The following is a 72,089-nucleotide window of genomic DNA, read 5'->3' on the forward strand; positions in this document are numbered from 1 at the left end:
GTTTTTACAGCTTGACGCTGCAGCTCCAGAACGCACAGTTCCTGGGTTTTTTTTTGGAGCTGTAAAACGCCTATGCCACTTGGAGCTCCTAAAAGCTCTGTGTGCATGAGGTCATAGAATAACATGGACATGGATGGGCGTTCTGCAGCTGCAAAACAAGTCTGACGCTAACAGCAGCTCCAAAAATGTCCAGTGTGCATGAGACCTTACGGTAAGTCAAAAATCCAGTTTTTCATAATTTTAGGCCAATTTGTATTCTGCTACCTTTTTGGTAAAAAAAATCCCAATTGGCATATTTACATTGGTTTGCGCAAAAGTTATCGCATCTACAAACTAGGGGAAAGATTTGTTGTCTTGCCAGTAATGGCGATCAGCCTTTTTTTTTTTTTTTTTTGCAGGGCGTCAACATTGGGGAGGGCAGATCGGTCCCCTAACGCAGTGGTCCTCAACTCCGGTCCTCAGGGCCCACTAACAGGCCAGATTTTAAGTATTACCTTGGGGAGAGTCAGACTAGAGTACTGCAATCACTTAGCAGCAAATGATATCACCTGGGATGTATTTCAGTTATCTTGCAAATCTGGCCTGTTAGTGGGCCCTGAGGGCCAGGGTTGAGGACCACTGCCCTAACTGACATTTTTGACACTTTACTACGGTAATCAGTGCTAACAATATTCACCGTTACTGTAATGACACTGGCAGGGAAGCTGTTAAGCAAGAGCCTAGGGGTTGTTTTCTAACTGGGGGAGGCGGGGGGAGTGGTGGGCTTGTAAAGTTAAAATAGCCGCATTGTGCGCCATGGGCTATGTAATTTTCTCCCTATAGACGTATGGGGCAGCATTTTCCCTGCAGCGTCCTGTTTTGTATGGGCATTCATCTTTGTGTGGCCCTGGTGCTATACTTGGCAGTGTATTCCTTCAGGCGACATCACTTCCTATGTGGTAATTTCCTGCTTCTGTCCATGCTGTTGAAGATTCAGGAGGCTGTGTCTCTGATGTGGTAAAGTATTGAGGGTCCCTGCGGGCCTATCCTTGCACTTTCTATCAGTTTGATTTTAAAGGGGCTCCCTGCAGACCGCTGTGATCAGATGGTGGATACTGCAAACAGTGTTCTTAAAGCTACAGTACTCCCTTTTTTTTTTACAATTTGCACTCCAGTTTGGTAGTCCCAAACTGGAATTTCACCATCAGACCCACTCTAGTCGCCAGGCTTTCCAGGGCAGCTGAAACTATCCCAAAGTTTGATTTGGTAATGAAAAAGGTTAACAGCTGTAAAAGGCCGCTGCCTTATCTGTGGAGGTGTCCTGATTCAAAGGCTGATGTGGTTGCCCCAGATGCTCCCCTTCCTGAGGGGTCGCTGACCTTGCAGTCAGATGGGTGAAGAGGACCTGTCAGGTGTGGCACGAGAATGCACTTTGGTGAAAGCCCTGATTATTTCAGTGCGGGACACTTTAAAATTGGCTGAGCCCACGCCGGCAGGGAAGCAGGAGGCTTTTGGCTCCCAGAAGTCTCCAAAAGCTGATAAGGCTTTTCCCTTGTCTCCACTGGTCATGATATTGTGAATAACCAATGGTGGCGCGTTAAGCACGTGTTAGTGGTGCCAAACGCTAATGCTGTTATCCTTTGGCTGAAAAGTTTTCCAACCGTTGGATGGTGCCACCTAAAGTTGACCATCCTGTTTACAGATTAAATAAATCTACTCTTGTGCCTGTGAAGGATTTGCCAGTTTTTACGGATCCAGTAGACAGGTGGGTGGAATCCCTTTCCCGCCATCTTCACGTGCTGGCTGGTTACAATACATTTTGAAACCGGTTTTTGTCTCTGCTAGTCTTAGACGGTGACGGAATGGATTAGGGGTTTGCTGGAGTCTTTGGACTCAAGACTGTTCCTCGAACAGCTGGAACTGTTAGACCAGGTGATCCAGGCTCTGGTGTTCCTGTGTGATGCATCTATGGATGTGGCTCCCCTGGTGGCCAGGGTATCGGATGTGGGCATTGTTTTAAGACGCATGGTCTGGTTGAAGAACTGGTCGGCTGACCAAGCTTCTAAAGCTTTAGCTGATCTCCCCTTTCTGGGAGACAGGTTGTTTGGCGACTCATTAGATGAGTTGATCAAGGACCTGACTGGTGGGAAGAGTACTCTTCCTCAATCCTCCAAGGATAAGACACCCTGTCCTAAGCAGGGTCCCTCCTTTTTCTGCTCAAACTTTTTTTTTCGTGCCTCCAGGGTGCAAGAAAAAGGTAAGCTGTTCATAACTTCTGGAGGTGCTAAACCCTGGGGCAAGTCCAAGGCCGGTCAGTCCGGTGCTGCATACAAGTCCTCTTCAGCATGAAGGGGTGACCTCACCTGTCTTTGGGGTGGGGGGGCGGGGGTGTCTGCGCTTCTTTCAGGAACCCTGGACTTCATTCAAGACGAATAAGTTCGTGAACTGTCACCATTCCACGAGTGTGCAATTTTTAAATGTGACATCTAACTCAGGGTAACCTTTTTCACATACAAAAAATTAGGTTAGCTTTTCTTTGATTTTTCCAAAGTTGCTAATCTGCTGCGCAAATGCCATGTTATAAAAAATTGCAATAACGAATTTATTTCCTTGGGTCTCTGCTAAAAAAATAAATTTCGAATATTTGGGGTAATTTCTTTAGGAAAAAATACTAATTTAAACTTGTAAACAAAGTGCCAGAAAGCCTGGTCAGCAAGTGGTTAAAGCAAGAGCTGCAGTAGTTGTACCTGCTTATTTTTATGGGGGAGACTGGAGCTCCTCTTTACTGTCCTTTAGCCAAAACATGTAAGGGAATTCCTTGGGGCCTCCCAGGTCAGCAGTACCAGTGTCTCATTGGAAGATTTCCACTCTATTTTTCTGGGAACAACCCAAAATTTTTTTTTTTTAATATGTTCACTTTAACTGATCATGGTAAGCGGGAAAGAGGGTGAACTTTCCAAACTGGTACAAACAATAATAAAATAAAAACCTAATAGGGGTTCCAGTCCCTATTTCAAAACTATCCAAAATTCAAAAAAAATATTGCCTTTTAGTCAGACTTTTCTTTTTCGTGTTTTTATTTTAACAGGTGGATAGCCTAAAATGCCTGTTGCCAGAAGCTGGGTTTGTCGAAAGACCTATGTCACTCCGCGACGTCCTTTTGAAAAGTCGCGGTTGGACCAGGAGTTAAAACTAATTGGTAGGATCTGCAGTCAAAATCAAATTTTTCAATTTCAGATGGTTTTGTATGTTTCCAATGGTTATTTGTCTTGTGTACTGATGTCGTGTTTTTTTTTTTTTTATAGGTGAATATGGTCTGCGTAACAAGCGTGAGGTTTGGCGGGTGAAGTTCACCCTTGCAAAGATCCGTAAGGCTGCCAGAGAACTGCTTACTCTAGACGAGAAAGATCCAAAACGTTTGTTTGAAGGTTTGTAGTTGCTATTTATTGATCTGTTCCAAAAGCTCTTAAATGCTGTGCGTGCAAGCCTCTTTTGCAGTCAATTTACTTTGCCTCGTGGACTCTAAATAAGCAGTTCTAGTGTCTGCTGAGATCAGTAACCACTTCATGTCAAAAATTTGCTTTAAAGGTGAAACAGGATATTTGCCTCTCCTGTCACCTAATGTTGCCCTTGGGCAATTTTTCACCCCAAGCCCACTTCAAGGAGTGTCAATCTGTCGCTGACCCCTTTTTTTCTGGCTGCCTCCTATTGTCCTTCAGTGCTGTGGAGCAAAAGGAACAAGGAGATTAACACTCTGTGGTGGCCATTTCTCAGTAAATGTTAATGAACTGCTTAATAGTAAGGGGGTTGCATTAGGTGGAAGGAGATGTGGTTAATTCTGTTGCTTTACAGGTACCTGCTTAGTGAGAATTTTTAATCGATGGGAATGTATATCTTAAACTTGTTAACTGATCCTTCTCTATACAAGACATTGGCTGAGGATTTTTCATTTTTAGGAAATGCCCTGCTTAGACGACTGGTGCGTATCGGTGTGTTGGATGAGGGGAAGATGAAGCTCGATTACATTCTGGGCTTAAAAATTGAAGACTTCTTGGAAAGGCGTCTCCAAACACAGGTCTTTAAGTTGGGTTTGGCAAAGTCCATTCACCATGCCCGGGTTCTCATCAGACAAAGGCATATCCGGTAAATATTTGCTGTAATGTCCTAGCTGTGTACATGCATTTTTTTTTCCACTAGACATTTTAAAATGTAGAATCCCTACAGCTAAATCTGCCCATGCAGGCAAATTTGGCATAGTGTACTGAATGTCGTCAAAGGGTTGGCCCACTTCATTCTAGACAGTCAAGTGACAGCATTCTCACAGGTGACAGTTTGCACAAACAGTAATGTGCCAAAATTTGTGCTCTTGTGAAACTGCTGTGAGGAGTGAGGATGCTTTTAAAAATATTGCAATGGGTATTTCTTTCGTTCATTGACGGGCACATCTCCTGATTCTTAACAATTGGGTTATACTGCCCCCTACAGGCGTAGGACACAAGGCATACACTCAAAGGGTATACTCAGCTATAGGCACTCAGTTTTTTTTTTTTCTGCCTAGTCATTAGTAAGGACCAAGTTCCTTACTGGGCTCTCTGGTCCTGACAATTTTTTTTTCTCTGTGGCTGGGGTGTCCCCCTTTCCCGCTCATCTTGACAACATTTTCAAATAAGTGGGGTTGTCCAAAACACTCTTATGGTCTCTAAGCGTTTTGCTATGCGGTATCCTTATAAAGGATTCCCTGCTTAAAAAGTGGACAGTCCACCTGTAGTGGACTCTCCAGTTTTCAGGTTAACCTGTAAATGACCGCCCCGCGAACCGACATAGGTATACATTGGTCGCGCGCCTGCAGCAAGGGGGTGGGCGGTGCGCCCCCCCCCTCACTCAAAGGGTGGGGGGTGACTCGATGCACGGGGCCAGCGGCTCCGATTGCTGCTGGCCACCCGCAATCGCTCCCTGCTGCGAGGACGGTCAGCTGTTGTAAACACAGCTGACTGTTCTTCTCTCTGGAATGATCAGAGCGCCTGTGATCTTTCTATATAGGATCACAGGTCTGATCATTTCAAAAGCCCAAACACCATACAGTTAGAAACACTCCCCTAGGCTAACATATTTTAACCCCCTTGATCACTCACTCATAACCCCTATTTTTAGCACAATGTCGCAGTCCCACTAAAAATCGCAGATTGCCGCCATTACTAGTAAAAATTCCATTCTTTCCTGTAGTTAGTAGACGCAATAACTTCTGCACAAACCAATCAATATGCTTATTGCCATTTTTGGGGAAAACAAATTGGCCTAAAATGTTGTTTTGATTTTTAAGTTCTTTTTTGGGAATGTTTTCTATAGCAGAATGTGAAATATTTTTTTTTTTCGGCATTGTTGCGATTTTTGTTGCAAAAAATAAAAATGCCATCAAAAGCTCTTTGTGGGACAAAAGAACATCCATTTTATCTAGGTACAGTGTTGCATGACTGCGCAACTGTCCCTTAAAGTAACAGTCCCGAATCGCAAAAAGTGACCTGGTCAATTAAGGGGGGCGAATACTTCCATTTGAGGAGTCTTTGGCCTTTAATGATCCGGTTGATAGGAGAGCGGAGGCTATGGCTAACCATATGTTTCACTGACAGGTTTGGCTTAGGCTGGTATTTACTATTGCCCTGGTGTCGCAAACTGACAAGTGGGCTAAACTTTTATGCTGGGACCTGGAGGGAAGCTGCTCCCCCCCCCCCCCCCCCTTCCCTGGAAGCAAGGCAAAGTACGTCCAGTTCTGTACCACAAGGCGCTAAACTGCTTTGTGTGGGTACAGAAGTTCCGAATGGCGTCCATTCGCATGGTAGTGGTGTCCCTACAGCTAAGGGATTTTCTCACTATTGACCTCTAGAATGCCTACCTTCACATTCCACTACCTTCACATTCCAATGTGCCAGTCACCAGCACTTTTCCTGCTTTGCAGTGGGCAATTATATTTGCGGCGTTTCTGACCGCACTGATGGGACACCTTGGAGATCCCTCTGATCTCTGAGGGAGTTGGGTTGGATTCTGAACCTTCAGAAGTCTGCTCCTGGTTCTGTCCACAAAATCTGGACTATCTGGGTCGATTCTGCCTCAGCCGGTGTTGCCTTCTCTGGAAAAACTCCAGAAATTGCAGGTCAGCTTCTGTTCAGCAGACGATCATCCTGGGCTTGCATGCGTTTGCTGGGCCTGGTGGTATCCACCCTCGAGGCGGTCTGTTTGCAGTTTCACACAAGATCTCTGCTAATGAGATTCTGATAAAATGAAACAAGGATCCACGGTCTCTAGAAGTTGCTTTGTTCTCTGGCACCTTGATGGGGAAAAGACTGTAGATGAATGTTCTGGAAATCCAAGTGATCAGCCTTTGTCTGGCTCATTGGACATTTCGTCTTCAGGTGTGTGCAGTACAAATTTATTTGTGCAATGCCACGGCCGTGGTCTATTCAATACCCAAGGGGGGCACAATTAGTGTCCTGGTGGCTCAGTAAGTGCCGGCATTCTAAGGTGGGCTGACCGCTTTGTTCCATCCCTCACAAATTTCTGCCAAGACTCCTGTGCAGGATCAAAGCAAAGGGGATTCCGTCCAAACTGACCTCGCTGCTCTTGGTACGTAGATCAGGTACGGCTGTTTGCTGATGCTCCTTGTGGACTTGGCTCAGGATCTGCTGTCCCAAGGACAGATCTTCCATCCTGCTTTAGTCGCTGGCTTTGACTGCTTGGTTGTTGAACGCCAGGTGCAGAAGGATGGAGGTTTGTCAGTCGGTGATTCCTACACTGTTGAAAGCTAGGAAATCTACTTCTAGGAAGATCTACCATCGTACAATGAAGTCTTGCATTGTGCAGTGTGAGTCCCCACAAATGCTTACTGTACAAACTAAGGTACATGGGTATGGACTATAAAGAGTACCTGGTTTAAAAGCTTGCTTCGGGGGGGGAGTCCAAAGGTTGGTGATGGGGAGTACTCGGAATTGAAGATGGAAATAGACCTGGGGGTCCTAGTAGACGAGAAACTCAGCAGTGTTAAGCTGCTGCAAGCAAAGCCAACAGAATTTTACCATGTATTAAAAAGGATTCGCTCCAGAGATAAAACAATATCCTCCCACTCTACAAGATTTTGGTCTGGCCGCATCTGGAGTATGCCATCCAGTTCTGGTCACCAGTCCTCAGGAAAGATGTGCTGGAACTGGAGAGTCCAGACAAGGGCAACAAAGCCAATAAAGGGACTGGAGTATCTCTACTATGAGGAAAGACTGCAAGCATTGAACTTATTCTCTCTGGATAAGATGCTTGAGGGGTTATTCTTATATCAATGTAGAAATACCTTGCTGGTGACCCTAGCATGGGGAACAAACTATAATGTGAAAGGGAATATTAAAGGACTTGTGGCCATTAGCTAAAATTACAAGAGAAGCTGTTGTTTAACCTTAAACTGCGTAAAGGGTTCTATACCGTCAGAGCGCTAAGGATTTGGAATTCACTTCCACAAGCAGTGGTATTGGCAAGGAGCATCTGATTTCAAAAACATTAGGCACCTTATCGACCAAAACATACAGGGGTAGACTATGCACTATTGACTTAAACACACATTTATCATATTTTAGACTGGTGCTTTTTTTTTCCACCCCACTGTTAGAAGCCTTGCTTTGAAAATATTCAAGACGTTTCCCTGCTTGCGCTGCCCAGTAGGTGGCCTTTTTTGGTGGGTATCACCTCAGCGAGCATGGTTTCGAACTAGTGGAGTTCACCTTATTGGTGACTCGCAAGGATAAGGGGGTGCTTCACCCCTGTCATTCCTTCCTCTAAGGTGGTCTGACTCATTTGAATGAGGACATTGTGTTGAGGACATTGTGTTGATTTCCTGTGTCCCAGGCAAAACATCTAAAGGAAATTGCGCCATGCATGCGGTCCGGGCAATTGGGGTGTACCTGGCAGCTACGGAGTCTTTGGAAGTAAGGCTCCTTGTGCTCACGGACGGACATCACAAAGGGTTGTCTGCTTTTTCTGCAACCATTTCTAGATGGGTCCGACAGACGGCGGTTCAGACCTATTGCATTAGGGGTCAGGTTCCTCCTTTCACTGTCAAGGAGCACTCTACTAGGGCGCTTGGTTTCTCCTGAGCTTTCGTCCTCAAGCGTCACCATCTGCGGATTCTTCTTTAGGCTGCAAGGTTTTGCTGGCTGCTGCTTGGAGGACCTGATCCTCTCTCAGGGTATACTTTTTTCAGGTGAGCACCATGTTACCTGGTTGGCTATGGTTAGCCTTGGGAATGTTTTTTTCTCTTGCGTCCTCCGACAGTCGCCGCCCCTCCATATTCATCACAATGGGGTTATGACCTTTGCTCCGTAGGAGTAGCTAGGCAACAGAATGTTAGTACAAAGACTTTTAACATATCCCACCCCCAGGGGGTGGTCCCCTCAGCTCATAACCCTCCACTTCCTGTATCCAACTCAGTTTCAATGTCTAGCTTGTCAGGAGTAGCTGGATGTTTCTATGCTGGGACACTTGTCTCAGCCTTCTCTTTTTTGATTTTATTTGAGTTTTTTCTCTTTCTTTATTTAGCTGTTATTTTTACCAGCATTAGTTAGATCTTCTGATGAAGAGGAAACTGCGGGCTGCGTCTCGGGCTGACTCCCCTGGTCGCAGGTTGTGGGTCAGTGGCTTCTCAGCCCGCCATCGAGCGTTCAGTCAGGTACCGCTCCTGAGTTTTCTGAACGACCCATCCCTGTTCCGTGCAGGGATGCTAGGGTGAGGTGGCTACCTCACTGGACGCTGTGCGGTTTCTCAACCCACCTTCTGCTGCGTTCTTGATGCGACTCTCCCTGTCATGTACAGCGGCTTGTTCGCCTGTGCGGGTCCCCCACGCCATGTAAGAGGTAAGTGTACGTTGGCTGCACGTGTACATAGTGTGGCGGTGTTGTCCCGCCGTCTGGTTTGGTTGAAGTGTTGGTCGGTGGACCAATCTTCACGTAAGACCTTGGCTAACTTGCCTTATGATGGTTCTCGCCTTTTTGGTGAATCCCTAGATACCTTAATTAAGGGGGTCACAGGTGGTAAGAGCACGCTCCTGCCCCAATCCCACAAGGCTAAGACTGCTCCTGGTAAGAGGAATGCTTCCTTTCGACCCCCTCAGTGGTCCTTTCGTGCCTTTCGGTCACACTATAGGGGCAAGCCGTCCAAGGATCAAGGCTCCCACAAGAAGCCGTGGGCTGGTAAGCAAAAGTCCAGCCAGTCTGGTTCCGCGGCCCACAACAGTGCGCCCTGAAGGGGCGCCCTCACCCGGCTCAGGGGTGGGGGGACGCTTGCTCGGTTTCCTTCGGCCATCGCTGTCCAGTGTTCGGGACAGGTGGGTTCAGGAAATCGTTCGATCTGGTTACAAGATCGAGTTTCTCGGCCGGAGAGCAGATTTTTTCCCTCAAATCTTCTACTGTCCCCGGAGCGTTTGCGGGATCTGCATCTAGCGGTGCAGGACCTGAGGGCTCAGGGAGTGGTGGTCCCGGTGCCTCATCGGGACAGATTTCGGGGGTTCTATTCCAATCTGTTCACCGTACCCAGGAAGGAGGGCAAGGTGCGTCCGATTCTGGACTTGAAGGCGCTGAACCGCTTCGTGCGGGTGCGCAAGTTCCGCATGGAATCCCTGCGGTCGGTGGTGGCTGCCCTGATTCCGGGGAAGTTCATGGCTTCCATCGACTTGAAGGATGCGTATCTTCACATCCCGATTTTCGAGGGTCACCAGCGGTACCTTCGATTCGCCATAGCGGAGGATCATTACCAATTTGTGGAGTTACCTTTTTGGTCTCGCCTCGGCTCCACGGGTGTTCACCAAAGTGTTGGCCCCGGTTCTGGCTTTGTTGAGAGCCCAGGGCATCTCGGTCCTGGGGTATCTGGACGACATTCTGGTTCGGTCTGCGACCAGCCAGGGTCTGGAGAAGGATCTGTCCGTTACGTTGCAGACTCTGCAGGAGTTTGGGTGGACGATCAATTTTCCAAAGTCAACGCTGTACCCATTGGTTCGTCTCCCTTACCTGGGAATGATTCTGGACTCTGTCCAGGCGAAGGTCTTCCTTCCGGACGACAAACTCGGGACTCTTCAGGAGGAAGTCAGGTCCCTCAGGGACGATCCGTCCTCGTCCATTCGGACGTGCATGCGGTGTCTGGGATTGATGGTCTCGGCCTTCGAGGCGATTCCCTTCGCCCAGTTTCACACGCGGGGTCTCCAGGCGGAGATTCTGTCCAGGTGGGACGGGCGACCGCAATCTCTGGATCTTCGGATCTCGTTGAGCCATCGGACCAGAAGGGATCTTCTGTGGTGGCTTCAGTCCCCGTCGGTGTCGGGGCAAATCTTTTCGTCCCTTCTCGTGGACGGTGATCACCACGGACGCCAGCCTGTTGGGCTGGGGTGGTGTTCTGGGCGTTCTGTCTGCCCAGGGTACTTGGTCGGAGGAAGAGTCCTCCCTTCCGATCAACATTCTGGAACTGCGAGCGATACGTCTCTGCCTTCGACGTTGGACGGACAGACTACAGGGCTGTCCGGTTCGAGTGCAGACGGACAATGCCACGGCGGTGGCTTACATCAATCACCAAGGGGGCACCAGGAGTGCCAGGGCGGCTCGAAGTGGCCGACATTCTGTCTTGGGCCGAGACGCACGTCCCGGCGATATCGGCAGTTCACATTCCAGGGGTGGAGAATTGGCAGGCGGATTATCTGAGCCGTCAGTCCCTGGACCAGGGGGAATGGTCCCTCCATCCGGATGTTTTCCAGATGTTGTGCGCGAAGTGGGGTCTCCCGGAGGTGGACCTGTTCGCGTCTCGTCTGAACAGGGTACCACGGTTCGTGGCAAGGATGCGCGATCCTCGGGCAACTGCGGACGCGTTGGTTGCCCCGTGGCATCAGTACCAACTGATGTATGCGTTTCCACCGATTCAATTGCTGTCCAGGTTCCTTCGCAGGTTGCACTTGGAACCAACCACGGTGATTCTTGTGGCACCGGACTGGCCTCGTCGGTCCTGGTACGCACACCTCGTAAATCTGGCGATTTCGACGCCCCGTGGCGTCTGCCTCTTTGAGAAGATCTCCTGTCGCAGGGGCCGATCTTCCATCCTGCTTTACAGTCGCTGGCTTTGACGGCCTGGCTGTTGAAACCGAGGTCCTGAAGTGCAGGGGTCTTTCCCCTGAGGTCATTCACACTTTGATCAATGCGAGGAAGTCTTCCTCGGGGAAGGTCTATTACTGTACTTGGAAGGCGTATTTTGCCTGGTGCGAGTCCAGGGGGTTCTCACCTCGCACTTTGTGTCTAGGGTGTTGTCCTTCCTCCAAACGGGTGTTGACCAGCGTTTGGCGCTGGCTACGATCAAGGGTCAGGTGTCTGCGTTGGCCGTTCTCTTCCAACGTCCTGTGGCATCTAACTCTTTGGTTAGCACTTTTGTGCAGGGGGTACATCTGATCCCTCCTAGGAGGGACCCTCTACCCCCTTAAGACTTGAATCTAGTTCTGTCCGTGTTGCAGCGTGATCCTTTTGAAAGGATCAGGGAAATCTCGCTGTCTTTGTTGTCCAAGAAGGTCGCCTTTTTGGTGGCTATTACCTCGGCTCGTAGAGTGTCGGAGCTGGCAGCCTTGTCCTGCAAGTCTCCGTATCTGATCGTGCACTTGGACAAGGTGGTCTTGCGACCTAATCCTTCTTTTCTTCCGAAGAGGATTTCGGACTTTCACCTCAATGAGGACATTGTCTTGCCATCGCTTTGCGCGAAGCCTAAACATCCGAAAGAGGTGCAGCTGCACGCCTTTGATGTTGTCCAGGCGATCAGGGTTTACCTGAAATCGACTGAATCCTTTCGCAAATCGGATTCCTTGTTTGTTCTTCCGGAGGGTCCTCGGAAGGGCATGGCGGCGTCGGCTTCTACCATCGCCAAATGGATCAGACAGACCATTGAACAGGCCTATGCTTTGAAGGGGAAAGTTCCCCCTGTGCCTGTGAAGGCGCGCTCTACCAGATCGGAGTACGTCTTGGGCCTGTCGTCATGGGGCCTCTGTGGCCCAGGTGTGTAAGGCGGCGACTTGGTCGACCGTGCACACTTTCACGAAATTCTACAAAGTAGATGTTCAGGCATCGGCGGATGCTTCCTTTGGCCGCAAGGTTCTTAGTGCGGCTGTTCCCTAGAGCCCTTGTTGCGGGCTCGTTGGCTGTTTGGGATTCTTTGTTTTTCCCTGGGTTCTTGCTCCTGTTGAGCAAGTGTTTTTTTCTCATGCCCGACTGGTTTCCTTCCTTTGGTAAGGTTCCTTTCTCTGATGGGAGACGGCGTTGCCTTAGGCGCGGCTGCTTTTTTCCCACCCCTCATGTTTGCACTGTTTTGGGACATCCCCATTGTGATGAATATGGAGGGGCGGCGACTGTCGGACGTAAGAGAAAACAGAATTTTTGTAAAATCTTACCTGTAAAATTCCTTTCTCTGAGTCCTCCGACAGTCGCCGCCCCCGCCCCTCTTTTGGGGTTGTTATATACTCTACTGCTATTCCACTGAAACTGAGTTGGATACAGGAAGTGGAGGGTTATGAGCTGAGGGGACCACCCCCTGGGGGTGGGATATGTTAAAAGTCTTTGTACTAACATATTCTGTTGCCTAGCTACTCCTACGGAGCAAAGGTCATAACCCCATTGTGATGAATATGGAGGGGCGGCGACTGTCGGAGGACTCAGAGAAAGGAATTTTACAGGTAAGATTTTACAAAAATTCAGTTTTTCTGCTTTCTCTCCCACCCCTTCATCTTTCACACTGCTTTGGGACATTCCAAAATCCCATTTTATCAATCTACAATAAAAGTAACAAAAAATAAATTCATATTTGGTATGTCAACATTTTTACTTGAACCACTGTACCTCCGAAGGTTTGCACCCTTTATGACCAGGCTACTTTTTATGATACGGCCCTGCGTTACTTTTAACTGACGATTGCACGGTTGTGCGACACTGTACCCAAATAAAACTTTTCCCCACAAATGGCTTTCTTTTGGTGCCACTTGATCACTGCATTTTATTTGTGCTATGAACAAAGAAATCCGGCAACTTTAAAAAAAAAATAAAATTTTCTTCACTTTCTGCGATGAATCCGATCCAATATAAAATCTAATTTCTTCAATTTTGGCCAGTATGTATTCTGCTGCATGTTTGGTCAAAAAATTGCTTTAAGCGTATACTGGTTTACATGAACCTTACAACATCTGCAAACTATGAGCTATATTCATAGATTTTTTTTTTTTTTTTTATTCTAGTAATGGCGGCAATCAGCAAGTCATAGAGGGGCTCAGATATTCCAGTGCGCTGTCGGTGACCCTAATTGACACTTTTGGGAACCAGTGACACTAATAGTGATTAGTGCTAAAATAAGTCACTGTACTAATGACTCTGGATGGAAGAGGTTAAACATCTAAGGTAATCAAAGAGTTAACGGTCTAGCCACTTCCAGCCCAAGCCAATTCTGGCACTCTCCTCCATGTGAAAAATCATTCTTTTGCTAGAAAATTACCCAGAACCCCCAAACATACATTTTTTTTGCAGATTCCCTAGGGAATAAAATGGCAGCTGTTCCGTCACACGATATTGGCATATATAGGTGTGTGTGTGTGTGTATGTGTGTGTATGTATGTATATATATATATATATATATATATATATATATATATATATATATATATATATATATATATATATATATATATATATATATATATATACATATACATATACATATACATTCTATCACAGTGGGTACGGAAAGTATTCAGACCCCCTTAAATTTTTCACTCTTTGTTATATTGCAGCCATTTGCTAAAATCATTTAAGTTCATTCTTCTTCCTCATGAATATACACATAGCACCCCATACTGACCGAAAAACACAGAATTGTTGCAGATTTTATTAAAGAAAAACTGAAATATCACATGGTCCTAAGTATTCAGACCCTAAGCTGTGACACTCATATATTTAACTCGGGTGCTTTCCATTTCTTCTGATCATCCTTGAGATGGTTCTACACCTACACCTTCATTTGAGTCCAGCTGTGTTTGATTATACTGATTGGATTTGATTAGGAAAGCCACACACCTGTCTATACAAGATCTTCCAGATCACAATGCATGTCAGAGCAAATGAGAATCATGAGGTCAAAGGAACTGCCTGAAGAGCGTAGACAGAATTTTGGCAAGGCACAGATCTGGCCAAGGTTACAAAAAGATTTCTGCTGCACTTAAGGTTCCTAAGAGCACAGTGGCCTCCATAATCAATGGAAGACGTTTGGGACGACCAGAACCCTTCCTAGAGCTGGCCGTCCGGCCAAACTGAGCTATCTGGGGAGTAGAGCCTTGGTAAGAGAGGTAAAGAAGAACCCAAAGATCACTGGCTGAGCTCCAGAGATGCAGTCAGATGGGAGAAAGTTGTAGAAAGTCAACCATCACTGCAGCCCTCCACCAGTCGGGGCTTTATGGCAGAGTGGCCCAACGGAAGCCTCTCCTCAGTGTAAGACACATGAAAGCCCGCATGGAGTTTGCTAAACACCTGAAGGACTCCAAGATGGTGAGAAATAAGATTCTCTGGTCTGATGAGACCAAAATGGAACTTTTTGGCCTTAATTCTAAGCGGTATGTGTGGAGAAAACCAGGCACTGCTCATCACCTGTCCAATACAGTCCCAACAGTGAAGCATGGTGGTGGCAGCATCATGCTGTGGGAGGGTTTCAGCTGCAGGGACAGGACGACTGGTTGCAATTGAGGGAAAGATGAATGCGGCCAAGTACAGGGCTATCCTGGACAAAAACCTTCTCCAGAGTGCTCTGGACCTCAGACTGGGCCGAGGGTTTACCTTCCAACAAGACAATGACCCTAAGCACACAGCTAAAATAACGGAGTGGCTTCACAACAACTCCGTGACTGTTCTTGAATGGCCCAGCCAGAGCCCTGACTTAAACCCAATTGAGCATCTCTGGAGAGACCTAAAAATGGCTGTCCACCAACGTTTACCATCCAACCTAACAGAACTGGAGAGGATCTGCAAGGAGGAATGGCAGAGGATCCCCAAATCCAGGTGTGAAAGACTTGTTGCATCTTTCCCAAAAAGACTCCTGGCTGTATTAGATCAAAAGGGGGGTTCTACTAAATACTGAGCAAAGGGTCTGAATACTTAGGACCATGTGATATTTCAGTTTTTCTTTTTTAATAAATCTGCAACAATGTCAACAATTCTGTGTTTTTCTGTCAGTATGGGGTGCTATGTGCATAACTTAATATAATCAATAACCATAATGGTCAAGAATATGGAGCTGCGTCTGTTGATGAACTTCAGAGAAGGATTATTTACGGTAAATCAAAAATAAAGTTAAGTGAGTGCTGCGCAAATATGGTGTGACAAAGTATTGCAATTGTCTCTATTTTATGCTATGCTCTAGGGTCTCTGCTAAAGTTGAAGAGTTCTGAGTAATTTTCTAGCAAAAACTGATTAACAAGTGTGAGAAATTGGCCTGAATTGGCAGTTCACTGCCATTACTAGTAAAATAAAAAAAAAAAAAAAAAAACTTCCCCTAGTTTGTAGAAACGATAACATTTTGTACAAACCAATCAAAATACACTTATTGCAATTTATTTTAAGCAGAATATGCAAAATATTTTCTTTTGCGTCCACTGACAGTCACTGCATGTTCATACAGTCTTCACTAGTTGGTAATGGTGCCCCCTCTGCAGGAGTAAGCTAGGCAGTTTGAAATGTTAATAAAAACCTTTATATTCTTAGACACACCTAGGGGGCTGTCCCCAGCCATTATCCTTATCCAGTTACCACTAGTCCTCAGTATTATGCTGCGTCAGGAGTAGGCTAGTTCTTACATGCTGGGACCTAGTGTCTCATTTTTTTTTTTCTTGTTTTTTTCTTTGAAAAATAGCTTTTTATTTTCTCACTATCGATAGTTGGACATTCCTGGAGGACTACAAGCGACAGCAGAGCTGGGCTTCGCACTGGGTAATATAGATCCTTATGGAGTCCCAGCTTGGCTCCGAGCGTCAGAGGTCACTGGTGCGCCCAGGCCTCGCAACGACTGTGCCCCTTGGGATGAGGATGAGCCTGCGTAGATCCATCTTCGCTGTGGGGTGTCAACTCGACTGCCTGTGTGTTGCTAGCATCCCTCCCTGGCTGACGGCACCCCCACTCAGGGTGGGAGGTCTCCCGTATCAGAGTGGTGCCCACGTTTCTCTGCACTGGTGAGTACTACTACCCCCTTGTCCTTGGGACTGGGATCTGTGGGGGTGATCTGTGCGCCCACTCTTGGAGATGACAGTACTGGTGATTTCTGTGAGATCCCCCTTCTGGCAAGCGTGGCAAGTTCCCCTCCCTGACCCTGTTGGGGGCGCTGTGCGGTGCACTTTGCTGTACATGAGGGGCTCGGTAGAGTCCAGGAGTTCTTTGGTGTTCCTGTGGTGGCCAGTTAGTGATTATATGCCTAATTGGCGCGGTCGCCATCTTGGGTGAGGGCAGGCTGGCTGGGCTCGTAAGGCCAGCAGCCATTTCAGATGCCTGTTCTGGCCCCGATCGGGCGCCATCTTGGGTGTGGGCAAACGCCTAGTAAGGGCGACTGCTGTTTGCCTGATTTCCCTCATTGCCTTTAATTAGGCATGTTCTTGTGGCTCGGGGGTGCAGTCACTCCTCTCCCCCCCCCCCCTTCACTGAGCAGTGTGTGGTAAACACTGACACTGGGAGAAATTCTATTTTTTCCAGAATTGTCGCTCTTTTGTTTATAGCGTAAAAAAATAAAAATCGCCGAGGTGATCAAATGCCACCAAAAGAGCTCTATTTGTTGGAAAATAGGGACATCCATTTTATTTTGGTAGTGTTGCACAACCAATTTTTAGTTAAAGTAATGCAGTGCCCAATAATAAAAAATGGTCTGTTCATTAAGGAGGCAAATCCTGACGGGTCCATAACTGGTTAAGTGGTTTAAAATTAAAACAATCTCAGCCTTTCCAGCTAAAAACTCGGCAGAGTGGCCGGGTGTGACATAACTTTGCGCCCGGCCTCCGAATATAAATGGCCGCCTTACTGATCCATTCTCCAGCTCGCTGGTCGCACAGGCTAGCCGGTAGAAACACCAGAGGGGGCATCCCCTCCCGCCACCTGTAGAAACAATCAGGCGGCAGAAAAGATATCTCCAACTCAAGTCCAGGACATCCAATGAAGGTCTTGGGTGGGAAGTTCTTAGGCAGTGTTTTCGTGTACGCTATGGGTGTCCAACCTGCGGCTCTCCACCTGTTGCTGAACTACAGGACCCATAAGGCATTGCAAGGAAAGTCCCATGAGACATTAAAAGGCTGACAGTTGCAAGCATGACTCCTAAAGGCAGAGTCATGATGGGATTTGTAGTTCTGCAACGGCTGGAGGGCCGCAGGTTGGACACCCATGGTGTACGCTGTGTCCTGCTAGAGAAAAGACTGCTTCTTATCTCTGCTTTTGTAGAGAAACAGGATCCTCTCATTCATTGATTTTGCTAAGCTTGGGGCCATTTTGGACTTTGATATCTTTATCCACATCTTTACATTTTTGTACGCAATCTAGAATTTGTCCTTTTTTTAAACAGGGCAGATTACAGAATAAAATGTGCACTTTTTATCTGCAGGAACACTGGGCAAAAATGGGTTTTGTTACATTTCCTTAAGGATTGCAAAACTTGTGTAGGACAATATTGCAAAAAGCCTTGTCCCAAAAATTTGGGGGGTAACAAGTTAAAAGGGAAGTTATTTATCTCAGTAAATGCAAAGTAAACAATCAGCGCAAATTCCTTGATAAAGGACTGACCTAAAATGACAGTGTAAGTGTAAATCAAGAATACAGTCCGGCTGCAATCACTAAATGTGTATCAGTCCACAATCTGTATACCAAAAATAAGTGTAGCTCCAGAAAATGAAGTCTGCAAATGGATCCATATGGTGTATATATAAGAATCCACTGTCTATTCAAGTGAATAGGATATATATAAGGAAAATCCACTGTGAAGTCCACTTAAAGCGGAGTTCCACCCTAAAATAACTTGCCTCCATCTTCTTGCTCCGTGTCACCTGAAAAACAAATGGATAATCAATTTTTTTTTTTTTTTTTTACTTTGTTTAGAAGAAAATATACTCGCCTTACTTCCTCTTCCTCCCCTAGGCGGCCACGGCGATTCGTCACTTCCTGGCTTTGCAATGATTCCTGGGAGCTGAACGTCATCGCTCCCAGGAATCAATGCGCCTGCACCGGCCCCGACGTCAGTTCCGGTGCGAGCGCCGTCATTCCTTGCTAAACAGCTTCTGGGCATGCCCAGAAGCTGTGCAGGGATGACGCTGTCGCACCGGAAGTGACGGCGGGGCTGGTGCAGTGCATCGTGGGACCGAAGAGGACACAGAGGATCGCGCTGGCTTCAAGCTGCCCACACCTGAGATGGCAGCGCTGGACAACACATTTTCAAGGCAAGTATTTTTTCTTGCAGGTAAGTGCAACCCGCGACAGATCAGAGGCTAGCCATTGTGGAATGCACTAGCCCTGACTGTCCTGGGGGTATTTTTATTTAAAAAAAAAGTCCCAGGGTGGAATTCCGCTTTAAGTGAATGAAAAATGCAAAAGTGCTTCTTTCACCAATGTTGAGCCTCTAGCCTCACATTCAGACCCCTGTTTCCAGTGGGTCAGAATCGGCTGTTACCCACTTGGGGATAATAGCAGTGTGGCAGTTGTAACACTAGGTTGATTCCTCAAGTGCTCGGGCAATATCCACAAATGCCTCAAATATAAAAAACTTACTAGTGCTCGCTGTATAGTGATTGATTCATTTATTGTAAACTAAACACTCGAAGGCACATGTGTGCAGACTGTAGAAGTGTTGCAAGATCTTTCGTAGCTCACGTGTGGCGTCAACACAGGCTCCCCTGCTTTCAGCGTCAATACAGGCTCTTCCCCTATAAAGGTGCTTGTCGACGCCGCATTGGAGCTATGAGTGATCTTGCAACGCCTGCACAGCTGATGTGCCTGCTTTGAGAGGTTAGTTTTTTGAATAAAGGTCATCAATACAGCGAGCACTAGATAAGGTTTTGTTATATTTCAGGCATTTGTGGATATTGACCGAACACTTGCGGTATCGGCCTAGTGTTACAACCTGCGGCACTGCTATTATCCCCAGGTGGGAAACTGCTGATTTTGACCCGCTGGAAAGGTCTGAATTTGAGGTGAGAGGCTCAACATTACTGGTGAAGAAGCACTTTTGCATTTATTCATTCACTAAAGTGGACTTCAGTGTATTTTCCTTTCTATATATCCTATTCACTTGAGTGGACAGCACAGTGGATTCTTGTATATATTCTATTTGCAGACTTTTCTGGCGCTACTTATTTTTGGTATATATCTCAGTAAATGCAACCCAACATGTTGCACTTATTTTACATATTCTTATCCAAGATGTCGTGCATAGCACTTTTTGGTGCACATCACCTGCAGATACGATCTTTCACACATGCAATGATTTGATTCGTTTGACTTAAAGCCACTATCAGTGCTGATCCTGTACATCTAGTTCTGCTCCATTAGGGACTGTTTTACCCATTTGAAGTGGGACTACTTTGTTAAAATATAGGGATGACAAAGTGCAGCACAGGTTAAGGGATGCAGCTAGCAAGTGTGCCAATGGGGACTGGATTTCTCTACTCCGGTCACCAGCTTCTTCACTCCCATGAACCAGCTTTCAGGCTGTGTAGACCAGCGTTTCTCAACTCCGGTCCTCGGGGCACACTAACAGGCCAGATTTTAAGTATTACCTTGGGGAGATGCAGACTAGAGTGCTGCAATCACTGAGCAGCAAATGATATCACCTGTGACGTATTTCAGTTTTCTTGCAAACCTGGCCTGTTAGTGTGCCCTGAGGACCGGAGTTGAGAAACGCTGGTGTAGACTAAAGGATTCTTGGTATGTTATATTTGTTGGTCAGTTGACACTGATTAAATCATGTAGAGATGTAGTACTGCAGGGCCAGTAGGTAGCCCTATTGTGACTTTGTAGATCAGTCAACTCTGAAAGGAAGACATTCAAAATTCTTGCTTAGCTATGCTTTTTTTGGAGGGCATTGGGTTTTAGGGCTTGAGGTAGGTGCCTGAAGTGCACTTGAATTGTTGGCCATCCTTGTATATAAAATGTGAACATATGACTAGTCATTACCAGATCCTTGATAACCACTTCAGCTCTGGAAGGTTTTACCCCCTTTATTGACCAGGCCATTTTATCCCATTCGGCACTGCGTTTAACAATTGCGTGTTCGTGCGACGACCCAAATACAATTTATGTCCTTTATTTCTCTATTGTTCATTGACGAACGCAGTTCTCTGATTCATATCAGTAGGGTAAAACTGCCCCCAACCAGAATAGGACACTAGGCAGAAAAAAGTTCAGGCTACGCCTATGGGCACTCCCGTAGGGTACACCCTCCCTTCCTGCATAGGATGTCAGTTTTTTTTCTGTCTAGTAAGGACCTAGTTCCTTGCTGGGATCTCTGTGGTCCTGGCATATAAAGTATTTATGTAGATTTTTTTTTTAGCCTTTTTTTCTTTAACTTTTTTCCTGTGAGATCTTCAAGCAATTATGGGCTGGGCGATAGACTGGATTCCCATATTGGGTGGTCACCCCAGTCTGACCATCGAGCGCGTGTAGACCTTGGCTCCGCGCTGGGTTGGCCGCGACATAGTCCCTCTGGACGGGGACTGGCCCACGAGTTTAAATGTCTCCCCAGGACACACACGACAGGGTAGAGACTGATGTTGCAGTGTTCCCATTTGGCCGACAGCCCACATACTCCGTTGGCGTGGGGTCCTGTCAGGAGATGGTGCCTGCCGGCGTTCCCGGTATGGTGAGTAAATGTAAATTTGCTGGCGGGTTCCTCAGGTTAAGTATGGACCCTGCAGGCCATTTTTTCCCACTGGACCCCCTCATGGAGGCCGCAGGGCCTTCCAGATCTCCATTGTCTGATGCCTTTTTGGCAGTTCGGGATGCATTTGGGCCCGGGGTGGTGGTAGGTGCGCTAAAATGTTTCTCCACCTACCCCTGCCTCATCTGATGTCTTGGAGTCTTGGTCTGGCTCAGCTGCTGCAGACATGGGCCTCCCTGCTGGGTCTGTTGCCTTGCACCCTGTCTCCCCAGGTGATATTTCCACCTCCCCTGCCAGGCTACTGGGTTCAGGAGGTCATGCGGTCCAGTTGCAAGATCGAGTTTCAATCCGTTTATTTCAGGTAAGGTTTTTTCCCTTCCAATGTACAGCTGTCTCCGGATCGCTTGCAGGCGCTCTGTGGGGCAGTTCAGGCTCTGGTTCAACAAGCTGGACCCACTGGTCCTTTGATGGTTCCGTGCAGATCACAAATTCAAGTTTGGTTTGCAAAGTGGTGGCTTCTGTACATCGGGGAGCTTCCTGGCCTCCATAGACATCAAAGCTGCCTACCTTCACATCCCGTTATGTTCTGGGCAGCTACGGGTTCTCCGTTTTTTGCTGTGGGGAACTATCTCTTGGTTTGTGGCGTTACCCTTTGGTCTAGCTTGTGCTGCTAGGGTCTTCACAAAGGTGTTGGCTCCGGTCCTGGCGCTGTCGCGGCAGCGGGGCGTATCAGCCCTGGTTTCCTGGCCACTCTGCTTCTCCGTTTGGAGTCCCCCCTACGGTGCTGACAACAAAGTTGGTTGTTACCGTGAGAACTCTGGTGGAGTTCAGGTGGATTCTGAACCTTTAGAAATCATCCCTTGTCCCTTCCATGAGACTCGACTTTCTGAGCCTGACTTTTGGTCTCGTCCTCGGTCAGGGTGTTTCTCCCTCCGGGGTCAAAACTCTTGGCACTTTAGAATGCGGTTGACTGTTGCTGTCCCTCACGTGGTCTTCCCTTTGGACCTGCATACGAGTTCTGTGACTGATGGTGGTGTTTTTTCAAGACTGTCCCTTTCGCTCAATCCCTCATAGCGATCCCCCAGGAGGCAATCCTTTTCGAAGGCGACTGGAATCCAAACTCTCTGGGCTTGCGGATCCGGCTGGGTGCACGGGGAGTCTTGCGCTGGAATCCTTCCTCCCGGTCTACTGGACAATTGTCACCACGGATGCAAGCTTGTCCGGGTGGGGATGAGTCCTCTGCAGGTTCTCTGCTTCGGGAGTATGCTCCCTGGAAGATCCAGGTTACCGCTTATTGTCCTGGGGCTGAGGGTGAGCCTAATTCACTGGATTGGGCACCTGCAGCTGTCTGGTGCACTTTCAATTGACTACGCCGTGACCGTGGCTTGTCATTTACCAAGGGGGCACCAAAGGTGTCCTTGTGGCCTTGGAAGTGAGGTTTCTCGTTGGGCAGAGAGCCTTGTTCTGGCTCTATCTGCTGTTCCCTTTCCAGTTGGAGAAAATGCACAATTGGTAGGCGGTTTGTCTCCTTCGACAGGCCCTGGATGCATTGCAATGGTCCCTTCATCCGGAGTTGTTCCGCAGCTGTGCCTTCGTTTGGGGGTACTCTGGATGTGGTCCTGTTGGCATCGCATCTACAAGATTGGACTAGAGGTCGTGGCCCGCTCCCGGGACCCTCTGGTGGGTGCAGTGGTGGCATCATGGGCAAGAACATTCGCTAGGTTCAACATGTACGATGTTGAGAAGTTTGGCGTGGTCACCTGCGCAAGGCTGACCCAGGCATGGTCGTGCGAGAGTGCTTCACGGATGGGCTGAGGTCAGTGTCAGCTGCTTTCTGCCTTTCCTCCTCTCCAGTTGCTGCCAAGAATCCTTCCCAGGATCGAGGCGGAAGGGATTTCAGGCATTCTCATGGCTCCAGATTGGCCTCGCCAAGCTTGGTACGCTGACCTGGTCAGGCTTGCCGCTGATGCTCCTTGGAGGCTTCCTCTCAGGGAGGGTTTCTTCTCTCTGGGGCCGATCTCCCGTCTGGTTGCTGGCTTGCCGGCCCTGCTTGGGTGTTGTAAGCCAGGTGCCAAAGGACCTAGGGTTGTCTGCTTCTGTGATTCCCACCATCTGTAAAGCGTGGGAAACGTGTTCTATGATTGGTTTCCATCATGAGTCGTGTATTGTGTGGTGCGAGTCGTCTTGGGCTCTCCCTCGCTTTTACTCAGTGGCTGGATCTTGGCTTCCTTCATTGGGGAGGGGGTTGATCAAAAGCTGGCCTTGAGTACTGTCGGGGGTCAGGTTTTCTGCTTTGGTAATTTTTATTCCACAGGCCGTTGACTGCCTGTTCCTTGGTGTGTAACTTTTTCCAGGGGGTGCGACACTTGGTTCTTCCGGTGCGACCTCTGTTGCCAACTGGGGGCCTTGGTGCAGTCTGTTCTTCCAGACCCTCCTTTGTGAGTGTCAAAGGCAGAAGGCCACCTTCTGCTTTCCTTATTGCAGAAGGTGACTTTCTTGGTTGCGGTCTCTCTGCACGCACATGTCCTTTCGTTCTCCCTATATGTTCATGGGACATTGTCCTTTCGTTCTCCCTATATGTTGGTTCATGGGACCAGGTGGTACTTCATCCGGATCCGTCCTTTCCTCCGCAGGTAGTTTCTAGTGTCCTTGCACGAGGGCCATTGTGTTGCCATCTTGTGTTCTAAGCCACCTCATCCTACAGAATGTGCGCTGCATACTCTGGATTGAGTTTGGCCACTCGAGGGGTACTTGACTGAGACTTCCCGTAGTCAGGTTTGCTCTGTGCTTACTGATGGCCCAAGGACAGGGCTGCCTGTGTCTGACGGACTATTTCCAGCTGAATCGGGACAGTCGGTGGTGCAGGCTTCTTCATTTATGGGTCAGGTCCTACCTTTCCCTGTTTTGGCACCTTCTACTTGGGCGCCTAGTTCTTCCTGGGCCTTTTTGCCATACAGGCATCTGTGCTTCAGGTTGCAAGACTACCTGGTAGTTTGTTCACACCTTTGCCACTTTTATAATCCTGCCTTGAGGGAGTTTAATGTTTTCAGGTGGGCCTCATCTTTTGTTCTGATGAGTCCTATGTTGCCTGGTGGGCTAGGTTTGTCCTTGGACTTGTTCTTTTCTGCTGTTCCCACCTCTCAATTTATGGCACTGCTTTGGGACCTCCCTACTGTTTTGAATCAGAGAACTGCGTCCGTCAATGAACGATGGAGAACTGATTTTTTTCGCTGTAAAATCCTTTTCTTCACGTTCATTGACGGACGCAGTACCTGCCCCTCTATATTTTTAGTTGGGTTGGTATTCCTTTCTGACACTGCTTCGATACAAAACTGACATCCTATACAGGAAGAGGGTGTACCCTCTGGGACCGCCCATAGGCGTAGCCAGAACTTTTTTCTGCCTAGTGTCCTACCCCTGTAGGGGGCAGTATTACCCTACTTATATAGTTACACAGTAGGCAAGGTTGAATAAAGACAATAGTCCATCCAGTTCAACCTGTGTAGGTGTGTGTGGCTGTAATCATCTCACATACCCCTGAATGTTCTGATCCTTGAGATCTAAGTCTTTTGAAAGCCACCATACTACCCGCAGAAACCACCTCTTGTGGTAGAGAATTCCACCATCTTGTAGCCCTAACAGTAAAGAACCCCCCACGTTGCCTGAGGTTAAAACGCTTCTCCTCTAATCTGATATGAATCAGAACTGCGTCCGTCAATGAACTTTGATTTTACGGTAAGTCAAAAATAATTTTTTTCCCCACAAATGGAGCTTTATTTTGTTGGAATTTGATCCTCTGCTGTTAGATTTTGTGATCTACAAAAAAGCGACAATTTTTGAATACTTTTTTTTTTTTTTTTTTTTTTACTTTTTGCGCTAAAGCATTCCCAATAAAAAACTGATTTTAAGTTTAGGACAATTTGTATTCTGCTACATATTTTGGGTAAATCCCAAAAAGCATATATTGGTTTGCGGAAAAGTTGGTTTACAAACTATGGGATGAATTTTTGGACTTTATTTTCTATTTAATGGCGATCAGCTATTTTTTGCGGGACTGCGACATTGCAGCGGACAAAGCTGTCATTTAGTGACACTTTTTGGGGACCAGTGGCACCAATACAGTGATCAGTGCTAAATATGCACGGTTAGTGTATAAATGACAGGGGCAGAGAAGGGGTAATACTGGGGGTGATCAAGGGTTAAAATTTGAGCCGGATTTGTGCTTAACTTGGGGGAGGGGCTCTGAAAGGCACATAGATCAGTGTTTCAGCTTAGCTGAGACTATCTCACTGTGCCTGTCTGAAAGGAGAGCCACCTGCTTTGTTTACATATGCAGACGGCTCTGTTTCCCCTGAAGAACGCTGGAGGCCGGCGGCGATCGAGCCCACTTCTTCCGTGGTCTGGCTCCTGCTGTCCAGCAGCACTCCCCGCCAAGACCTGCATGCACACAATTGCGTAGATGCGTGTGATTTTGCGCAGCCAGGCTGCCCTGCCGCAGTGAATCTGCGTGGGGTGGTCGGCATGTGGATAATGTCTTGGCTGGTAGTTTTATCACATTTATTCTAGATATTCTATGCTTTGATTTAGATATTCTATGCTTTGATTTATAGCACATGGACTAGTCACTTGAAATGAAGCTCGATTCAGCAAGGTCACTTTGGCTATGCCTTACACCTTGTGAACTGCTAACTTTTACCTGAGGTCCGTCAGCTGAGCCTTGCACATTAGCACGAAGCCTAATTTCAGCAAGGTCAATTTGGCTGTAGCCATACACCTTGTGAAGAGGTCCGTTCAAAGGAGCCAAATTGATGGTTTTTAGTAAGGTAACTAATAATCAGGGTTTATTTATAATCAGGGTTTCTTTAGAGGATGGATTTACACATTACCCTTTTAGTGAGCCTAAATACATGCACATGGCAGTTAACCACTAGCTGCCCAAGCCATTTCTGACACTCCTCACATGCATGTAAATTTGCATTTTTTTTTGCTAAAAAAATTTGACCGCACAAACAGTTCTATTTAAACAGAGGCTCTAGAAAATAAAATGGTGGGTGTTACAATTTTCGTATTTCTGTGGCAGTTTTTGGATTGCAGTTTTTTTTTTTTTTTTTTTTCCTTTCGTTAATTGACTGGACACAGCGTCTGATGGGATGGTTATGCTCCACTTCCTAGGAGTAGAATACTATGCAGAAAAGGGTTAAAAGAGCTTAACTACGCCTATTGGGCAGTCCAAGGTGGTATACTCATGACTAGGCAGAAAAAAAAAAAAAAGATCCTAGCGCAGGAAGTAAGGACCTAGTTCCCTGCTGGGATCTCTGGTCCTGGCATTTTTTATTCTTAAACGGAATTTCTCTATCGTTCGTTGACACACAGCTCCATATTCTTGACCATTGGGTTATGCTGCCCTCTACAGGAGTAGAACACTATGGGGCCATCCCTGCAGGCATACACCCACACTCTGCTATAGCCTTCATATTTGTTTCTGCCTAGTTTAGGGGTAGGACCTAGTTCCCTGCTTGGACTTCGGTCTTGGCTGTTTTTTTTTTTTTTTTTGGGAACATTAGACTTTACTTTTCAGTTGCTTGTAGTTCTCACAGGAACAAAACTTACAGCCAGCTGGGTTTTGGACTGGATATGCTAGATCCTTAAGGCCTCCCAGCCAGCGAGCCATTTTCTCTGGTGGTCTCCGGCTGGACGTGGGCCCCTCCCTGGGTAAGTCGGACCCTTGAGTATCCCTTGGTTCCCTTGGCCTCTTAGTGATACCAGGCCCCCCTTAGGCTTTCCCCCCACAAAAACGTTCCTATTTTAGGGGGGGCGGATGTATTGCGGTGGTTCTGCGAAGGGGGGAGGGTAGGTGGTTTATCCTAGTGTGGGCCCTTCCTGGGGGACCCACAATACCATTGTCTAATGACCCTCTCTGGGGCATCCTGAAGACCGCATGGTGTGCTGTCAGGGCTGCCATTTTGCTGTAGTGTTGCTCTGCATCAATGTAAAAATTTAAAGCATTTTTGGAAAAAGACGATTTGGTTTGTAAAAAAAGCCACTAGTAGAAAGCACCCTATGCCTGCCTCTGTAGTATCCTCAGATTCTGAGTTAGATATGGCCTCCGCAGACACATGCCATCCTGGTGGATCTGCGTCTTCGCATTCTTATGGTGAGGAGGATATATTGGCAGCCACGTGGGAAAGTGCGCAGGTTGAGGCACTTGGTGTCAGTGCAGGAAACCATAAAAATGGCAGGTGATCTACAGCGTCGGACACAGGTGTCTTTTGGCACCTGCAAATCCCAGAAGTCAGGCAAGATTTTTCCCTGTCCAGAACTTTTTGACAACCTTATCAACGAACAGTGGGGGGGGTGCATCAAACAAATCTTAGTGGTGCCGAATCGCTTTAAAAGGCGCTACCCCTTTGCGGACACTGTATCTGCTAGATGGGCAGTGCCCCCAAGGGTGGATCTTCCGGTTTCCAGACGAAAGTCTACTGTGGCTCCGGTGGAGGAGTCCCCGGTATTTACAGACCCTGCGGATAGACTATTGAGTCTCTGTCCCGCCATTTGCATGTGATAGAAGGCTCAATACTGAAACCGGTCTTTGTGATCACTCTGGTGTCACACCATAACGGAATGGGGTAGGTTGCTGAAAGGTGACTTGAAACAGAGCAGCTCTCTCCAGGCCTAATGGGGCTAACGGACCAAATGGTCCAAGCCCTTCTGTATATATGTGGTGTCGCCAGATGCAGCTCCACTGGTAGCCAGGGTGTCTGAGGTGGGGGTTGCTATTGGACACATGGTGTGGCTATATAGCTGGTCTGTGGACCAGGCTTCCAAAATAGCTTTCTGATCTTGCCTTTACGGGGGACAGGTTGTTTGGCTCCTCCCTGGATGAGTTGATCAAAGGTTTTACGGGTGGGAAGAGTACTCTTCTTCACCAATCCACCAAGGGCAAGGCTTCGTGTAAGACGGGGGGCCTTCATTTACTGCTCATAAGCAGTCCTTGCGTACCTCGCAGGAGAAAGGAGCTAGGCCATTCAGGTCTTCTGGGGGTTCCAAGACATTGTCGGGTAAGCCGAGAACAGGCCACGGGATCTGCAGACAAATATTTGTCTGCATGAAGGGACACCCTCACCAGTTTCTAGGGTGGGGGGGATGTCTTTGCTTCTTTCTGGAGCCAGTGACTAATGGGTTCACGAACTGATCCGATCGGGTTACAAGATCGAATTTAATGCCCCGTACACACGTACCGATTGTCGGCCGACGATCGGTACGAGGCATAAGTCCCAACCGTCGGGACAGGTTCTTCCTGTCCAGCCTCTGCCTATCTCCAGATTGGTTAACGGACCTACGAGAGGCGGTGCAAGATCTGCCGTCACAGGGAGTGATTGTGCCGGTTCCCTCTTGGGAACGCTTTTAGGGGATTTAAGGGTGCCAAAGTGGTCCAATCCTGGATCTCAAAGCTCTGAACCGCTTTGTGTGGGTACAGAAGTTTTGAATGGCGTGTTCGCACGGTGGTTTCCCAACATCAGGGAGACCTGTTGGCCTCTGATCTCTATCAAGGACTCATATCTACACATCCCTATCTACGATCTATGCTGGACACCCCTATCTACGATCTATGCTGGACACCAGTGTTTTCCTTGCTTCGCTGTGGGAGAGGAGCACTTTCAATTTGTGATGTTAACCTTTGGTCTCGCCTCGGCTTCCAGGGTCTTAACAATAGTGTTGGCTCTGATATTGGCACTTCTACGTCGGGGGGATTGCCGTCCTGGGGTACCTGGACGATCTCCTGTAAAGAGCAGATTCTCATTCAGCTCTGTTGGGGGATTTGGCAATCATTGTAATTACTCTGCAAGAGTTCGGCTGGACCATAAATTTTGCAAAATCAGCCCTGGTACCATCCTCAAGACTGATCTCCCTGGGTTCCACTCTGGATTTCGCTTTGGCAAAGGTTTTTCTTGCATTCTTTGGATGGGGTTCAGGCAATTGGGAATAACCTGGCAGCTACTGAATCTTCAAAGAAATCAGATTTATTTTTATTTTTTTTTTGTCCTTGCAGAAGAACCTAGAAAGGGATTGAGTGCGTCTGCTGTGACTTTCTAGGTGGATCAGGCAGACTGTGGTTCAGGCTTATTCACTGAAGGGTCAGGTTCCACCTTTCCATGTGAAGGCGCCTTCTACTAGGGCGCTGAGTGCTTCTTTTGCTTTTCAGTCAGGCGTCAATGAAGTTTCCAAGGCAGCATCTTGGTCGTCTGTGCACACGTTCACAAAATTTTGTAAAGTAGATGTGTTGGCATCCTCGGATGCTTCTTTTGGCAGCAAGGTTTTGCAGGCTGCTGTTTGAAAGACTTAGTCTCTTTGAGGGGGATTGTCCAGGTGAGCTCCAGTTCCTGGTTGCGATCTATTCTCTGGTTGGATAAAGTTTTAACTTTGTTGGGAATTGTGTTTTTTCTGCGTTTGTTTTCCCACCCCCTCATGCAGATTCTGCTTTGGAATGTCCCAATGTTCAAGAATTTTATGTGGAGCTGCGTCTGCCAATGAACAATGGAGAAACTGTATTTTTGTCTTACCGTAAAATCATTTTCGCTGAAGTTCATTTACAGATGCAGCACCTGCCCCTTTAGAGATCTTGAGTGGGTTGGGGTTTTCCTCAACACTACTTGGAATCAAACTGAAGCCTATAGCGGAGTGTGGGTGGTATGCCTGCAGGGACAGCCCCATAGGTGTGGTAAAGCTTTTTCCTGCCTAGTATTCTCCTGTAGGGGGCAGCTTAACCCAATGGTCAAGAATTATATGGCGAAGTTCTGTCAATGAACTTCATAGAAAAGGGTTTTACAGTAAGTTTTTTTTTTTTTTTTTTTCTCCCCTTTTTGTTTTCCTATTTTGTAGTTCTCACAGGAACAATCAACTGCTGGACTGGGCAGCGCACTGGATATCCTAGATCCTTGCGGTCACCCCAGTCTGGCCAGTGAGCATGTGCAGGCCTGAGCTCCGCGTTGGTTCGGTTGTGACCTGATTCCACTGGAGGGACGGGCTTGTGAGTGGGACACCTTGCACAAACGCACACAACCTGGTCGCGGTCATCCGCAGCGTTCCTCAGGCCCGCAGAACCCCTTGTTCCAAGATGAGGTGACCTGCATGGAGTGAACACCGTCGAGTCCTCATTGGTATGGGGAGTAACCCCCCCCCTTTCTCCCTTGGGAAGTTAGGGGTTAGTGCGGGTTCTCCCGGGGTCGGTCTCGGCAATGCTCTGCTTTCCTCCATATTTTGCCTATCCTGACAAGGGTTGAAACTTTTACTGTGTTCCGTTGCGGCACCAGGGTGTCCTGGAGGCGGCTGAACATGTCTCGCCCACCAGATCCACGCTCAGGGGGGATCCTCGGTGTCCCACCCTGCTATGGCAGCAGCCATGATGGCGGTCCTACACACTTAAGTGTCAACAGTGGACATGGTTTTACAAAGAGACCTGCCAAAAAGTGTTCCTCTGCCTCCTCAGAATCTGAGGCTGATATGGCCACCACGGATAAGTTATCCCATGGGGTCAGTGTCCACGCACTTCGAGTGCTCTGACAGTGAAGATTCCTCGGCGTAAGAGTGCTGTTAGAGGCATTGTTAGTGCGGGAAACTTTAAAAATGGGGGGCACAGCAGATGCGGAGTCGGCCACGCCAATGCAGTTTGGCCCCCGCAGGCCATCCAGAATGACTAGTTTCTTTTCCCTGCCTATTTTTGACGAGATTGTTGCTCGTCAGTGGGGGTCCCTGAAACGCATGGCTGGGATACCGAAGTGTTTAGCTGAGATATTCCCTTGTAAAGAAACTGACAAGTTGGTGTGCCATCTTTATAACGTAGCAGGCTAGATTCTGAGACTTCTGTCTCCCAGACCTTGAGGAGTGGGCAAAGCTGTTAGCCAGGAGTTGGAGGGTCAGCAACCTCAGGAAATGACTGAGCTAGCGGATCAGTTTATGGATTGCAATAGATTTGCAATGCCTCCCTGGATGTAGCCCCGTTAGCCCGCAGGGCCTCGGTGACACCGGTGAGTTTGCGCCGCATGATCTGGTTCAAATGCTGACCTGCAGACCAGGCCTCCAAGAAAAGGTTCGAACTGATCTTTCCTTCGTGGGTGACCATCTGCTTGGAGCCTCCATGGAAGAGATCATTAAGGGTCTCGCAGGAGGCAAGAGTACTTTGCTCCCACAGGTTGCTAAGAAAAGTCTCTCCGCCAACGTAGTGTACGAACTTTTCATTTTACAAGCAGCCCTTTCGCCCCACGGAGTCGCAGGAAAAAGGGTCAAGACCCTTCTGGGGGGGGGGGGGTCCAAGAGACCCTGGGTTGGAAAGTCCTAGGTGGGTCCCTCCGGTCTCGCAGGAAAAGCCCTCATCCGCCTGAAGGGACAATGTCACCGTACTAGGGTTGGGGGGACGTCTGTTTCTTTCTGGATCCATAGATCTTGTTCATCCAAGACAAATGGGTTCTGGAATTGATTTGGTCCGGTTACAAGATCAAGTTTTGATCCTTGCCCCCCTAAGCTTCTTCCCTTCCAATTTGCGTCTGTCCACGGATCGGCTTCGAGGCCTTTTTGAGGCAGATCTGGATTCTTTGTTAAAAAGGGTGTTAGTCCCTGTTCCAGAATTGGCATGCTTTCAGGGGGGTTTTTCTTTAAAACCTCTTTACGGTTCCCAGGAAGGAAAGGTTCCGTTCTATGCTGGATCGCAAGGCCCTGAACCATTTTGTGAGGGTTCAAAAAATCAGAATGGTATCAATTTGCTCAGTTGTGGCTTCTCCATCAGGGGGACTGTCTAGCCTCCATCAATATCAAGGACACTTACCTTCATATTCTGATTTTACTTCGGGTATCATTTTTCTTTGCTTTGCCATAGACGAGAAGCACTATCAATCAATTTGTGGCATTACCCTTTGGTCTCTCCTCTGATCTTTGGGTGTTCAGAAAAGTGTTGGCCTTACTCGGAAAGCGAGGGATTTTGGTTCTGGGTTATCTTCTGAGGGTTAAATCGTCATTGGTCCTGAAGAAGAATCTGGACATAGCGTTGAGAACTCTGCCTGAGTTCAGCTGGACTTGAGTTTTCAAAAGTCAGCCTTGACTCCAACGAAGTTGGATTTTCTGGTGCGGACTCTGGATTCAGAATCTGCCTGGGTGTTTCTCCCGGAAACCCATTCTAGACAGTGGTGACTACGGATGCCTGTCTGGGGGGGGGTTCCTGTGCAGATTCAGCCTAGGGGATTTGGTCTCTGGAGTCCAGTCTGCCGATCAACATCCTGGAACTTCGTGCCATCAGGCTTCGTCTGTCCGGGTGGACGGATCATCTGCGAGGGTGTCCGGTGAGGATTCAGTCGTACAGTGCCAAGGTTGTGGCGTATATCAATCACCAAGGGGTGCCAAAAGGGATTCTACAGGGGGCTGAATGTCTTGTTTCAGCCCTATCAGCAGTGCACATTCCAGGTTCTGTTTCTGGGCGGCTGGTCCCTTCACCCAGAAGTTTTCCAGCAACTGACTTTGTTGGGTGACACCAGATGTCGACCTGTTGGCCTCTCGTCTCAACCGGAAGGTTGCATGGTCTCGGGATCCTCTGGCGGATGCTGCAGACGCTCTGGTGGCCCCTTGGGGCAGGTATCTGATTTATGCATTTCCTCAAATACAACTTCTGCTGAGACCTCTGCACAGAATCAAGGCAGAAGGGATTCCAGTGATTCTGGTGGCACCGGACTGCCCTCGTGTGTCCTGGTACACGGGCCTGGTAAGGTGGGTAGCTGATGCCCCTTGGAAGCTTCCCTTCAGGGAAGATCTTCTGTCTCAAGGATCAATGTTCCATCCTGCTTTACGATTGCTGAAGGATAGGAGTTTGTCAGAATCATTGATTCCTACCCTTTAAGGGTTTGAAAAATCTACCCCTCAAAAAATTTACCATTGTTTGGAAAGCATAGGTTACTTGGCGTGAGTCTTGGGTTTTTCTGCCGCTAGTGCCTCAACCTAGTACTGTCAGTCCTTCAAAGACCGCCATTTGAGAATATTCATGAAATTCCTTACCTTGTCACAGAAAGTGACTATTACTCTGCACGCAGAGTTTGAGTTGGCTCCGCTGTCCTGTCAGTCGCCTTACCTGGTGGTTCACAGTGATAAAGTGGTGCTTCATCCCTGTGAGTTTCTTCCTAAGGTCGTTTCGGGGTTTCCTTGAATGAGGACAGTGTTGACTTTGTTTATGGCCTAAGCACCCGAAGGAATTTGCTTTGCATTAGTTGGACGTGGTTTGGGCCATCAGGGTGTACTTGATGGCGAATGAATCAATTCGGAAATTGGGATTCCTTGTTTGTGCTTACGGAGGGTCCTCGTAATGGACAGGCTGTGTCCCTTACGTATTCGGCCACTCTGATGGGCTGGTGACTGGTACTCGGGCACTCTGATGGGCTGATGACAGGTACTTGGGCTGGTGATGGGTTCTCTATATTGGTCACATGGTAGTGATGGGTTCTCTATATTGGTCACATGGTAAAGAGCCCATTTTAATTGGCTCTTTACCCAGATCAGGGATGGACTGGACTGTCAGTGACACAGTGGTCACATGGTAGAGATTTTTTTATTGGCTCTTTATACTGTTCGGGGATGGGCTGTGTCCTGAGGGACATGCCTCAACCCCAATCGCTTGCCTTCACAGGAAGGCAAGGTATGTCCAATTCTGGACCTCAAGGTGCTAAACTGCTTTGTGGGAGTACAGAATTTTCATGTGGACACCATTCACACGGTATTGGCGTCCCTACGTCGGGTTTCTTCTCACTTCTATCAACATCAAGGACGCCTACCTGCACGTTCGAATATGTCTGGTCACTGACGCTGCCTGTTTTTTGCTGTGGGCGAGGAGCATTATCGTTTTGTGGCGTTGACCTTTTGTGAAAACCCGAGGAGCGGAGGAGAGACCAAGTGTTGGCCCCGGTGCTTTGAGTCAGCGGGGGATCGCAGTACTGGGGTACCTGGACATTCTTCTGCGAGCAGAGTCTCCGACTGCTCATATGAACTAGAGATGGCTCTGCGCACTCAGTTTGGTTGGATTCTGCACCTTCAGGAGTCTGCTTTTGATTCTGTCCACCAAAACTAGATTATCTGGGTCTGATTCTGGACACTGCCTCAGCCAGCATGTTTCTTCCCCTGGAAAAACGCCTGACATTGCTGAACAGAAGCTGAATTGCTTCCTGCAGAAGCTGAATTGCTTCCTGCAGACTGTCCTCTCTAGGCTTGCATGTGGGTGCTTGGCCTGATGGTGCATTAGTATCCAACGATACTTCTCTGTGGGCTTCTTTTTTACTCCCTCCCATGCACTACGTTCTGTGAGGTGATTTCAGCTGCGAGCAGGGCTCTCAGAGCTTGGATAATCGGGATGGTCCGGACGTGTCGGCAATACATTTTGCAGGCTCTTCTGTTAGCGGGATCTGGTAAGCGTATCCATTTTGGGTGTTTGCACGAGGTGAGGTGGAGGGACAGTCAGCTGTGGTTCTATACTGGAGATATACCCCTCACTGGGACCCCGCATGAACTTTGCAAACGACTGACTTTTTCCAATTTTTGGACTCTCTCCCTTTGTGTTAATCACATGATTTAGAGACTTTCATTTAGACCGAATATACTAAGGTCATAGCGCTGCCTGTGTATATTGATTAGGGCTGCGCATCTTCACCTACCTCACAATTCAATTCGATTACGATTATTAGGGTCACTATTCGATACGATTCGATTCCGCGATGCATCACGATTACTGCCCAATGGTTTTCAAAACTTTATAAAAAAACAATCAAGCAGTCACAAATTAAAGAATCATTTTTATTTTCATTTGCTTTTAAAGGAAACTTCCCTAGACCCTGGCATGGCCAGCAAGCCCTGCATAGTGCACTGCAAACATATAGGTGGTCTCCTCAGGGATGTGATAAATAATGGCGGTATATGGAGGTCTCCTCCATATACCGCCATGTTTGTGGAGACACCGCTAACTGGTCCCAATTCTTCTCTATTGGGGAATGGGATGGGACGAATGGGGTTTTCATCTGTCCGGTTTTGACAGATTGTATCGGATCTGAAGAGGGGGGATGTTAAGATGCAGATTTAAATACACTAACAAACTGAAGCCAAAACTCTAACACTTTATAAGCAGTTACAGCAATAGTTTTGTTACTTTTGCGATAAAAGTTTTACATCAATAAATTAAAGCTGACCATTGTAAGCACACCCGTCAGTGGTAAACAGTCTGCCCAAACCCCTAACTGCTACATCTGCAGGGCAGCTTGTTCAATTGGTGGATCACCAGGTGAAAGCCGTAAAAATCAAAGAATAATAATGCAGCCTCTTCATCTAAGAAATTGGTAAGATGCAATTTAATAAGTTTGCTTTTGGATTTATAATATCTAATACATACCACTTTAATATTTGCACAATAGTTCAATGTTAAATCAAGCCTGTACCTTGTCTATACTTGGCATATTGTAGGTTTGCTTTCTAAAAGGCAGTCTATATTTACTTCCCATGCTCCCCTGCTTTTTGACTTCCTGAAAGTGCAAACTTACATTGGGCTGCCGTGTGACAGCAATTGGGCCGATCGGCTGGCAGACCAGGAACCAGCCAGGGAAGCAGGAGCAGTGTTCCATGTGCCCCCAGTAAGTAGAAGGCATTTTGCAGGGCTCTGGTGACAGTTTAGACTAGCAGGTGAGCAGCTTTCAGTGTACAGTAGTACAAGTTTGCTGTAAGGGTAGGAGTGATTTTTACGGACATTTCTATTTGTTTTATCAATATGGGTGTAGCAGCAATAAATACACAGAACACAAAATCGGAATACAGTGACATTGTGCTGTGACCATGCCGGATAATCCCGCTCCCCCTTTCCGCCCCCTCACCTGGCTCTGCCGCTTCTCGGACGAGGCCTCATCCTCCACCGTCCCATCTCCGGCTGGGAAGGCCGCGGCCGCCCTGAACCCTCCCAGGGCCAGGGCGCTGATAGCTCTGCTCTCCTTCTCTCCTGCGAGGAGCTCTGTGTTCCACAAGCCGGCCGCCACTCGTCAAGCCCCACCCCCGGAACTGACGTCATTAGAAATCGATTTTGCAGCCACCCCGAATCGCGAATGGTCGCATCGCGATGCATCGATTCGGCGATTATATTCCGCAGGCCTAATATTGATTAGGATGTCTATGATTTATATGCACTATATTTTGATTGTATTAGGCGGCAGCTTGCTGAGTCAGATTTTATGAGACGGTGCACATCCCTTTATTGGTAGTGCAAAGCGCTGGGTGATTACGTTTTTAAGCTTCGCTTTGTTCTCAGTCCTGGTTACATCTGAAGGAAATGGCCTTGTATGTGGTCTGGGCAATTAGGGTGTACCTAGCAGCAACAAAGTATTTTAGGAAGTCAGGCTCTCTAGTTGTGCTCAGATAGACCTCACAAAGGGTTGTCCACTTGTGTGACCATTTCCAGATGGATCAGACAGATGGTGGTTCAGTATAGAAAATATAATAGAAAATGGTGGTTCAGCCCTATTGCACCAGAGGGTCAGGTTCCTCCTTTTCCTGTGAAGGAGCACTACTAGGGCACTTGGTGTCCTCTGTGCTTCCGTCATCAAGTGTCAGGCACGCAGGTTTGCAAGGCGGTCATCTGTGCACACTTTTACAAAAAAAATTTAAAGTGTAAGTGTTGGCATCTGTGGATGCTTTTGGCCGCGAGGTTTTGCTGGCTGCGGTGTCCTCTTTGATGGTGTTTTTGTTTTTCAGACGAGCTCCAGTTTTTCATGGTTGAGCTCCGTTACCTGGTTGGTACCTGGTTGGCTATGGCTAGCCTTGGGAATTTTTTTCTGTCCCAAACCCCCCCCCCCCCCCCTAAAAGTTTGACACTGCTTTGGGCCATCCCTATGGTTAATCAGGATCAGGAGCTGTCCAATGAACAAAAGAAAATGGGATTTTTGACTGTAAAATCCGTTTCTCTGATCGTTAACGGTAACTGCACCCGCCCCTCTGGAGTTGGCTTTCTTCAGACACTGCTTGTAACAAAATGGAGTGCCTATAGCTGAGTGGGTATATACCCCCTGGGACTGCCCATAGGCGTAGTCAAGCTTTTTCCTCAGTATCCTACTCCTGTAGGGGGCAGTGTAACTCAATGATTAAGAATCCGATGCGGTGTCTGTCAATGAACATTGGAGAAATGGATTTTACGGTAAGTCAAAAATCCTATCTTTAATATATTCATCTATAGCAGGGGGTTTCCAAACTATGGCCCTCCAGTTGAGGAACTACAATTCCCATCATGCCTAGTCATGTCTGTGAATGTCAGTTTTACAATGCCTCATGGGATGTATAGTTCTGCAACAGCTGGAGGGCCGTAGTTTGGAGATCCCTGATCTATAGGATTCAAGGTTATGTCACATTTAGCACAACACTTGTTTTGTAGAAATAATTGATACACAATGTCAGGTTGTAGTGCTAGCAGCTATCCATGAAGAATGACATTAGCGCAGTAGTTTGACAATAAATTTATACATTGAACTAAATCCATTACATACCTCAATTGTTTCTAGTTTGGTCACATTGTGGGTTTGCTTGGATATTATTTCACAATAACATAGGTTATTTTCCAATAGAAAATAAGTTTATTTGGGTTGCAACAATACAATACAAAAACTCATTAACACATGAGTTACACACTTGTGAAACACTTAAAGTGAAATAAGTGAAACGAGATATACCTTCACCGTACAAAAGAGGTATAATGATGCAATGTTATAAATATCTCACTCAGCAGCACCCCGCCCTGGTGATATATCAATTACATCCTGTCACCTATGAGCAATAGTCATACAATCATATCCATACCCAATCATATCCATACCCCGGCCCCACCGCCTCCCCCATCCCCCAAAGACTTCAGAAAAAATAAAATCACAAAAAATGTATACATTAAATGTACGAGTACTCTCTAACCAACATAGGTTATTTTAATCACTAACAAATACTTTACTGCACAGTAATTTGGGGGGGGGGGGTGGGTCTTGTTTTTAATAAACTTTGCCTGCAAGATTCATGAACTATTAGTGCTAATTTTATATATAATATATTTTTTTTTTTTTTGTAGGGTTCGAAAGCAAGTAGTGAACATCCCATCGTTCATTGTGCGTCTGGATTCTCAGAAGCATATTGACTTCTCCCTACGTTCACCTTACGGTGGTGGACGTCCTGGCCGTGTGAAGAGAAAGAATGCTAAGAAAGGACAGGGAGGGGCTGGAGGCGGAGATGATGAGGAGGAAGATTAAAATTTGAAAAAATATTCCTTTCATCCCTTGATGAAAACATGAATAAAACAGTTGTGTTAACTTAAGCGTCCTGTGCAGTATGATTTATAGTTGCACAAAAATAGAGACCTAGTTCTAAACTATGGAACTTAAAAAGCGTTACCCATCTGAATTGTTTGCACTTCAGACAGCTTTATTGGTTTGGTTAGTTTTTACTAGCAAGTTGTACCTGTTTGAGGGCGGATTTGCTCCTGCCCCCCACCGTTGTATATTAAGTCAGCAGCTACAGTATTTGTAGATGCTGACTTTAAAATTGCTTTTCCCCAGCTAGAACACAGCTTTAAGTTGCATCCACAGGGACAAGGACACCTCAAGAAGGGTGCAATGTATTCTCTGAAATATGTTTTGGGTTTTAATAAATCTGGGACCTTTGCTTTAAAGAAGTTCTTTTTAGAACATGTTCCACCTGTTTTTAGGGTGAAACATGTAATCTGCATCCTTTACCCTCTTCCTGTGACAGAAGGGTGGGAATCTTTTCCGCTGTCACTAATATGAATGACGTGGTTGTTGGCACAGCCACACTGTTTTTAATCAGTTTTTTGTTAATGCCTTCAAGTGCTGTATATTGTGGCTGGCTGCAGGGGTGCTGGTGTGCATCCTTTTACCCAAGTGAAAGAAGATCAATGGATTAACTGCCTGCCTGAGCAGATGCCTTTTTAGAGTCTGTAGGAGCTGAACATTGGACCTATGATCTGTTAATTGTGGGTGTGATGCTCTGCAGTCCCCTAGAAGGAAAATGCTTTATTTACCTGGAAAAAATAAGCATTTAAGAGGTATCCTTTTTAACATTGTGATCCACCTTACTCTGCACAATATCTCACCATTAAACAGCATTAAGTGCAGTACACCAACTGTAAGACCTGGAACACTAGATTCCTGCTATGTCAGCTGGGACACAAACTGGTGTGTTCTCTGCCTGCATAGATTTCAGTTTTCCTGTTCACCTACAAATGTATAAATGTGTTCCACCTATGTGTTTCATGGTGCAAATCGGTGTTTCATGGTGCAAATCAAGGAATATATATCGCAGAAGTTATGTGGGATGACTCCTTTCAGTCTGGCCCAGATTAACATCTGACTTTGAGTACTATCAAAGCTTGGCCCAACCATTTTGTACAGGGGCTCACACATTGTTCACCAGTGATTCTGGGATCTCATTCTAGTATGCAGAACCACCCTGTTCAGCCATTCTACGTGTTGCTCACAAGGTTGTCTTCCTTATTGCCATCTCTTGGGTAATGTGAGTATGAGTTGTGTTAATCCTATAAAAAAATGATTTCTTGTGCATCACAAAGAAAAGGTTTAAGGTCTTACTGAAAGGTTTCTCTTAGCCATCTTAACCAGGACATTGTCACAGAATGGGATATATAAAAGACAACTTGGAGCGTTCCTACCTTTGGCTAAGGTAAAGAACTGTTAAAGAATTAAACAGCATGTCATCAATAAACTGACTCCCTTTCTGACTTGCCTGAAAATTCCATATGTTGGAGTATAGTGCAACGCAGGCAAAAGTGTTCATAGACCCTAGGTTAATGTGGAAAAAACAAACTGTTGCACTGATTTATTAACTAAAGAAATTGTATCTGTATACTACTTGCATCAATCACTACTTGGTAGGAAATCAGGGGCTGGTATACAAAGCGAGCAATGGATAATTTAAAAACTTGCCAATAAGAGGAGGCATTTAATTAAAAAGACCGTTGAATAGATCTAAAACTATATCCAAAGTCTGTTCATTATAGTGAGCAGTAATCCATGTTGTGTTGCTCTAAAGTCCAACCGATGAAATAAATAAAAAAAACAAAATATCCAAAAACCTCATGGAAGATCTACTAAAAACAGGTGCACACAGAATCTGGTGCAGCTGAGCATAGTAACCAATCGGCTTCTACCTTTTTTTTGTTAATGTTAAATTGAACAAGCTTAAGTTAGAGGCTCCTATTGGCTAAAATGGGTATAGTTAGTGCAAAGCAGCAATAATTCTGATATGTAACAGTCTAAGACAAAAAGTCCATAAAATTTATGCAGATGGAAGTTCATCCAGGATTATAATCGCAAGGAGGGGGATAGTCCACACATCAGGGCCAGCCTTTTGGGGGGAGGATCTGGTTTAATGGTTTTAATCAGAACAGTGAAATTCCACTCACATTTCTTAAGTTAAAAGGCATAGCAAAAGTGGCAAGTTACATACACTGTAGATTAATCAGCTGATTTTATAATGAATACGGGCTGCACTTGTGTTCTTTATCGCATATTCTGCTGTGGCCATTTTGCTAGTGAGAAATATCAGTTTGCTTTGTAATGGAGTGGTTGCTCTTTGGTACTGCCAACACATGGTGCCTCAGTGTCTAGCATATGCAGTTACATATTGAGATGCCTAGTACTCTGCTGTATTTAAGCGCATAAACTGGAGGGCATGCAAGGCTTATAGGCACAACACGACTTCCTTTCATGACTTCTCTTGAAGGTCAATACTATCTGGTAAGTCTCCATCTTGCCTCCACCGTGGTGACCCTTTGGGATCTGAAGATCTGTTCCTTCTGAGATCCATCTCTTTACTGTGCTAATAGATCACCTGTCACATGGGAGTTTTCAAATCTTGCTCTTTTGGGATTAGTAGTCAATGTGACAAATTTTATTATGCAGTATATGTGATGTGTAATAAGTCCTTCACTTTTGTGTTTATGGTAATGAAGAATAATCAGCGCAATCCTCAACTAAACTGTGTATGCAAAATACTACTCACCTGAAAATATCTGTGCATTAATCCCTAGGCAAAATTGCCACTTTTTTCTGGTGTTCACAACAGACACCACATAGAATGATTACAGCATAAAATAAGTGCAGCTTACTAAGGTATACACACTTGTAATACATAAAATAAGTGCAGCATAAATTAAAACAATACAATAGTTCTGACCAGAGTAAAAATATGTGAACAAAAACCCAAATAAATCTGAGTTCCTTTACACAGAATTGGATCACTCTATAATGAATTACAGTTCATATATCTTTGCAGTGATTCTGGTGACCCACCACCTCTAGATAAATTACTTGCTCACCTCCAATACTAGACCACACTACAAAGTCACATTTGCCTCTGCCCCATTTCTCCTATGTGAATTACAGCAACACTACTTCCTCCTGTCTTGGGGTATAGCTTGATTCTCAGTTATCAGCATAAAATAAATTGGAAAGACCATAATCCTCTTTCCAAACATTTATTGTTAACCGCTTGCCGACTGCGCACAGTATATTTACTGCGGCAGTCGGCCCCGGCCAGGCAGAGTGACGTAGGTCTACGTCGCTCGCCTGTCACTCCTTCCAGAGCCAATAGCGGGCGGGCGCGCGCCCGCCCGCCTCGGCTCGTTCACGGAGGAGTGCGGGAGTGTGACTGGCGGACCCGATGTCCGCCGGTCACACTACGATCGCCGCTACAGCGGGAGAAAGACAGAGCGGCTTGTGTAAACAAGCCACCTGTCAGTTCTCCCTGTGTAAAAGTGAAGATCAAACAGTTCTACTATGTAGAACTGTTGATCTTTGTTTTTACACTAGTAGACCTGTCCCTACACAGTTAGAATCACGCCCCTAGGACACACTTAACCCCTCCCTGTCCAATACTGTTAACCCCTTCCCTGCCAGTGTCATTTTTGCAGTAACAGTGCATATATATAGCACTGATTACTGCAGTAATGTCACTGGTACCCCCAAAAGTGTCAAAAATGTCAGTCAAGGGTCCGATCTGTCTGCCGCAATGTCGCAGTACCGCAAAAAAAATCGCAGATCGCCGCCATTACTCGTTAAAAAAAAAAACACCAAAAATGACAAAAATCTTTCCCTTTGTTAGTAAACGCGATAACTTTTGCGCAAACCAATCAAAATACGCTTTTTGCGATTTTTTTTTTTACCAAACATAGGTAGCGTAAAACAAATTGGCCGAAAATTTTAAAAAATTTTGATTTTTACATTTTTTTTTGGGGGAATTTCATATAAAAAAAAGTGAAAAATATTGTTGTTTTTGCAAAAATTACGCTCTTTTTTTGTTTATAGCGCGTGATCAAAAAATCGCACAGGTGATCAAATACCACCAAAAGAAAGCTCTGTTTGTGGGAAAAAAAGGACGTGAAATTCGTTTAGGTACAGCGTCGCACGACCGCGCGATTGTCCGTTAAAGTCACGCAGTAAAAAATCGCAAAATAACCCCTGGTCTTTTAGCAGGAAAATCCTCCGGTGGTAAAACAATTGCAAGGATATCCAAGATGACAAGTGTTCAATAGTGGCTCACCACGCTGACACGAATAGCGGCTGTGTGACATTACGGGTTCTGATTGGGCTTCCTTGCTGACCTCATACATGCCCTTAAAGTGGAGTTCTGCCTTCCCCTTCAAAAATTAAGTCTGCAGCTACACATACTGTAGAAAAGACAAAGGGAGTCGCGCTAAAGCAGAATCAGAATGTGGCGGCTGGACAATGCATATTGAATAGGCTGTGAAATACAAATGGGTAACATCGATCTGTCAGGATCGTTAGGTGTAAGCATGTAAACAATACATTAATGTGACCTAAATCTAAACATTGTGCAGTCCACTCAAATAATAGATGATCCAATACATGATCAGATAATAAAGTTCAATCCACTTGGTTATATGACAGAGATCTTCCACCCAGGTGAATGATAAGATGACAAACAGCATGTGATCCCATCCACCAAACACAGTATCTTACCAGAGAGAAATAGGAAATGCACATCGAGTAGTTAAGGACTACTACAGCCTACTCCCAGCGTGACTGCTCCAGAAAAATCCAACCACAGGTATATAGACCAGCACTGGCTTCCCTCAGGATCTTGGTGGTAATTCTCTCACAGGAATGATATGGAGTGGGGAGTAATAGACAAGCGGGATAGGCCCATAGTGTGATACCGCCAAATACAGTTTATTGTCAAACAAATAAGAATTGCACTCACCCACAAACCAAATAAACAAGCATATAGTTGCTATGATGAACTGGAGGCTTGTGGCGATCAATCTCCCTGGTACCACCAAAAAGATGGCCGACCTCGGGCTTCTGGGTGTGACGAGGTGATTCTGGATTAGCTCCTCCAACGCGTTTCGTCATTACGACATTGTCAAGGGGGTGCTACCAGCGTCCACGTCACAGCCCTTAAATAGTCAATCGGATAACTGGCAATAATGCACAGCTGGGACTTCCGGCGTGACCACTCGCAACAGGAAGTGAGCTATGCGCTCCAACCCGGAGCACAGGAAGTGCATAGCCAGGAAATAACGGAATTTTTGTAAAATCTTACCTGTAAAATTCCTTTCTCTGAGTCCTCCGACAGTCGCCGCCTCCTGTAAGTCATCACTGTTGGGTATTGTCTTCCTATCCGTAGGAATAGCTAGGCATATAGACTTAGTCCAAAGACAAAAGGCATTAGCATATACACACCCATGGGGGCTGTCCCATCTGGTCAATACCCCCCCCTGCATCACCACTCCCAACTCAGTTTGGTAGCATAGCAGTAGGTAATAAGAACCCCAAAAGAGGGGCGGGGGCGGCTACTGTCGGAGGACTCAGAGAAAGGAATTTTACAGGTAAGATTTTACAAAAATTCAGTTTTCTCTAACGTCCTCCGACAGTCGCCGCCTCCTCTAAGTCATCACTATTGGGATGTCCCAAAGCAGTATAGACATGAGGGGTGGGAGACGCAACCGTAGAAAAGGCAACGCAGTACCCACATCAGAGAAAGGAATCTTACATGCACCGTAAGAGAACCAACTGGGCAACAGAAAACAACAATGCTCAACAGGAGCAACAGCCCAGGAAAGCAAATGCCAACAGCCAGGGATCCAGAGAAAAATTCAAGGGTCCATCATGGCACTGCCGCACTGAGAACTTTGCGCCCAAAAGAAGCATCAGCTGATGCCAGAACGTCTACTTTGTAGAACTTGGAAAAAGTGTGCACCGACGACCAAGTCGCCGCCTTGCACACCTGAGCCACCGAGGCCCGATGCCAATAGGCCCAGGAAGCACTCAAAGACCTAGTAGAGTGCGCCTTAAAAGGGAAGGGCGGAACCCGTTTCTTCAAGGCTTAAGCCTGCTCAATGGTCTGTCTGATCCATTTGGCAATAGTTGCTGCGGACGCAGCCATGCCCTTCCGAGATCCCTCAGGAAGGACAAAGAGGTAATCCGTCTTCCGAAAGGATTCCGTAGACGACAGGTAAACCCTGACAACATCCAAGGAATGCAAGGCAATCTCCTTTGGATGTTTAGGCTTCGTACAAAGCGAAGGCAGGACAATGTCCTCATTAAGGTGAAATTCAGAGATCACCATGGGAAGGAAGGATGGGGGTGGTCGCAAAACCACCTTATCCTTGTGAATTATCAAGTAAGGGGAGCGGCAAGACAACGCCGCCAGCTCCGACACTCTGCGAGCCGAAGTGATCGCCACTAAAAAGGCAACCTTTTTTGACAGCAGAGGCAACGATATCTCCCTGATGTTTTCAAAGGGAGCACGCTGTAACGCGGACAGAACCAAGTTCAAGTCCCATGGAGGTAAAGGCTCCTTCCTGGGAGGAGCCAGATGTCACACACCTTGAATGAAAGTGCGCACCAAGGAATGAGACGCCACAGGGCGTTGGAAAAGGACAGCTAGTGCAGACACCTGGCCCTTTATCGTGGCCAGCGCCAGGCGCTGGTCCACTCCAGACTGGAGAAAAGCCAAGATTCTCGACACCGAGTAAGAACAAGGGGAGAACCCCCTGGACTCACACCAGGTGAAATAGGCTTTCCAGGTACGGTAATAGATCTTACCAGAGGAGGATTTCCTAGCCTTGATCAGGGTAGGGATAACCTAAGGGGATAGACCCTTGTCCTTCAAGATCTGGGTCTCAACAGCCAGGCCGTTAAAGCCAGCGACTGTAAAGCAGGATGGAAGATCGGACCTTGAGACAGGAGATCTTCCAGACGGAGGCGCCACTGCCAGGTCAACAACGTCGGCGTACCAGGACCGACGAGGCCAGTCCGGCACCACCGGAATCACCATGTGCGGTTCCGAGACCAATCTGCGAAGGAACCGGGATAGCAACTGAATCGGAGGAAAGGCGTACATCAGACGATACTGATGCCAAGGGGACACCAACGCATCTGAGGCGTCCGCCAACGGGTCGCGCGTTCTTGCCACGAACCTTTCCACCTTTCGATTTAGCCGGGATGCGTACAGATCCACGTCTGGGGATCCCCACCTCGCACACAGCCTCTGAAAGACCTCCGGGTGTAGGGACCATTCCCCTTGGTCCAGGGTCTGGCGGCTCAGATAGTCGGCCTGCCAATTTTCCACACCCGGAATGTGAACTGCCGAGATCGCCGGTGTAATGGTGTTGAGTGTTCGGACACCATCTTGTCCTCTCAACGTCCATTTTGTTTAGTGACCTAGGCTCCTTGAGCGAAGTAGCCCCCACCTTTTTCTAATCAGTGGAACCAAAAGGCACTCGCTCACCCCCACCCCACCAGGCTCCTGCTAAGCTGACATTTTTCACACCTTTACTATACACAAGCAGAGTGACCAAGCAGGAGTTGTGTCTCCGCGGACAGCAGGGGGTCAGATTAGGTGTCCAGTGAAATCGCTTTGTACATCCTCAAAGCCAAACTGTTAACTTACATCTCACAATCCGTGCTCAAATCATATCTTTTTACCCAAACATAACATATTAACAAAAAGTAGATATTTGAATGCCGCATGGCACGCTGATCGTGACGAGACCGCACATGGTCATCCTGTAGTACAGGAAAGTGAAACGATCGATAAGATACCCCTTCTGTGATAAAATATATTCATGTTTGATATTGTTTGAAAGCAAATGACATGCTTAGTTATAAAATATCAGGTTCCAGAATCTAACCCTTACATACGTCGAGATATTAAGAGTGGTATGACTCTGTCCACAAAGTACATTTGAAAGAGTCATAAACCACAGGACAGCCCTTTTTGCCACTCTGATTATAATTGGTCAGGGCTGCCCGTCACCACCCCTTTTGAACTCAGAGAAAAGGACAGGAACTGATAGAGAGGTCAGTTCTCATCCTAAGATCGATGGCATAACACCGCCCCAAGGAGAACCAAACATACCTGTTCAACTCTGAAACTTAAGGTAATCCCAGGACTGTTTTAATGCAAGTATTTTCATTCTTTTATTCTCCTATTTCTAAATTGCTGTATATTGTGTCTCCATTTCTTTGTAACCCATATTTCTGTAAATATTTTTATTCGCACCAATTTTAAACCTTTCTTATAATTAAACCTTATTTTGAAAAGTGTTAACTTTTGTCTCTAAGCTCTTAAACGCAACTTGACCCAAACGACCCTGCCTCCTGGAGAGCGCTATTGTGTGTTATAGACAGTTATTTTAAAGTCATAATTGATATTTGTACTGTTTAGGCTAACCTATCTGAAACATTCTTGTCAGGTGACAGTGTGTGTTACAGACGGTTATTCTAAAGTCATAATTGATATTTGTCAAACCATGAGCATCCCCTAGGCTCAGTCAGTATAACGTAGGGGTGGTGGCAGTGAAAGGGTTAATCGTAATTAACCCGGTGACAATCGCTCTCAGTCTGCTGGCATCTAGATTGTGGTCCCGCAAGCTGGACAATCTGTGTGCTGGGTGCAGCTGAGAGTGGCATTGTTACGCAAGTGACGGCAGGGTGTGAGATTGCTTGGTCTTTGGTCACGAGGTGGATGAGAAGGCCAGGGGTCTGATACCCGTATTCGTCACATATTGGCTGGCAGCGTACGTGGGATAGTCTTGCATTTAAGAGCATTCAGTTAGGAATTCGCTCTGCACTGAAGGATTGTAACGGTTGAGGAAAGCAGTCCTTAGAGACAAACTGGTGCATATTTTTGTTTTTTGAAAAGAGACACACAGCAATCTCTACTTTCTACAGCTCCTTCCTATCTTTGCTTTCTGTTCTATCTTTTCTGCTTGCAAACATGCCTGGTTTATCGGAATATAAAAAAATGAACAAAAATGAACTTGCTACGGAGTGCACATCAAAAGGACTTGACGTCAGTGGCAAAACTCGGGAAGTAATGATTCAGGCCCTGCAGGAGTATGATATGCAGGCAAGCCGACATCTGGCGGAACCAGAGGAAGAGGCATCCATTTCTTCAGAGCCCAGTGATTCAGGCACGGCCGCGCAGGATGGGCCAGCAGAGACTGACACTGGAATACCCCTGGATGTCACCGCCACTCCACAGCATGTGCAGACCAGCCCCAGCTTGCCTGCAGCCAGCATAGACTCTCCTCTAATGCAGGAAACGCTGCAACGTGTCAAGGAGATGGATCCTATGGCTTACCTGCAGTTTCTAGAACGCCAGGCTGAAAGAGAGGCTGAGAGAGCAGAGCGCAGGGCTGCGAGAGAGGCTGCAGAGCGCCGGGCTGAGAGAGAGGATGCACAGAGGGAGGCTAATCGTCGGCATGAACTGTAGATGGCTAAGCTCCCGCCGAAGCCCCAGGCTCAGAACCTCGGATCCCTAGAGCACAGGGACACCTCTTTGCTTGTGAGCCCGGCAGCCAAATTTCCAGTCATGGAAAAGGACAGTGACATTGATGTGTACCTGCTGTCGTTTGAAAAGACTTGCCGTCAGTACCAGTTGCCCCAAGCACAATGGGCTCGGTACCTGACGCCAGGGCTGCGAGGCAAGGCCCTGGACGCTTACGTCGAATTGCCAACGGAACAGGATGGTGATTATGAGGCCATCAAGGCTGCAATCACCCAAAAGTACCAGTTAACCCCGGAAGTGTACCGGAAGCGATTTAGGTCCCTGCAAAAGGGACCTGGGGACTCATATATGGATGTGGTAAGCCGCTTACGCACCACGTTCCGTCAGTGGACTAAGGGCTTGAAGGCCATTACGTTTGAGTCCCTGGAGGATCTCATGATTGGAGATCAATTGTTGCACATCTGTCCTACAGACGTCAGACAGTTTGTGCTGGAACGAAAGCCAGCCTCTGCCCAAGAAGCAGCAGAAGTGGCAGATGCCTACCTCCACACTCGGGTGTCTGACCATCGCAAGGCTCCTCTGTATGGCGCGAAAGGAGGGAAATCGCACATGGAAACACCTCCTGCACCTAGGAGTCAAGCTCCCCAGCAACCAGCCCCTGCAGTTCCTGGTGTCACCTTCGCTGCAAATGACACCCGCAGATGCTACACTTGTGGAAAAGCGGGACATCTCAGGACACAGTGCCCTGAGCAGAAGCAGATGACATCACCTGGTCAGCTGGCCAGCAACTCTTCCTCCGTGCTGTTTGTCCGCAGGAAATCCCGGGTGACCGCCGCCAACTTGCAGCCCGTCACCGTGGGCAACCGGACTGTCACTGGTTTCCGGGACACAGGAGCTGAAGTCACCCTGGTCAAACCAGAAGTGATAAGAAGAAGGGACATCATCCCTGGAAAGTTTTTTACCCTCACTGGAGTTGGGGGGACCCGCTCACAGGTACCCCGTGCCCATGTTTTCCTTGATTGGGGTGCTGGGAGTGGGATGAGGGAGGTGGGAGTCTCTGAGGAAATCCCCACAGATGTTTTGTTGGGTGCCGATCTAGGTACCCTTGTTTCTTACTACACCCCTGCTAAGAGCACCCTGGATGCCTCCACGGAACTCTCTGGACTTGAAAAGGTACTGTGTGCAGATATTGGGTTAATGTCTGGGCAACCTATGGATGGACAGAGGGAGGGGGAGGGGTGGAGTGGTGTTGAATTACCAGGTCCTCCATCTTTTGAAGAAGGAAAGGAGGCCCTCTTGCCTGTGAAGTTACCAAGGGTATGCTGTAGTAATGCTAATGATGATGCAAATAATGTTGATGATGATGATATTAAGGATGGAAATGTTGATGATGATAATGTTGATGCTAATAATGCTGGAAACGATGTTGCTGATAATGTTGATGGAAATGATGATAATGCTAAAGATATTTTGTCAATGTTGGTGGTTCATCACAGTGTGGCAAAGGCAGGGGAGATGCAGGCCCTGGTCGCAGAGCAGCAGGAGGAGGTCTCTATGTCCTCTCCTTATTCTGACCCAGTGGACTCCACCTCTGTTAGGCCTCAGCAGCTGTCTTTGTTCACCACAGGACAGCTGGCTGGGACTTATAGTACTGCCTGTCAGGCAGCACTGCGGATCGACCAGGCTATCCGATCACTTAGGACTGGAGCTGAAAGGCCCCCAGCTGTGATGAGTAAACACCAGCTTGACTGGGACAATGGGCAGATAGGTGTGACAGGACAACAGGCAGGAGGCCTGGAGACTGAAGGGGTTAAACAGCTGCTCATTGTGTCCAGTCAACCTCACAGACATGTATTGAAGGTGTCACATGATCTGTTTTGCAGGCAGGCAGGGCCTGGAGTGAAGCACCAGGGTTTGTGGCTTGACCTGATCCTCACACAGCATCCTAGCCCAGCACATGCCAGGAACAGAGTTAGTACACCTGAACTGGGAAAGACAGGTGTCCTGTTAGCGGTCGCTGACACTCAGGGAGTGGGTTTGGGCCTTCAGCTAAAGCCCCCCTTCCCCCTCCAGGTATCTATGCTGCTGGCAGGGCTTACTGCATGCCGCATCAGAGATATTGGAGACCCTGGGAGGACACACCCTGACGTCCACGAGATGGGCGCCTGGGTGTCCGCTCCCCCCATACCCGCGACCTCTCCTGTCTCACAGGAGGTGCAGGCCGATGGGGAACAGGAGACAGAGAGAAGGCTTTGTGGAGCCTTTAGCAGGCTGAACGTCAGCCCTGCGATTGTGGCCTACCCTGTGCCCAGGAACCATGAGGTGTTAAAGCAGCTGGCTGGTGCCCGCTGTCTAACCATCCTGAACCTGAGCAGGGGGCGTGGACCAAACGTTCTAACCTGGAAGGCTCAGGACAAGCCAGCCTTCCCCAACCCATGTGGCTTAACTGCGTCTACGGCAGTGCTAGATGGGGTTGGGAACGCATCAGACACCTCCCTAAGGGTCACGTGTGATCCACGGGGAGAGGTCGAACCTGGTGCAATGGCCTGCTTTAGGGGCCTGGTAGTGTTTGGCCCGGTCTGGGTGGAACACCCAGAGCTCTTGTCCACAGTCCCAAACGTTCTGGCACGGCCTAGTTTGACAGTTCTGCATAGTAACTGTCAGATGGACCTGTCAGCGGTTTGGTACTGGGAAAAGCAGGAAGGAGTAGGCACCCAGAGATCTGGAACTGAGGATACCAGGACCTGGCCTACTCCTCAAACCCCAACTTTGGTTACGTCATTCCTGGGTGCAGCTGGCCACAGGAGGATGCTGGGATGCGACGAGAGTGGCTCAACTGAACCCGTGACTGGCCTAACCAATGGTATCCTGGTTAAACTGGCATCCTTAGTGCCAGTGTGGCAGAAGGACCGTCCGGCCCTGACGGAGGTACTGGCCCGTGCACCTGGGACATGGGGCCCGGAATTTAAATGCCCAGTCCCGGCACCACCCTATGCCATTACCTTTGGGCCAGATGCAGCCCTAGGCCGGAGGGATGCTAAAGGAGAGGAAACTATCATCCTCTATTTGAGCCGGAAGCTGCTCCCCAGGGGAGTAGCCCCTGTCACCCAGCAGAAGAAAGGTAGCCCCCATGGCAACGCTGATGGGTTGTCACGTCAAGCCGAGCTGCAGGAAACGGGTGCGTCCGGAGGGGAATTGTGCTTCCCCTCCTATGCACCCACAAGAAGGGGAGGTGTAATGGTGTTGAGTGTTCGGACACCATCTTGTCCTCTCAACGTCCATTTTGTTTAGTGACCCAGGCTCCTTGAGCGAAGTAGCCCCCACCTTTTTCTAATCAGTGGAACCAAAAGGCACTCGCTCACCCCCACCCCACCAGGTTCCTGCTAAGCTGACATTTTTCACACCTTTACTATACACAAGCAGAGTGACCAAGCAGGAGTTGTGTCTCCGCGGACAGCAGGGGGTCAGATTAGGTGTCCAGTGAAATCGCTTTGTACATCCTCAAAGCCAAACTGTTAACTTACATCTCACAATCCGTGCTCAAATCATATCTTTTTACCCAAACATAACATATTAACAAAAAGTAGATATTTGAATGCCGCATGGCACGCTGATCGTGACGAGACCGCACATGGTCATCCTGTAGTACAGGAAAGTGAAACGATCGATAAGATACCCCTTCTGTGATAAAATATATTCATGTTTGATATTGTTTGAAAGCAAATGACATGCTTAGTTCTAAAATATCAGGTTCCAGAATCTAACCCTTACATACGTCGAGATATTAAGAGTGGTATGACTCTGTCCACAAAGTACATTTGAAAGAGTCATAAACCACAGGACAGCCCTTTTTGCCACTCTGATTATAATTGGTCAGGGCTGCCCGTCACCACCCCTTTTGAACTCAGAGAAAAGGACAGGAACTGATAGAGAGGTCAGTTCTCATCCTAAGATCGATGGCATAACACCGCCCCAAGGAGAACCAAACATACCTGTTCAACTCTGAAACTTAAGGTAATCCCAGGACTGTTTTAATGCAAGTATTTTCATTCTTTTATTCTCCTATTTCTAAATTGCTGTATATTGTGTCTCCATTTCTTTGTAACCCATTTTTCTGTAAATATTTTTATTCGCACCAATTTTAAACCTTTCTTATAATTAAACCTTATTTTGAAAAGTGTTAACTTTTGTCTCTAAGCTCTTAAACGCAACTTGACCCAAACGACCCTGCCTCCTGGAGAGCGCTATTGTGTGTTATAGACAGTTATTTTAAAGTCATAATTGATATTTGTACTGTTTAGGCTAACCTATCTGAAACATTCTTGTCAGGTGACAGTGTGTGTTACAGACGGTTATTCTAAAGTCATAATTGATATTTGTCAAACCATGAGCATCCCTTAGGCTCAGTCAGTATAACGTAGGGGTGGTGGCAGTGAAAGGGTTAATTGTAATTAACCCGGTGACAATCGCTCTCAGTCTGCTGGCATCTAGATTGTGGTCCCGCAAGCTGGACAATCTGTGTGCTGGGTGCAGCTGAGAGTGGCATTGTTACGCAAGTGACGGCAGGGTGTGAGATTGCTTGGTCTTTGGTCACGAGGTGGATGAGAAGGCCAGGGGTCTGATACCCGTATTCGTCACAGCCGAGACATGAGTCTCGGCCCAAGACAGAATGTCGGTCACCTCCCGGGCCACTCGAGCACTCCTGGTGCCCCCCTGGTGGTTGATGTAAGCCACCGCGGTAGCATTGTCTGTCTGTACGCGAACAGGCCGGCCCTGGAGACGGTCCGACCACTGGAAGAGACAGAGTTTTATCTCTCGTAGTTCCAGCACATTTATCGGGAGGGAGGACTCCTCCTCCGACCAAGTGCCCTGGCAGACAGGTTGCCCAGGACTCCACCCCATCCCGACAGGCTGGCGTCCGTGGTAACCACTGTCCACACCAACGGACGGAAGGACATGCCTTCCGCCACCGACGGGGACTGGATCCACCACAGAAGAGCCAATCTGGTCTGGCAACTCAAGGAGACATCCAGATCCAAGGACTGAGGAAGTCTGTCCCACCTGGCCAGGATCTCCGTCTGGAGAGCCCGCGTGTGGAACTGGGCAAAGGGTATCGCCTAGAAGGCCGACACCATCAACCCCAGGCCCCGCATGCAGGTCCTGAGTGACGAGGACGGATTGTCCCTGAGGGACCTGAGTTTGTCCCGTAAAGTCCGGATCTTGTCCTCCGGCAAGAATACTTTTGCCTGAGCAGAGTCCAGAACCATTCCCAGATAGGGAAGGCGAAGCGACGGGGACAACGCTGATATTTGAACGTTGATGGTCCATCCAAATTCCTGGAGTGTCTGTACCGTGATGGACAGATCGCGCACAAGGTCCTGACTGGCACGCGATCTCAGAAGCAGATCGTCCAGGTACCCCAGGACCGCAATGCCCTGGGCCCGCAGCAGGCCCAGGACCGGTGCCAACACCTTGGTAAACACCCTGGGTGCCAAAGCGAGACCGAAAGGTAACGCCACAAACTGGTAGTTGTCCTCTGCGATAGCAAACCGAAGGTACCGCTGATGACCCTCGAAAATGGGGATGTGCAGGTACGCATCCTTCAGATCTATCGAAGCCAGGAATTCTCCTGGACTCAAGGAGGCCACAACCGAACAGAGAGACTCCATTCGAAACTTCCGAACACGCACGAAGTGGTTCAGCGCTTTCAGGTCCAGAATAGGATGCACTTTGCCCTCCTTCCTGGGCACAGTGAACAGATTCGAATAAAACCCCCGAAACCTGTCCCGATGAGGCATCGGGACAATCACTCCCTGAGCAAGCAGGTCCTGCACCGCTTGATGCAAGTCCAGCAGACGCCCCGGAAGCAGATGGAGATTGGAGGGAAAGAATCTGTCCACCGGCCGGGAAAGGAATTCGATCTTGTAACCTGATCGAATGATTTCCTGGACCCACCTGTCCGATATCTGGAGCAGTCAAGGTTGGAGGAAACCGCGCAAATGTCCCCCCACCCCTGAAATGGGTGAGGGCGCCCCTTCAGGCAGAGGCGGATAGTCCCGCCGAGCCGGCATTGCCGGCCTTCTGCTTACCCGCCCAGGGTTTCTTCTGGTTGCCCTGGGCCTTGAAGGGCTTGCCCTTGGATTGGTTCCGAAAGGCACGAAAGGACCCCTGATTGGATCTAGGCGCAGAACCCCGCTTGCCTCGGAAAGACTTGTTCTTCGGGTTCTAGAGCAGCATAGTGCTCTTGCCCCGTGACGCCCTTCACTAGGGTATCCAACGCCTCGCCAAAAAGGCGAGAGCCAGCATAGGGAAAATCAGCAACTGTTTTCCGTAAGCAATGGTCGGCCGACCAGCTTTTCAGCCATATCAGTCGCCGGTTAAGTACCGCGACACTAGAGAGGCGAGCCACCAAGGGGGCCTCATTTTTGGCTGCATCACACAAATACATGACTCCTTGGTGGATCTGATCCACCATTTCCAGTCGGGCAGGCGGCACGTCATCAGACACGAGATTGCTTCTAAGCATCTTAGTCCAATCAGCCACCACCTGAGCCACCAGAACGGACGCGAAAACGGGTTTGAGCAACGAACCCGCCACCGTATAGGAATGGCGGGCTAGAGACTCCAACCGGAAGCGGTTAAGGGGCTTAAAGACGCTAAGCAAGCGGGAACTTTACAATCATATTTTACCCCTACTCAAGGGATTGTTACTGATAACAAAACAGACAGTCCTATAGAGAATACAGAGACAAGCAAGGAATATACTCTCCTTAAACCCAAAATGGCATCCGCATCCAGAGTTCCAACATCCACACAGTCAGAAAAAGTGCCCCCGCCAAGCAATATAGCTGATACGGATATTAGAGATCTCATAAAAGTGTTCCCAACTAAAATGGAAATAGAATCCCTGATCTTAAGACTGGAGGAGAAATACCAGAAAGATATACAAGAAGTGAAGGGGGAGATAAAAGAGGTCTCTAATAGAGTACAAAGTGGGGAAAACACTATATTAGATGTAACAAGGAGAGTATCGCAATTGGAAGAATCCAAAGAAATAACTATGGAGAGGACAATCTTAATGCAGAGATGAAAGATTTGCAAAATTGAAAGAGATGGAGGACAGAAGTCGTCGTAATAATATAAAGATTAGAGGGTTACCGGAAGGTAAAGAAGATGAAGGGCACACTTCCGGTTTCGGCGCCTCATGAGAGGGGAGTGAGAGACGGCGGCTCCGGCATAATCTGCTTGTAAATTCTCTCCCCACCGCTCACCGCTGGTCATCTCCGGTCCCTCCCTGCGCCCTCTGCACGCCGCTGCTCCCTGTCTCTCGGATGGACCGTTTTGTGGTGCACGGCGGGGCCGGGAACAGCTTAGCACACAGCCAGGATTCCTCTCAGCAGCCCGCACCATCGCAGCATGATACCCCGCCCCCCCCTGAGGACATGGACGGCGCGGTTTCGGCTCCCCAGGCTGCTATTACCATTCCTATACAGGATGATCATTGCCAGCAGGTGGCTCAAGCTGTGGCTGCCATCTTGTCCCCCACCATAGCAGACGCGGTGGAGCGGGCGGTGGCGGCAGGCATAAAGCAACTTAGAGTGGATCTAGGGGCCCAGGCCAAACGCCTCACTGCTGTTGAACATAGACTCTCTGACCTGGAGGATGAGCTTCAGGCTACTTTTGCAAGCGATAGTAAGCAGGCACAGACACAGCAATACATATTGGAAAAACTTGATAATTTGGAGAATCGCTCACGCAGGAACAATCTCAGGGTCATCGGGCTACCAGAATCCTTCACTATTAGCACATTGTCTGATATCTGCACCTCTCGGATCCCACAGGCTTTTGGCATCAATTCCCCCTGCGTCATTGAGCGTGCACATCGCCTGGGATCCCCATCCAATGATCGCAGGTCCCCACGCCCTGTAATTGTGCGATATCTAAACTACTTGGACCGGCTGTCCATTCTAAAATCTTTCAAAAATGCCAAAGCTCTCACCTTGGATGGTCATAAGCTTTTATTATTTGCTGATTATTCTCAGGAAGTCGCCCGCAGACGTAAGGCTTTTCAACCTTCCTGCAACGCGCTTTATCATAAAGGAATAAAGTTCACCCTGGCTTACCCTGCTGTCCTCCGTTTCACGGATCAATCTGGAGTCTCCAAGTCATTTTCTAACCCTGAAGAGGCGGCCGACTATGTCCAGTCACATCTCCACTTGTCTATGGACACCCATCCTCCTGCTGTTTCCTCCCGTTCTCCCTCCTCTAGAGATCTCCGCAGTCCCAGGAAAGACTCTCCCAAGAGAGCTCGTCTCTCCAACAAACCTCCACAGGACTGGTCTCACTGACAACATGGCCACAGCCAATTCTTTGTCTCCTTCCTACTCTAATATTTGATTGGAGCTGCCAGCGCCCCTCACATGTAGCAATACCCATGTGACTGCACTGTGATGTCCTTGCCGTTTATGGCTCTGTTGCATGCGATCCCACAATGTTTTTGTTTCTATGCCTCATGTTAGCGTATGATTATTGTTTATTTTAGTTCTTTTTTTTTTTGCCTTCACCTTAGGTTGTTCCCTCACAGCCTTCCCGGGGGTCTGACTCCTCTCGTTTCCATACGCCATGCAACCTATGCGGCAATGATCTGCCTCTGCCTGCGCTTGGTATTGATCCTTGCCCAAGCAACAGCGAGCGGACACAGTGACACCTCCGGTAACGCTGTTCGACGTCTCATGAGGAAAAAAGTGAAGTTCTATTGTGTTACATTAGTTTTCTGGTTTCATGTTAGCCTTTGTCTGTATTCGATAGCTACATTTCCCTATGGGTTATCTAGTTGGTTTGCCCCCAACGCTATACCCACCACTTTGTCCCGTGTACCCCAAATCCTTGACCACTCATTAATGTTATCAATCTCCCGAGTGACCCCCCTCTCTTTCCCTACCATTATTCACTCATCCAATACAAGGCCTTCTCCCTCTGATCCTCCTTGATCTCAAAGTAGTATCGTGGAATGTCAAGGGGCTACGGTCTCCTCACAAACGCATAGCCATCCTCCGACACCTAAAACGCCTCAAAACCGACCTTGCTCTATTACAAGAAACCCACCTCCCTGCATCAGATTTCGATCGGATGCGCAAACTCTGGGTGGGCCGAGTATTCGGTTCGCCTTCGCCAAAAGGTAAATCAGGAGTCCTGATATTGCTTAACAAAAAGCTCACATTTGACGTCGTCCCCATCTACTCTGACACTGACGGTCGTGTCCTCATATTAAAACTGGTCCACAAGTCCAAAGATGTTATTGTATCCAATGTCTATGCCCCAACCCCACCTGAACCATCCTTCTTTCAGTCACTGACTGGTCTCCTGGCCCCTCACATACACCTTCCTATGCTGCTGGGGGGGTGATTTCAATCTAGTAATGGACCCTGCGGAAGACAAATCTTCACCCAAGTTACTCAAACCCCCCCCGTCCCTCCCCCCTTGCCTCCACTCTAACCTCATTCACTGATAGCCTACAGCTTATTGACGTTTGGCGTCTAGCAAATCCTACAGGTAAAGAATACACTTTCTATTCTCCACCTCACAATTCTTTCTCCAGGATTGACTATTTCTTCAGTAATTCTTTATTGACCCAGTCTCTGCTCTCACCCTCTATCTCAGATCTAGTAATCTCAGACCATTCCCCAATATCCGTGCTCCTAACTCTCTTGGACTCGCACTCTCCCTCTAAAACGTGGCGCTTCCCCTCCTACCTTGCCACCAACCCTGACCTGCTGGTTTTTCCCTGGACTACTTGGGATGACTTCCTTAAAGACAATGCTGCCCATGCTGACAACCCTGTCTTGCTGTGGGAGACGGGCAAAGCTGTCCTTAGGGGCAAAATTATAGCTTTTGCTTTGGCCTACAAAAAGAATGCAGACTCTAATTATAAACTTGCGAGCGAGGCTCTTCGTCTAGCTCATTCCCGTCTCCAGCAGCAAGATTCACCCACCCACAAAGCTCAGTGGAGAGCAGCCAAATCCCAGTTTGACAGGTGGGCCTTGGCTCACGAACAATTCCATAAGTCTATACTTGATCTACGATATCACAAATATGGTAACAAATCAGGGAAGCTGTTGGCCCAGCTGTGCAGAGGACCTTTCAATCCTATACACATAACTTCTTTGCGAGACAACTCAGGAGCCACGGTCTCCACCCCACATGGTATCAACTCAGTCATGGAACAATGCTATGCTAAACTGTATGGCGCTGACCCCATTGATCTCTCAGAAGCAAACAAATTCCTTGAGGAATTAAGTCTTCCTGAGGTATCTACCTCCCAACTTTCCCAATTAAACGCTCCCATTACAGCCACTGAAGTGATTAAATCCATTTCCTCCCTTTCCCCTGGTAAAGCTCCCTGTCCGGATGGATACACATCAGAATTTTTACAAACTTACTAGGGATATGATATCTCCCACCCTCACAACTGTATTTCAACATATAATGGATGGAGGTAATTATTTGCCCACGGGCTCCCAAGCCTTTATCAAACTCATCCCCAAACCAGGCAAGGATCCCGCGAAACCGGGCTCTTACCGTCCAATATCTTTAATAAATCTGGATGCCAAACTTTTATCCAAAATAATAGCGGCCAGATTGGCACTCATTATGCCCTCCCTGCTCCACCCCTCGCAGGCTGGCTTTACCAGGGGAAGCTCTGCCAGCGCCAATATTAGAAAAGTAATTGCTGTACTCACCCAGGCTCATTCTACCCCACTAAACAATTATGCCATTATCACTCTTGACGCCGAGAAGGCCTTTGACAATGTCAACTTCCAATGGCTCAAATTGGCCTTATCGAAATTTGGCTTCTCGGGACCCTTTTTACACTTGATCTCGACTATGTATGCTTCGCCCACTGCCAAGGTAGTCACTTCAAATCTAATCTCCAATGCCATTCCTCTCCACAAGGGTACTAAGCAGGGGTGCCTCCTATCCCCTCTCTTGTTCAACCTGGCCATAGAACCCCTATCACGTTACCTCGCCTCCAATGCTCCTCTCAAGGGTGTATTCATTGGCCAAGAGGAACTGAGATCTACACTCTTCGCGGACGATATTCTGCTTTTCACTTCGGACCCGTCCACTGATATGCACCAGGTTAAATCCATATTTGACAGATTTAGACTTTGCTCTGGCCTGCGGATAAATTATTCGAAGAGGGAAATTCTTCCTCTAGGCCAACCACATGGGCTGCATTGGACCGCTTCCTCCCCCTTCTCCATAGCTAAGTCTCATATAAAATACCTCGGAATTTGTGTCGGAAAATCCCCTTCTTCCCTGTACCATCTGAACTTCACCCCACTTCTCGCCAAGATCTCCAAGGAACTGCACAGTTGGGCCAAACTCCCGTTCTCTCTATTGGGCAGATGCCACCTTTACAAAATGGTCAGCTTCCCTAAGCTGTTATATCTTATGCAGACATTGCCACTACTCATCAAACACAGTGACGTTAACACCCTCCAAAAATCGATTTCTACCTTTATATGGAATAACAAACGCCCCCGAATGTCCCTTTCCAAGCTCTTCCCCCCCCTAAAGTTATGGGAGGAGTAAATCTCCCAGACATCAGATTATACAACCTTTCATGTCTGCTACGGGTGGGTATAGATTGGATTAAGGGTACTTCCAAGTTTTCTAATTATACCTTAGAATCACAGTTAGTGGGCTCATTTAACCTGGCTTCCATATTGCATTGCAAACTGAGTGATCTCCCCCCCACCTTGAGGCATAACATTTTGCTACGGGATACCCGGGTGGCTTGGAGGGAACTTAGAAAAAAGCTGAACCTCCCCTGTCATGTTTCCAACCATCTTCCCATCGCAGGTAATCCTGCTCTTCAGGGTTTGAACTCGGAATCAATATATGCATACTGGGCCACCAATGGTTTACGTTACCTCTCCCAGCTATTGAACCCCACAACAGGAACGCCTCTTTCTTTCCAAACTCTCAAACGAACTTACAATCTACCTACAAACCATTTTCTCTATGTACACCAGCTAACTGCACACGCGACCTCCCTTTGTAGAGATAAGACGAGAAGATTCAGTTCATCGATACTGGACACCATACTCCCCCTAGAGTCTATCAAACTATCTCAACTCTACCGCCCCATCCAATCAGTCTTGTTGTCAGCCTCCAAGACTTCGTCGCTCACCTCGTGGAATAAAGCACTGTCTTGCACTGGATCCAAACCGTACCTTCTAAAAGGTTTCAACTCAACCAACACCTTTATACATAATGAATTTTTGAGGGAGCAGCAACTCAAGATCCTCCACCACGTTTACTCGCCATTTTCATCTTCACCGTCCCATACCCCATTTCAGAGCTGCTCTTGGTGTCGAACGCACCGCCCCACCCTCCTCCACAGACTATGGACCTGTGATCGGATTTCGTCTTTCTGGGACCGAGTGGAACTTCTGGTTTCCACAGTTACGGGACTCCAACCTACCATTCCCACTTCTGTTTGGCTTTCTGGAGGATCCCCCCCCACCTCACAGCATAACTCGGAACAAGCTGCAAGCCTCCATCTTACAGCGCCACAAGGCATGGATTGCAACGTGATATCCAGAAGAGTTATCCTCAGGAATTGGACTTCCTCTTCCTCACCTAGTATAAGTGAGCTTAAATCGGACATGGACGGACTCCTCCGAAAGGAACACCTTGATCGAATGGTTTTCCAGTCCAGCCCCCCACGTTTCTGGACAAAATGGGAGGCGTATGTTGCCAAATTCCATCCCAAACTGCAAGAGGAATGTTGTCTTAATCCGGTGGCTGTTGTACGCTTGAGGCCCCCTCCCCCCCTTGATCAACATTCCCTCCTCTTCTCCTCTGCCTAAAGGCACCGAATACCCTGCATATGCTTCTCACTCGCCTTCCAGGTCTGGAGGTTACTCGGACACTACCCAATCTTCATTCATTCACTAACCCCCCCCTTGGGTCGTTCCCCCTCCCCCCCTGCCCCTACAGGCCCACTTGCAGTTTGAACGTTTTTGCTCACCTCACTGCTCGGGGCCTCCCTGTTCATTACATAGTTGAACACTGTATAGTTGCTTTTCCATATTTCTTGATGGTTTCTCTGTTGCACTCTGATTTTGATATGTTTTACCTAAAAACCCAATAAAGTTTCTTTAAAAAAAAAAAAAAAGAAGATGAAGGGGAAAACCTAAGAGAAAAGGTAAAGAATATAATATTGAAGGTGTTGACGAGTGAAAGACCTGCAAATGTAGAGATTGACCGAATACATAGGATTACCATTCCCAGACATCTAGAGGGGGAAAAGACTCTGAGATGTTCTATGCCGTTTGTTGAGATACCAGCAAAAATAGGAGATATTACGGAAGACATGGAACCTGTGCAAAATTGAGTATGAAACAATTAAAATCAAGATACTACCAGACGTATCAAGACCTACCCTACCCTACAACGAAGAACCATTCTATGCCCCTTACTGGACACAGTTAAAATAAAAGGCTACACGTATAGATGGGGGTACCCATTCTCGGTGACCATTCGAAAGGGGCCCAGATCATTTATACTAAGGTCCCCAAGTGACTTGGACGAACTTTTTAAATTCCTGGAGATGGACCCTATACAAGTACCCAACTGGCTTTTGGACATTCCACGTGGATTCTACACCCCAACGGCGACTATAGATAGGGGGAGAAGATAGAGGCGTGAGGACTAGGAGATGACAGTTTGACGCCTGATGGCCCCCTCTTATTGCCCCGCTCCCTTATTTTTTCTTTTCTTTCTCAACTTCCCCGGGGGATGGGGAGGAAAGGGAGCCCAGAGATAATAAGAATGGAGCTAAAAGACCTGAGATAGGACATAATCTTATAGAGATGGGGGGTGATGTGGGGATAGAGAGGAAAGGGGTAGGGTTAACCTCCTCTTTTCTTGCAAAGATACATGTTTTTTATCCTAAAATGAAATAGGTTCCCCCCCCCCCCCCATACAAAGAGGTGAAACTATGTTAGGCCAGGGTTTAAAGTCACACATCGCACATAATTTTAAATCCGATTACAATCAGATAAACCTGGACTACACAAAGTGGGGAGGGTATTCACTAAACATCACGTTTTTTTTTTTTTTTTCTCTCTTTTGGTGTGTTTATACACAAATGATTTCCCACTAAAGGCACCAGCACAAAATCTTTTTCTTTTTAAATAAATATTTTTTTAATAATTATCACTTTTTTTTTTACTTTTCTATTGTAATTACAAATGAGATTATATTTGATTCTATGATATCCCATCGGGGATTTGATTAATACATTTTTTTCCCTTTTGGCTTTTTTTTTTTGCAGTCTCCCTTTTTGCAGTTTTTATTTGGTGTGTTTATACACAAATGATTTTCCACTAAAGGCAACAGCACGAGATTTTTTCTTTTTAAATAAATACTTTTTAATAATTATCACCTTTTTGCTTCACTTTTCTACTGTAATTACAAATGAGATTATATATGATTATATTATATATGAGGTAATTGCACTTACAATTTCAATTCTATGATATCCCCACCGGGTCTGATTAATACATTTCCCCCCCCCCTTTTTTTTTTCCCTCTCTCTGGTGTTTGGTGTGGATATAGATTTACTTAAAATGTACTGTGTTATTCCTCCCCCCATTGGTTACTAGGTGGCAAGAGATCAGTTTTGAAGACCTAGATGAAGACATAGTGTGATGTAGTATTTTTAGCAAGATCTCCTAGACCATTTTTTCCCCTTTTTTTTTTCTCTTCTATCTCTTATCCCAGTGGTGATGGGGGGGGGGGGGGGTGGGGGAAGGGAGGGGGGGGAGAGAAGGCCCCCCCTCCCTCTCCCTGTCTCCCTTCTTCTCTCTCTCTTCGTTTTTTTAGAAGTGGGATATATATACTCCTGGGGTAATGGGAATGGGATAACCATGAGGCCATTTAGAGGAGCAGGAGAATAAGACACAAGGGGTAATAATAGAGAATTATTAGGAATTACATATGGAAATGAATAGGGGTGGATGAGGGTGGGGGATTGGGTTGAAGTGTCCTGACCATAGCTGGCTCTAATCCCAAATAGGAAAACTACTCTGAGGTATAGGTGGGAGTTGGGGAAGAGAGCACTATAACGTAAGTTAAACAAAGAGGACTTACACCTCTTTTTAGTAGGGATTGGAGGGGATAGATCCCCGTGGATAGGGACTTGTGTAAAATTTTGTCTTTTTTTTCTTCTTCTTTCTCGTTTTCTCTTCTCTATACTTTCCCTTCTATAAATTTCTTGAGGTGGGGGGAGGAAAATGGAAGCAATTCGTATACTAACCTTAAATGTGAAAGCACTTAATACACCGGAAAAGAGGAAAGTCTTGTTAAATGATTTGAAAAGATCTAAGGTAGACAGAGCCTTCATCCAGGAGACACACTTCCGAGATGACAAATTACCAATTCTAAAAAATAGATTCTACCCGATATCATACCATGCAACAAATAAAAGAGTCCAAATCTAAAGGAGTATCGATTATAATAGCGCAAAATGTCCCATGGAAGTATGAACAGATGTCCAAAGACCCCAATGGAAGATCATTATTTTTAAAGGGAAGTATAGGAAATGTTAAGGTCACATTAGCATCCTTATATGCACCTAATAGTCAGCAAGACTAATTCATAGGGAGCAAGATTAGGGAACTCTCGGACAACAAAGAAGGACATTTAATAGTTGGGGGTGACTTCAATATCTCTCTAATCCCCTCAGAGGATACATCAGTAGGTCATTCCTCAATCCCAGTAAGAATTAGGAAAAATATATCAAAAGCTCTCTATGAGGCTCAATTGAAAGATGCATGGCGTATAGTACATCCAGATGATCGTGACTACACTTTCTTTTCGCCGGTATACCAACAGTATTCGAGGATAGACCATTTTTTCATCCCACACAACCAACTACATGCAATTAACAATATACAGATTGGCACGATTACATGGTCAGACCATGCTCCAATTACGATGGAGTATGAACTACGAAAAGAGCAAGGTGGCAAACATCAAACATGGAGGCTTAATGAAAGCCTATTACAAGATGAAATGGTCAAAATGGATATCAAAAATGAATTAGAAGATTTTTTTCGAAACAATAAGATAATAGACACAGACCCATGCACGATCTGGGAGGCACATAAAGCTGTAATAAGGGGTATCCTGATTAAAAATGGTTTGAGAATTAAAAAAAAAAAAACGAACGGCACAACTCGAGGCATTATTAGTAGAACTGCAAAAATTAGAAGCGACCCACAAACATAATCACCAGCTACGAAAAAAAAAAACTGATGATAGTTAGGGGGGAAATTAACCACTTTACCTCCGCCCACAGTAATATTACTGCGGCAGAGTGGCTCGTTATCGTCTGACGACGTAGTACTACGTCGTCAGACACTCCCCCTTCTGGGCGGCGCTTGCTCGCCGCCGGAGGCTCGCTCCCGCTGTTTTCGGTCACAGCGGGAGTCGGGCCAGGGGAATCGCCGCCGCTCATCCCCGATCGTCGGGGATCTAGTGTGGAGATCCGCCCGCCTGTGTAAACACAAGCGGGCGGATCTCCCAAGTGACAGGGAGTGACAGATCAGAGTGTTCAGCATAGCTGGACATCCGATCTGTCCTTCTGTCACATAGTCGCCTCCCCCCCCACACGTCAGTAAGCACCAGGCATACATTAACCCCTCCCTCTCCAATTAAATTAACCCCTTCCCTGCCAGTGTCATTTTTACAGTAACAGTGCATATTTATAGCACTGATTACTGCAGTAATGTCACTGGTACCCCCGAAAGTGTCAAAAATGTCAGTCAAGGGTCCGATCTGTCCGCCGCAATGTCGCAGTACCGCAAATAAAATCGCAGATCGCCGCCATTACGCGTTAAAAAAAAAACACCAAAAATGACAGAAATCTTTCCCTTTGTTAGTAAACGCAATAACTTTTGCGCAAACCAATCAAAATACGCTTATTGTGATTTTTTTTACCACACATGGGTAGCAGAAAACAAATTAGCCAAAAATGTAAAAAAAAATTGGTTTTTACATCTTTTTTGGGGGGAATTTCATATAAAAAAATGTTAAAAATATTGTTATTTTTTCAAAATAAACGCTCTTTTTTTGTTTATAGCGCAAAAAGTAAAAATCGCACAGGTGATCAAATACCCCCAAAAGAAAGCTCTGTTTGTGGGAAAAAAAGGACGTAAATTTAGTTTGGGTACGGCGTCGCACGACCGCGCAATTGTCAGTTAAAGTCGCACAGCGCCGAATCGCAAAAAGTGGCCTGGACGTAAGACAGCAAAATCCTCCGGTGGTAAAGTGGTTAATGATATCCTATTCTATAAAGCAAGATCAGCGCTACAGATTAGCCGGAAAAACGCATATGAAATGGGGGATAAATGTGGGAGATCTCTGGCAAGAGCCTTGAGAGAACTGACGCTAAATACATATTTCTCTTACGTCCTCCGACAGTCGCCGCCGCCTCTAAGTCATCACTGTTGGGTATTGACTTCCGCTCCGCAGGAGTAGCTAGGCATAAAGATTTAGTCAAAAGAACAAAGGCATTTGCATATACACACCCATGGGGGCTGTCCCATCTGGTCAATACCCCCCTGCAGTGACCACTCCCAACTCAGTTTCATTCTGCCTAGCGTCAGGAGTAGTTAGGCTTCCCTGTGCTGGAGCTACAGTCTCAGCCTATCTAATCTTTTATTTGATTTTCTTTAAAAAATGTCAGTTTTTTTCTTACTTTACTAGCTGTTTATTTTGTCAGCTTTTAGTTTTTAGTCGGATGAAGATGGATCATGCGGTGCTGGGATTCGGACTGACCGCCCTGGTTCTCCAGGGCAGAGGGTCAGATGGACCCCCAGCTCGCCATCGAGCGTTCAGACGCGGTTCGTCCTGGCACAATGAACGACCCATCCCTGCTCGCAGCAGGGATGCAGCCGTGAGGTGGCTACCTCACAGGACACATCTGCGATGCTGCAGTGTCATGTCCCTGGCTAACCGCACTCCCTGTCAGATGAGGACAGTGGCTTTCGTTCGGAGAGGCTCCCCACGCCGTCTGGTACAGGTATGTACTTCTGTGTGGGGCCTCTGTCTGGGGTGGCAGTCCTGTGTTGCTGTGTGTCCCCCATGTCTGTGCCTGTGTGACTCCCTGATGCGGTCCCTGCGGGGATCGCTTGTGCATGCGCTGCGGTGCTGTATGTTTTTGGGGGTCCCCTTCCCTGTGTCACTTCGGTGCTTGTTGGGGGTGCAGACTGTGTGTGTGGCGGCCGCAGCGGGGTAGATCCGCGCGGCCCGCCATTTTAGGTATGGGCAGGCATGTTTGGCTTCTCTATGAGCAATACTACATGCTGTTTTGGCGCCATCCGCCGCCATTTTGCGGTAGCCGAACGATCGTTCCGACCGCATGTCCGGCGGCCATTTTGGCGGAGCCTTCCATGCAATCCTATGGGGCAGCCATTTTCCCTGAGTCTTGCAGCCTATAAGTTCAGCCTACTCTAGCAGCACTTCCTTTTCCTCTGAAGCAGGACATCGGTGGCAACACTCTGCGGGGCTCTGCAGGTTATCGCTCTCAATATCTTTCTGTATTGTCGCTTCTGGCTCAGTTTTTTCTTCTCCTGTTTGGGGGTCTTTGTCACTGTAGCGGTGGGCTGCGCACTCCGCAGCGATCTTAAAGGGGCAGTACGAACTTTCTTGCACTGTTGTTTTGTGACCTTGAGCAATGGATTCTCAGGACAGCAAATTCCCCCCCAGCTCTGGTGGGGGTCCCCAGTTCTCCTGTGGCCCCTCTGAGACCTGATTTGGCTGCTGTAGTGGCGACTTTGGTGTCAAATATGGAAATGCTGATGGCTGAACGTGCTGCTAAAAAGAGGCCTAGATTGTCCCTCTCTTCTGATTCAGATGGTGATATGGCTGCTGCGGCGAGCGTGCCCTTTTCAGGGTCTCGCTCATCCTTAGACCCGCTGGGGTCTGAGGGGGAGGCTGAGGTGGAGGGGGCTGATACCTCCTCCCCGGGGTCGTCTGAAGATCGGGCGACCATGGATGAATTAATTGTTTCTGTTAAGGAAACACTACATTTGGAGGATGAGCCCAGTCCTCCGGGTGTTTTGTCCTCGTTTGGGACGAACAGGACCCGCAAGTCGGCGCAGGTTTTTCCCTGCCCAGCTGAGTTTCATTACACTGTTAATGAAATGTGGCGCACGTTAAAACGTCCATTTCTGGTACCTAGCCGGTTCAAATTGCTTTATCCCTTTGCGCCGGCTACGGAATCACGATCGTGTGTGCCTCCACAGGTGGATCACACTGTGGCCGTGTTAAACAAGGCTACCTTGGTTCCTTCTGAGGATACCCCGGTTTTTCGGGATCCCACGGACCGGCGGTTGGAGTCTCTAGCCCGCCATTCTTATACGGTGGCGGGCTCGTTGCTCAAACCTGTTTTCGCGTCCGTTTTGGTGGCTCAGGCGGTGGCTGATTGGACTAAGGTGCTTAGGAGCAACCTCGTGTCTGATGATGTTCCGCCTGCCCGGCTGGAAATGGTGGATCAAATTCACCAAGGAATCGTGTATTTGTGTGATGCGGCCTCAAATGAGGCCCCTTTAGTAGCACGCCTGTCAAGTGTTACGGTTCTTAACCGACGACTGATCTGGCTGAAGAGCTGGTCAGCTAACCAGTCCTCGCGGAAAACAGTTGCTGATTTTCCCTATGCTGGCTCTCGCCTTTTTGGCGAGGCGTTGGATACCCTGGTGAAAGGCGTCACGGGGGGCAAGAGCACTTTGCTGCCCCAGAACCCGAAGAACAAGTCCTTTTGAGGCAAGCGGGGTTCTGCGCCTAGATCAACTCAGGGGTCCTTTCGTGCCTTTCGGAACCAATCCAAGGGCAAGCCCTTCAAGGCCCAGGGCAACCAGAAGAAGCCCTGGGCGGGTAAGCAGAAGTCAGGCAATGCTGGCTCGGCGGGTCAGTCCGCCTCTGCCTGAAGGGGCGCCCTCACCCATTTCAGGGGTGGGGGGATGTTTGCGCGGTTTCCTCCAACCTTGGCTGCTCCGGATTTCGGACAGGTGGGTTCTTGAAATCATTTGATCGGGGTACAAGATCGAATTCCTTTCCCGCCGGTGGACAAATTCTTTCCCTCAAATCTTCAGTTGCCTCCAGGGCGTCTGCAGGACCTGCACCAAGCGGTACAGGACCTTCTTGCTCTGGGGGTGATTGTCCCGGTGCCTCATCGGGACAGGTTTTGGGGGTTTTATTCAAATCTGTTCACTGTGCCCAGAAAGGAGGGCAAAGTGCGTCCTATTCTGGACCTGAAAGCGCTGAACCGCTTTGTGCGCGTTCGGAAGTTCCGTATGGAGTCTCTCCGTTCGGTGGTGGCCTGCCTGAGTCCAGGGGAGTTCCTGGCCTCGATAGATCTAAAAGATGCGTACCTGCATATCCCCATTTTCGAGGGTCATCAGCGGTACCTTTTGGTTTGCTATTGCAGAGGACCACTACCAGTTTGTGGCGTTACCTTTCTGTCTCGCTTCGGCACCAAGGGTTTTTACCAAGGTGTTGGCACCGGTTCTGGGCCTGCTAAGGGCACAGGGCATTGCGGTCTTGGGTGACCTGGACGATCTACTTCTGAGATCACGTGCCAGCCAGGACCTTGTGCGCGATCTGTCCACCACGGTACAGATGCTCCAGGAGTTCGGATGGACCATCAACGTTCAGAAATCGGCGTTGTCTCCATCGGTTCGTCTTCCCTATCTGGGAATGATTATGGACTCTGCTCAGGCAAAGGTGTTCTTGCCGGAGGACAAGCTCCGGACCTTGCAGGACGAGATCAGGTCCCTCAGTTGGGAGTGGTCACTGCAGGGTGGTATTGACCAGATGGGACAGCCCCCATGGGTGTGTATATGCAAATGCCTTTGTTCTTTTGACTAAATCTTTATGCCTAGCTACTCCTGCGGAGCGGAAGTCAATACCCAACAGTGATGACTTAGAGGTGGCGGCAACTGTCGGAGGACTCAGAGAAAGGAATTTTACAGGTAAGATTTTACAAAAATTCCGTTATTCCACAAATAATAACGAGAAACGGCCAGAAGGCAGTGCTATCAAGACAAATAGCCCAAGAATTCAAAGCATACTATTCATCACTATATAATCTGGAACCTCGGAGCCTGAAACCATCTCAAATAGAAGACTACTTGGAAACATCTCAGATGTCTCAGCTAACAGAAAGCGAAAGAGAGGACTTGGGCTCTGAGGTTACAGAAGACGAATTAGACGTAGCAATTTCCAATCTTAAAATAGGGAAAGCACCAGGCCCAGATGGATATACTATTCAATATTATAAAATATTTGCTCCACAGTTAAAGAAATTCATGGTGGAAATGTTCAATGCATGGGGCAAAGGTAAGAAAATATTGAGAGAAACACTTCATGCCCACATAACGGTAATACTTAAGGAGGATAAAGATCCAACATCTTGCTCCAGTTACAGACCCATATCCAGAGATGTATAGTAACTAAGTAGAAATACTTCACTACTGTACTTAAGTACCGAAAGGCGGTATCTGTACTTTCCTGGAGTATAATTTTTTTCTCCTACTTCCACTTTTACTTCACTACATTTTTTCAATGATTTCAATACTTCCACTCCAATATTTTTTTTTTGTGCTGCATAGTTACTCGTTACAATTATAAAATTATAAAAATTACCACTGCCAGAACAGTAGATGGCAGGTTTCATGAAGCTCAAAACATGTGTAATATCAGCGCATACGAAAATAAATGCTACTGTATGTATAAATAAAAGCTGCATTTGAAATAATAAAAAACAATATGATGTTCAAACTTTTGACTTCTTTCTTTAATAACTACATAACACAGTACTTGTACTTTTACTTTCAGTACTTGAGTAGCAAAATTAAAAAAAAAAACTACTTGCAATACTTAAGTACAAAAAATGTTGAATACTTTAGTACTTCTACTCAAGTCACTTTTTGATCGAGCACTTCCACTTCTACTCAAGTCACATTTTGATCGAGCACTTGTACTTTTACTCAAGTATGGGTTTCGAGTACTTTATACAACTCTGCCCATATCTTTATTAAATACAGATTGGAAAATATTCACAAAAATCATAGCCACTAGAATTCAAAAATATACAGCAAAATTAGTAAACCTAGATCAAGTAGGATTTAAACCATTGAGAGAAGCTCGGGACAACACGATAAAGGTATTAAACCTATTATATGTAGCTCAGCAAAAACAGTTAAAAAGTGTATTTATAAGTACAGATGCTGAAAAAGCTTTTGATAGAGTAAGCTGGAAGTTTATGATGGCAGAATTGAGATATGTGGGCATGGATGAAACAGTTTTGAACTGGATCTCACAGATCTACTCAAACCCCTTGGCGACAGGGATGCCCTCTTTCACCCCTGTTATTTATCTTGATGTTGGAACCCTTTCTATGCAAGATAAGACTAAACTCAGATATTACCAGAATCAGAATTGGTCAATATCAACACAAGATATCTGCCTTCGCAGACAACATGAAGTTTCACTCTCACCAACCCGATTATCTCGCTCCCCAACCTTCTGAGAGAGTTCGATGAATATGGAGAACTATCAAACCTCAAAATAAATGTAAATAAATCAGAGGCGATGGGAGTGGGGCTAGGACAAAAATTGCTGCAACAATTAAGACTGAATTTTGGATTGAAATGGACAAACAGAGCAGTGAAATACTTAGGCTTGCAAATTACACCAGATTTTTCCCAATTATATGGTGAAAATTACCCCACGTTGATGAAATCTATATGAAGCCTGCTGCAGAAATGGGGAAAGGGAATGTTCTCATGGTTGGCCAGATGTAACATTATAAAAATGTCTATTCTACCAAAATGTTTGTATCTCTTTCAAACCCTACCTATATATATATATATATATACCGCAGAAATTCTTTAAACAAATGGATACTATATGGAAGGAATTTATCTGGGCAGCCAAACACCCTAGATTGAGTTAGAGGGTTATGACCCTACGGAAAGAAGAAGGAGGGCTGTCTGTCCCAGATATGAGGAGGTACTACCAGACTATACATTCCACATGCACCGCTGCAATTGCGGCATCTACATGTGCTGGTGATGGTTGTAACATCTATGGTCATGGTTGCCAGCCTGTGCTGGCTTTTTCCATATTGACGAACAGGTTCGGTTTGTCCTACCATACACATGGCGCTAGGGACAAGATCTACGTGCAACCTATGTGGATATTCGGCCAGTGTCATATCATCTTTAATTGATCACATTCTCCATCACATATGTTTCCTTGCCTGGCTCCCCATTTTCTTGTGGGTACTCTTGTCTCTTCAGCTCCCGGATCAGACGTTGGCACCCCACCTCATGGCAGCATTTCTCGATCTGATTTGGCCCAATACAGATCTACTTATCTACTCCTGATGAGTGGGCATATTAGACCCCCGAAACGCGTAGAGTTTTCAATACAGATATACCCAATACTATGCTACACGGATGCTACAATGCTGTCATCATGCGCAATTTGCTGCTATGTTGTTATTTTGTCAATTGTTTCCTACATGCTGTACATGTTTTGTAACTATGCTTATGGCTATACATTTATATCCATTGTATGCTTTTACTCTACTAATAAATGTTACTCTTTGACTCTTCATGACTATTGTGGCAACCTCATATAAAGTCCCACTTGGGCGACCGTTCTCTTGTCTTTACAAAAAATTTTAGGGATGGAGATGTACACAAATGCATGTGCTAGACCAGTTTTCTTTTACCTTTTTTTTTTTTTACATATACATTTAGGCATATTTATGGACTGGTGCCGCCATAGGGAAACAAAACTATGGCCAAATATGGAACAGGCCCAATTTGAAATTCCTTTGAGAAGAGCCCCGTTTTGTAGTCAGAGTTTGCCAAAAATTATGAAATCACATCCCCTTATAGGCCACACAATCAAAGTCTGTGCAAAAACATTCCAACAATACAAACTGACAAATAGAAACTCAGTGTTAACACCGGTATTAGGTAACCCTAATTTTTCTCCAGGATATAAAGATAAAAATTTAAAAGATTTAATTGATAAAGGTATTTTTCAAGTGGATCATTTTCTAATACAAGAGGGTTGGATAAAAGAGAAGAAGCTAGTGTACAGCCTGGGGGAGTACCAAGTGGACCACTGGAGAGCAGCCCAGCAGAGGCACTTCCTGGGGACCCTACCAAAACCTAATCAGGTAACCATATCATATACAAAATTTGAGGAGATGTGTGTGCAAAAAGGGATACTATCATACCATATCCAAAATATACTCTTTGTTGAAC

The 72,089-nt window shown here is 47.0% G+C and overlaps 1 protein-coding gene across 1 annotated transcript; it reads left to right on the top strand.

The window, feature by feature from the left end:
- Window positions 1–3,033: 3,033 nt before the first annotated feature.
- Window positions 3,034–38,242, top strand: RPS9 (ribosomal protein S9). Its single transcript, XM_082274172.1, has 4 exons — window positions 3,034–3,178; window positions 3,285–3,407; window positions 3,936–4,122; window positions 38,009–38,242. Exons 1-4 carry the CDS (start codon window positions 3,082–3,084, stop codon window positions 38,184–38,186), a joined length of 585 nt encoding a protein of 194 aa, XP_082130298.1. The 5' UTR covers window positions 3,034–3,081; the 3' UTR covers window positions 38,187–38,242.
- Window positions 38,243–72,089: the final 33,847 nt, after the last annotated feature.

The sequence above is a fragment of the Pelophylax lessonae genome (genome assembly GCF_965119305.1).
Source record: "Pelophylax lessonae genome assembly, chromosome: 12".
NCBI lineage: Eukaryota > Metazoa > Chordata > Amphibia > Anura > Ranidae > Pelophylax > Pelophylax lessonae.

Bases quoted from the DNA above. Each gene is read 5' to 3' on its own strand.
- RPS9 (XM_082274172.1), top strand. From the start codon at position 3,082: ATGCCTGTTGCCAGAAGCTGGGTTTGTCGAAAGACCTATGTCACTCCG. The intron at 3,408-3,935 runs GTTTGTAGTTGC...TTTCATTTTTAG, and splicing joins TCCAAAACGTTTGTTTGAAG to GAAATGCCCTGCTTAGACGA. The intron at 4,123-38,008 runs GTAAATATTTGC...TTTTTTTTGTAG, and splicing joins ATCAGACAAAGGCATATCCG to GGTTCGAAAGCAAGTAGTGA.